General features: G+C 35.6%; 5 protein-coding genes and 1 long non-coding RNA gene across 7 annotated transcripts in view; all 6 read left to right on the top strand.

The window, feature by feature from the left end:
- Window positions 1-17,211: 17,211 nt before the first annotated feature.
- On the top strand, window positions 17,212-22,543 carry LOC149413897 (uncharacterized). Its single transcript, XM_089643914.1, has 5 exons — window positions 17,212-17,316; window positions 21,241-21,461; window positions 21,936-22,088; window positions 22,202-22,363; window positions 22,530-22,543. Exons 2-5 carry the CDS (start codon window positions 21,302-21,304, stop codon window positions 22,541-22,543), a joined length of 489 nt encoding a protein of 162 aa, XP_089500040.1. The 5' UTR covers window positions 17,212-17,316; window positions 21,241-21,301.
- Window positions 22,544-25,449: 2,906 nt separating this feature from the next.
- LOC149413896 (uncharacterized) lies at window positions 25,450-28,796 on the top strand. Its single transcript, XR_016304155.1, has 4 exons — window positions 25,450-25,580; window positions 26,882-27,089; window positions 28,090-28,242; window positions 28,352-28,796. It is a non-coding gene; the product is annotated as an uncharacterized LOC149413896 (long non-coding RNA).
- Window positions 28,797-40,282: 11,486 nt separating this feature from the next.
- LOC149413895 (uncharacterized) lies at window positions 40,283-43,660 on the top strand. 2 transcript variants are annotated; one of them, XM_089643698.1, is made up of 2 exons: window positions 40,283-41,223; window positions 42,854-43,660. In XM_089643698.1, the coding sequence occupies exons 1-2, from the start codon at window positions 40,284-40,286 to the stop codon at window positions 42,940-42,942; spliced, it is 1,029 nt and encodes a 342-aa protein (XP_089499824.1). In that variant the 5' UTR covers window position 40,283; the 3' UTR covers window positions 42,943-43,660. The 2 variants fall into 2 exon arrangements, 1 of the variants encoding a protein (XP_089499824.1); XR_016303990.1 differs by lacking the exon at window positions 40,283-41,223 and adding an exon at window positions 42,542-42,633.
- A 4,241-nt stretch (window positions 43,661-47,901) lies between these two features.
- LOC149413894 (uncharacterized) lies at window positions 47,902-54,016 on the top strand. Its single transcript, XM_089643912.1, has 4 exons — window positions 47,902-47,905; window positions 48,379-48,531; window positions 48,653-49,356; window positions 53,924-54,016. The coding sequence occupies exons 1-4, from the start codon at window positions 47,902-47,904 to the stop codon at window positions 54,014-54,016; spliced, it is 954 nt and encodes a 317-aa protein (XP_089500038.1).
- Window positions 54,017-66,903: 12,887 nt separating this feature from the next.
- Window positions 66,904-68,518, top strand: LOC149413893 (uncharacterized). Its single transcript, XM_089643911.1, has 4 exons — window positions 66,904-67,436; window positions 67,911-68,063; window positions 68,177-68,338; window positions 68,505-68,518. The coding sequence occupies exons 1-4, from the start codon at window positions 67,277-67,279 to the stop codon at window positions 68,516-68,518; spliced, it is 489 nt and encodes a 162-aa protein (XP_089500037.1). The 5' UTR covers window positions 66,904-67,276.
- Window positions 68,519-71,525: 3,007 nt separating this feature from the next.
- The window catches only part of LOC149413892 (uncharacterized), a 4,564-nt gene continuing 4,000 nt past the window's right edge, over window positions 71,526-72,089 (top strand). Inside the window, exon 1 of the mRNA XM_089643910.1 lies at window positions 71,526-71,550. The gene's annotated coding sequence lies outside the window, so the exon portion shown is untranslated. The remainder of the gene's footprint in view (window positions 71,551-72,089) is intronic.

Below are 72,089 nucleotides of genomic sequence, written 5' to 3'. Positions count from 1 at the left end.
AAGCCATTTCAAGCAACGTTTCAATTCTGAATCGTGGTCTTACACCAGGGCGATACTGAGAGTATCTTCCATTCTGAACATGCCGCTAATATACTATAAGTAGGTACTAATGAGTAATTTGTGAAATAATACAATTAACTCTGCAGTGGTCACGCATCTAAATGAGGAGTTGCGCGGACTACAGACGTAGTCCATTTTTAAATTGAAATAAAACGAAAATTAAGAAAATATAATCAGTTCAGTTTTCTTAACTAGATACAATAAACAAAACAAATCCTCTGTTTTATAATTAATAATTCACAGGTTTGCCTCTAATTGAGATTATTATAAAACTATTTGTTAAAAAATATTAACTTATAATATTTTCTGCGCAGGAACGAAACTATTTTCGAATGATCCCCACAAATGAACTTTTTAAATATTACATACGTATTTACACACTTGAAAAATACTTACGTGATTGGTCGCGCGGACTACGTATGGATCTTTGCGGAGCTACTGTTACACGTCCTCACACGATTTATGGCTTGCGCTGCACTCAGTGCGTCTCTCGATATTTCGTTTAAAAGTACCTAGCAGCACGTGAAACTGATGCTTACCATTTTAGAGAAATTTTTGATTTAGTATTAGTGGACTATATATGTAGTCCAAGCGACCACTGCAGGGTTAAATAAATATGTCTTGCGCACGCTGGAATTTGAAATCACGACCACCAGCTTGCTAGTACAGAGCTTTACCACTCGATCATGGACGCCGCCAAACTGCAGGCATGAAAGGCATCACACTACTTTTTCCTTGACATATTTTTATTTTTTTAAATGAAAGACAAACATTCCCGGGTTACGAATAACCTGACAATATTTTAAAATCTCCTACTACCACCACATTAAGCTGAAAATGTTGCTTGTGTTGTGGTGGAGGACTTAGCCAGCCGAGGAATTGAACACACTACGCCTGGGTGGGACCCAAACGCGATGTCAACTCAGCCAACGAACGGTCACTTAATAATTAAATACAATTATCAACTTACTTCTGAAAGTGGTCATTACAATGTCATTAACGTACCGCTGATGCAATTATTGATGTCACTGACTTTATTGTTTCAAACTCATACACGATAAAAAATGGATATCCATTTTCCTTTGATAGGCATTTGATTTCCCATGATATATGATAAATAAACAAGAGTAGCTGGAATACCAAGTAACCGACGATGGTCGTAGGAGGTTTTCAGCCACCATTCTAGGTTATTTGTAAACCGGGAATTTGTTCCTTCTTGCCTACGTCCTTTTCATAGTTACCAACTTTACTAATCGAACCCATTGTGTTTAAACTGTTCCGAATGCTTTCGGTGTCCCCCAAGGAATTGTTCAAGGCCCAGCTTTGTTTATACAATGATCTTTGTAAGCTAACAAATCGTTTGTTTTTCCGAATAGTGTGCTAATCCTTAAATCTAACGATAATTGTAGTGCCAACAGGACTGATGCGCGCGCACATCAGAATCTGTCAGTCCTACAACAGTACTATTATATTTCATGATGTAATTAAAACAACTTGTAATCTTGACGAACAACTTTAATATCATCGAAGACTCCCACAATTACACAAAGTTATCCGATTATTAAGTCGTAATTAAACGACATTAGAAAAATGAACACTTATAATAATGAAACCTACTTACTGTACATTAATGTCCTTGTCAACGTCTACGTTTGGCACGCATCTTAAAACTTATATTGCCTTCATAGATAGATGTACTAATAAATAAAATACACAACTGCGAGCAAATAGGTTCCGTTAAATCAATGTTCTGTTTCAGGTCCATTTTGTGAGCTTCTATCAGTTGCCATCACACAACAAGACGCTATCACAACACTGTCATGGATCTTCCAATACCAGAAAGTGTTTTCATCAAGACGGAACCAGGTTCACAGGAAGAACGCGCAATTGAAATAGAAATTCCATGTACGAATATAGTATACGAGTTCCCGGATGTAAAGCAGGAATGTTTTCAGTATGTAGAGAGCAATCCGGAAGCCAGTAAGTTTAATGAATATATTTTTATGTATATTCGCAAATGGGTTGCTAAATTCACTGCGTAAAACGTAACGCAGCCAACACAAATTCTTATTAAACGAAGTCCCCTCTAGTAGTACATAAGTGACTTTTGTATTTTCGTTAAATATTAACCTTACAGTAAATTGCCAAACGTAACAAACTTTCGACTTCTGAAGCTAGCTAAAAATTACAGATTCCTCAAGCTGAGTCCACTCCTTATTTCACGACTGAAGTAATCCATCCGACTTACTGGCAACTCTTTCTCTTTCTGTATGTTTGTGAAACACCTACTATTATTCAGCGCCAATAAAAATATGTTATTGATTTTGAAATAATTGTTCCAGTGACTATAAAAATCATAATCTGTTCTAGAATAAAAGGTTTTTCTTGTAAAAATATCGGCCACAGAAGCAAACATCTGTGGTCCTTCTTATAACCAAATTTACCTTATTTTAATTTTCCATAAACGGAATGTATTGTTGTTTTGTTCTTACAGATATCAACAATGTGGAGACTGTTCCCATCAAGGCAGAACCAGAGCCCCGAGAAGAAGATGGAGGGGGGATTCCTTATACGGAAATAGACATAGACCTATATGATGTTAAAAAGGAATGCTTAGAGCACTCTGAAAAAATTACCCGGATTGCATGTAAAACCAATTTTTCTTTTTTTAAATTCACAATCTGAGCTCTTTAAATAATTTCATCTGTTATGAATTAATGTACTAATGTAATGTACATATATTAAGGTTTATTCGTTATCTTTTGCAGACTTCAAAACAAACCAGAAGACGCATCCCGGAAAAAAACGATTTTCTTGTACCTATTGTAATTACTCCTCCTGGCATAAGTCAAAGATAGAACTGCACTTGCGCAGTCATACTGGGATAAAACCTTATTCGTGTTCCGACTGCAAAAAATCATTTTCTCAGAGTGGGACTTTGACGAACCATATGCTTACTCACAGTGGAAAAAAACCTTTTTCATGTCCCGATTGCAAAAAATCATTTTCTCAAAGGGGGTCTTTGACGAACCATTTGCTTATTCACAGTAGACAAAAACCTTTTACTTGTTACGACTGTGCATATTCATCTTTTAGGGAGGAAGATTTAAAGAAACACGTGCTGACTCACACTCGTGAAAAACCGTTTTCGTGTCTTGACTGTAGAAATTCATACTATAGAAAGGCAAGTTTGACGAGACATATGTTGACTCACAGCGAAGAAAAACCTTTTTCATGTTCCGAATGTACATATTCATGTACTCAAAAGGTATCTTTGAGGAAGCATGTGGTTACTCACAGTGGTGAAAAACCTTTTTCATGTTCTGACTGCAAAAAATCATTTTCTCAGAGGGGGACACTGACGAACCATATGCTGACTCACAGTGGTCGAAAACCTTTTTCATGTTCCGACTGCAAAAAATCATTTTCTCAAAGGGGTTCTTTGTCGAACCATATGCTGACTCACAATGGAGTAAAACCTTTTTCATGTTTGACATGCAAAAAATCATTTTCTCGGAGGGGGCCCTTGGCGAACCATATCTTGACTCACAGCGGAGAAAAACGTTTTGCTTTTTAGCACTATGCATATTTATGTTGTCAAAGTACCTGATTATTCAAGTCTAATCACTTAACACGGCCAAAACCATTTCAAGCAAGGTTTCAATTCTGAACTCTTGTCTTACACCATCGCGATATTGAAAGTATCTTTCAATCAGCAAAGTTTTCAAATAACATTTTATTTGCTCACGCCAGAACTAGAACTCGTGACATCCGGTATGCTAGTCGAGTGCCTTACCCCACAGGCCGTCTATTCGCCTACAGCTAAAATTGAGGTATTTGACGAACTACGTGCTTATTTGGAGCATTTTCTGTTTCAATTATAAATATCCAGGTATTGCTATTTTTATTACTTTTAAATTAGAATGTTGCACTCTCTTCCCCTGCATACATTTTTAGTAAACTATTATTATTTGTATTTATGGTAAAAATAAAACAATACGTATTACATTTTTAGCATTTCGATATTAACGATAAATGTAAGAAACGGTGTTTTATAAAACTTGAGACTAGCGCATGATCAAATAGCAATAAATCCATCTATACTCTGAATAAGAATGATAAATAATTTCGAATAACAAATTCCAGCAGTCTATTCGCTGCTGCATAAATCATTTAAATAATGTTGAAATTACATTTCGTTGTGGAAAATATCTCCAAGAACTTTTTTTTTCTAGTCAATGAAAATTATTACCATTTATTAAATATCCAAATGTGTTCGGAATTTTCGCTTTCGTGAATACAACGATTTTGCATTTTGTTGTACTGAAACAGTTTGTTACTACCCAATTTTGCCATGGAACATATTCTATTGCAACATACTTATACGTAGTATAATAATGAGTGTACAGTACTGTGTATGAATGTTATAAGCAGGTACAGTGCAAGTTATCATAGAGAGTTGTACAACGGAGTTGAATAATTTTATACGATATTAAGAGTACAAAAAAGGTCTTAAGGTACTGTGAAAATAGTTTTAGAGTAATGTGAAGTAACATTGTTGATAGTATTTAAATGAGTAAAACTGTTTTAAAGTATGTGTGCACTCAGTAAACCCTTATTAAGGGGGTGACAGATTAAGTTATAAGTTCAAAGCGTTTTATATTACTCCATATAGCTCGCAATACAGACCTTGTCACCACTAAAACGATGATTTGTTACAAGTGTTGGTGTTATCTGCTAGCCAGGCGATATTTTTTAAAATTATACGACCCCCTCTCTGGGCATTAAAGGGGGTCAGAACAATTTACGGAGCGTCGTAATTACGCGGCTGTCATCTGTCAAAGTGACAGATCCCATACAAAGAAATGATATTCCTCGGCATTTCCCCAATTGATCTGACCCCCTTTCCCGAGGAAGTGGGTAACTACAACATCAAATACGATATGCCCAAATTATACGCGCATAATATAGAGTAATGTGTCCAGGGATTTATGCAAGATTGGGTGATTTACAGAACATTGCTAAATTACACAACGATAAAGGTACACTTGAAGAACTATGAAAAACATAATGATGTATCGGAAGATGTACAATGGACTTAAATGTAATGTAATAGCTAGTTTAAGTTAACACTTTAACATTATTATAAACATGAAAAGCAAGTGTGTGATATAGCATTATTCTAATTGAAGTGGAAGAATCACAAAATTCAAAATTAAACTGCAATCGTGGACATTTTGAAATGTGATGATACGTGGCGATGACAAAGTTTAGTTTTGCAAAGAAAAAAGAAACACGTTCTTCCAATATAATCGTATGCAAAAAATGGTGACATCCATGCTTACGACCTACACATTATGAACCTATAAGAATTGAAACATTATGTAGTTATGATTTTAAAGCCAAATTTAGTAAAGTCGCCTTGCAGCCATCTCGTATGAAAAACTTTTGGGATAATTTGTGTGCAAGCTGACTAGAGTACCAACCGCTATCAACCGTCAGGTCCCCAATTGTGAGGCAGAAGGTAGTGGGGAGGGGAAGTACCTGGCTATCCCGATCTGGTCATCAAACAAGGCCAAAGCCATTTCAAGCAACGTTTCAAATCTAAATGGTGGTCTTACACCAAAGCAATACTGAGAGTATCTTCCACTGTGGAACTTGCTGCAAATATACTATATATAATACTGAGAGTATCTTCCACTGTGGAACTTGCTGCACATATACTATATCGCTGTCCTAGTTCTTGTATGTTCAATAGACCTTTTTTTGCAAAACTAAGTTATGAATGCCAATTTGTTCATTAGCCTATTGCGCATTAATGAAGCTCAAAAAAATCATATTTTTTGGTTTTTAAGTGACATTTTAAGAATTTTTCGAGTGCCAATATCCACTCACGGAACAATGTTTCAGTTCTTATTTGTTCAATCTCCTGGATATTGAACATTCAAATTTCAAACACTCAAAGTTATGAATATAATATATTTTTTAAAGTTCATAGATATTTGTTCAACATCCCGCAGAAGGTTGAGGTCTTGAATGTTCAATCTCCACTGTCAACCAATCAGGAGCCGGCTAGTTAAAATGTGCGGCCATGTTGATTTTCAGTTGTTTTCTAACAACGAAATTGTTCCACTAAAAATACGTTTAATTGCGAAAATACCTATGCTGTTATTGAACTAAAAAAGACTTTACCGACTGCAGAATCAATAAACCTTAGAACAGTAGCTCAAATAGAAAGGTAAGTCTTAAAAATATGTCATTTATAGGCTTTTTCACAATATTTTACATGTACTTCTTGAATTTACTAGGCAAATATACAGGATGCTTCATTTATTATTTATTTATTCAATTATTTATTTACAAACTTAGGACTTTTACCTAAAATGAGTATTAATAAATTATATTAGTGGATTAAAACTTATTTTTATTCAAGAAATACAACAAAAGAGCCAGGAAATGGAAATGTGCAAAAAGTCGACTGTCCTCATAGTCTGATTGAAAGACATACTCTTCTATTATTCTGACTCTTGACATGGCCCGACTCAAGTATCTGATTCACTCGGTCGTGACATGTTTTCCTCGGGCATCTCCGACTTCTTTTACCATTCATATTTGCGCCATATATTCTCCTTACACTCCTTTGCACATTATATTGGCCCATATTGAAAGAATAGAAAGAATTCAAAAAAAAAATTTTAAACACATAAATTTTAAACTAAACTTACACTTCTCAAATTATACAGAATCCATTAAATATCATAATTTTAACTTCCTCCAAACACGACGTCTAATTTTCGAACAAATCTTATTGTTTAAAATCCTAAATAATGGTCTGGACTCACCAGAACTTACCAATTTAATAAATCTTCATATTCCGTCTAGATCAACCCGACAATCTGATTTATTTTATCTACCCTCGTGTAGAACAAACATTCGAAAATATTCCCCAATTCCTCGTATATGTGCACAATATAATACAAAATTTTACAGCATTGACATTTTTGATAATAACTTAAAGAAATATCGATATGAAGTAATGCGTACGATCGATTATTAATATCAGAGTATGGAATGTATCGGGAGCATCTCCTATCCTCTTCCTATTTTCCTCTCTCTCTCCCCTTCCTTTAACACCACATTCATTTTAAGATATTAAAACTTCATTACCAATGAACTTTAACATAAGAAACTTCTGTGGCTTGACTTCAGTTAACTTGTATATTTATATCTATCATTGTATATTATATAAAAGCTGTTTGTTTCTTACAAATAAATAAATATTTGACAGAAATTTATATTGTTGAATTAGCTCAGGGGTCAGAGCGGCGCCCTGGCAAGGCTGAGGTCCTCCTGGGTTCAATTCCTCGATACAACCGAATATTTTCCTGATTTTCATTGGGGATGCTGTGTGAAGGGTCTTTGAAAAGATGAAGGAGTAAACATATTGTGGGAGGGAGGAAACGCAAAGAGTTGTTGAACTTAAGAACGAGTCGTAGAAGTGACACATTCTCATGTGACAGGTTATTGTCAACCGTATACATGTGTTGGTGTGCGTTTGGTGTGTTGATACCGATATAGTGAAAGTAAAACAGCATACCTAACTGACGCCTGTGCACTAAACATTGTTAAGATAGTATTCTATTAAACGAACAGCCCGTTTCTGCACAGAGACAAGGATGTTTCAGGTATTTTGAAGCTTCAGACAAGAGGTGGCTGCTAATTTCAACATTGGGGTGCACTTGGCATTTGAACAGAGTCAGCAGTTGTGTACTATATACAGTACGCCCAGCTTCTGTTGTGCTAACTTGACTCTGGCTTTGAGGGAGTCTCCGTCCCCTTAGAGTTACTGGTCACTTAGAGTTACAGCAAGCATATCAATAGAAGGAATGTTGGGAAGATTACTTCCGTTGAATTTATTGCTTATCATTTCAATCCCTTTTAGACGTAATCAGACAAAAATAGATTTTTTATTAATTTGTTGTTTCAGAAATTCAATCAGGATGACAATAATGCTGCCAGGAGGGATATGAAGGCTGCTATCTGCCGCTTGTCTACTAAGAAACCGAAAGCTTGCCCTTAAATCCCTTATCGGTGGTTGACTATCATCAGGGTAAGGGAGGCAGACAGCAATAAAGTTCATTAACTTTTGTTTTTAATATTATATTTATTCAAGAATTTTTTTACAATTTGTTTATATACATATATATTTCAGTAGTAATAAGATTAAAGCTATTATGACATGAAAATTATTTTTCAATGTTCACCCATAATAAGCAATTGCTTGTGTGTATGGGATGAGGTATTATTTGTTTAGTTTCTTAGATTTACTTTATTTTTAATTTTTTTTTTACTTTTATTTATTTCGTTTAGGTTTTCAGTATATTTTTTTAATTGTGTTTTAAATTCTTTGAATCTATCATTAAAGTGATCTTATATTTTCTGGGAATTTACTAAAGAAATTTGTTCCTAAGTATTTGTAGTTTTGTTTACCCAAAGTTTTTTTACAAATCGGAATTGGTAACATGTATTTTTGCCTGAGATTTGCTGTGTTTTTGAATGGTACGGTTTTGTTTAGGATATCATCTTTGTAAAGTGTTCCACAACTTTTACATTGATATTTTGACTTACATTTAGAACATATGTATAATATATAATTAAGAACCTACCTAACGGATTTTTGTCGTTATGTTCCTGTTAAATAAATGATTTTACTTTGCTTTATCATTGACATAGAAATGAGGATATACTTGACATAGAAATGTCAACTATATCCTCAAATAATTGGTATTTATAAATGATAAAGAAATAAATCAACGTAATATGATATAATTATTGCATTTTTTTGTGGTTTGACAGCTTATGCGTAAAATTGTGTAACATTTTTAAATCAAGTATTTTGTTTTCGTGTAACTTATTTCATAATTTTGTACACAACTAGTGTTATAATCCTTCAATCTGCTCTTACAGCAATTAAAAAAGCTTATAACGATAGTGTACTGATGATCTTTAGGTCATGCGGAACATACAAACGATTTTTCTCCACTGTGAGTCAGCATGTGGTACAGCAAATGTGCCTCTCGAGTAAATGATTTTTTGCAATCGGAAGATGAAAAAGGCTTCTATTCACGATGAGTTACCATGTGGTGCATTAAATATCTCTTTTGGGAAAATGATGTTTTGCAATCGGAAGATGAAAAAGGCTTCTCTGCACGATGAGTTACCATGTGGTGCATTAAATATCTCTTTTGAGAAAATGATTTTTTGCAGTCAGAACATGAAAATAGCTTTTCTCCATTAGAGTCAGCTTGTGGTTCGTTAAATGTTTATTGTGAAGAAAATGATTTTTTGCCCAAAGGGAGGCACAAAAAACAAGCAAAAGGTTTTTCTTAAATATGAGTCAGCATATGCTTCGTTAAATTGTCTTTTCGAGCAAATATTTTTTTGCAGTCGGGACATAAAAACGGCATCTCTCCACTGTGAGTCACGATGACTCTTCAAGTTTGCTTTTCTATAACATGAATATGTACAGTCAACACAAGAAAAATCTTTTTCTCCACTGTGAGTCAGCATGTGTCTCTTTAAGTCTGCCTTTCGAAAACATGAATATGTACAGTCAACACAAGCGAAAGCTTTTTCTCCATTATGAGTCAGCATGTGGTTCGTCAAAATTCCCTTCCGAGAAAATTATTTTTTGCAGTCGGAACATGAAAGAGCTTTTTCTCCACTATGAGTCAGCATGTGGTTCGTCAAAATTCCCTTCCGAGAAAATGATTTTTTGCAGTCGGAACATGAAAAAGGCTTTTCTCCACTGTGAGTCACCATGTGACTCTTCAAGTCTGCCTTTCGAAAACAAGAATATGTACAGTCAACACAAGAAAAAGCTTTTTCTCCACTGTGAGTCAGCATGTGACTCTCCAAGTATGCCTTTCGAGAACATGTATATGTACAGTCGACACAAGCAAAAGCTTTTTCTCCACTGTGAGTCAGCATGTGACTCTTCAAGTCTGCCTTTCGAAAACATGAATATGTACAGTCAACACAAGCGAAAGCTTTTTCTCCACTGTGAGTCAGCATGTGACTCTCCAAGTATGCCTTTCGAAAACATGTATATGTACAGTCGACACAAGCAAAAGCTTTTTCTCCACTGTGAGTCAGCATGTGACTCTTCAAGTCAGCCTTTCGAAAACATGAATATGTACAGTCAACACAAGCGAAAGCTTTTTCTCCACTATGAATCAGCATGTGGTTCGTCAAAGTTCCCTTCAGAGAAAATGATTTTTTGCAGTCGGAACATGAAAAAGGCTTTTCTCCACTGTGAGTCACCATGTGACTCTTCAAGTCTGCCTTTCGAAAACATGAATATGTACAGTCAACACAAGCGAAAGCTTTTTTTCCACTATGAATCAGCATGTGGTTCATCAAAGTTCCCTTCAGAGAAAATGACTTTTTGCACTCGGAACATGAAAAAGGCTTTTCTCCACTGTGAGTCACCATGTGACTCTTCAAGTCTGCCTTTCGAAAACATGAATATGTACAGTCAACACAAGCGAAAGCTTTTTTTCCACTATGAATCAGCATGTGGTTCGTCAAAGTTCCCTTCAGAGAAAATGATTTTTTGCACTCGGAACATGAAAAAGGCTTTTCTCCACAGTGATTCACCATGTGTCTCTTCAAGTCTGCTTTTCTAGAACATGAATATGTACAGTAAACACAAGCAAAAGCTTTTTCTCTACTGTGAGTCAGCATATGACTCTTCAAGCCTGCCTTTCGAGAACATGTATATGTACAGTCGACACAAGAAAAAGGTTTTTCTCCACTGTGAGTCAGCATGTGACTCTTCAAGCCTGCCTTTCGAGAACATGTATATGTACAGTCGACACAAGCAAAAGCTTTTTCTCCACTGTGAGTCAGCATGTGACTCTTCAAGTATGTCTTTCGAGAACATGTATATGTACAGTCGACACAAGCAAAAGCTTTTTCTCCACTGTGAGTCAGCATGTGCATCTTCAGATTTGCTGTACTCGAATAGTTACAGTAAGTACATTTAAAAGTTTTAACTCCAGCGTGGTCGCGGAAGTGAAGTTCTAACTTTGACTCAGAAGAGCAGGAATTTCCCAGACGCGTCTTCAGATTTGTTGTTAAGTCTGCAAAAGAAAGTTTTATAGAAGTTAAGTAAATCAATTCATAACAGACGAAATTATTTATAAAATTAAACTTGTGAATTTACAAAGAATACTTGATTTTACCTGGTATCGGGGTAATTCTTTCAGACTGCTCTAAGCATTGTTTTTTAACATCGAGCAGGTCTATGTCTATTTCTGTAAAGGTTATTCCCCCTTCATTTTGTTCTCGGGGCCCTGGTTCTGCCTTGATGGGAACAGTTTCCGCATTAATTCCACCTGTTATATAATATATGATAATTAACATAAGGTAACTTGAAGTAATAAGAAGGACCCCAGATGCCCGCTTCTGGGATCGATGCTTTCACCGGAGACACCTTTAAACGGGAGCGTTTGATTTTCAATTATTGTTTCCTGCACCAATAACACATTTTCATTAGTTCTTTGTGATTCACAAATCACATAGAAAGAGAGCACATTGACAGTAAAGTAAATTCAGACAAGTTTTTTAGCCTTACAAACCTTAAGAAATCATGAACTTTTAGCGGGGAATTACTTGGGGCGTAAAAGTTTGTTACGTCTAGCAATTTCCTATAAGCTTAATTTAACGTGTTCTATTACACGGAAATGAACTGTAAATCAAATCCACAAGAAATACGACAGTGTAAAGCTCATTCAATTGGGTTTGAAAAATCACGGGAAATGTGGAATGATAGAAACAGCCTACCTTGAATTCCCATGAATCCCGGCAGTAGGGCTGTCGAATAACTTGCACTGTTCACAGGGTGAAATTTCCTCCAAAACGAGATAATCTTTAATATGATTTTGATATTTGCAAACAGAGCACAAAGCGTGTGAATATACGACGAGGACACGACGATTACACCTTTCTGCCACACGACACGAATACGAATGTCGACTTGCGACAATTTACAATGCAACAAATCATCTTCTTTTAATGTGAGTAAGGCTGTTTTTAAGGAAGGAACTGGATAGTAGGTATGATAGTAAATGATGGGAAAAATGGTAAATATTATCCAAAACTGTTTCAATACTAAACATTTAACGGAAATACAAAAGCAACTTATGTTTGGGTGTACAGGTAGAGATCATTTCGTTTATATGCATTAGTCTTTGTAACGTTCTATTCCACAATAAACAGGAATTTAGATATCTACAGTTTTACATAATATGTTCCATAAACTTACTAGCCGTCGGAGTACTTTCGACATACTGCAAACATTTCTACTTTACCTGCGTCTTCTTTCTGGGACCCTGTCTCCGTCTTGATGCAAACACTCTCTGGGTTGGGAAGATCCATGGCACTCTTATGTGATGGTTACTTGTCGAAGCTCACAAAATGGACCTGAAACAGAACTGACTTGTGTGAATTGAGTATTTTATTTGTGAGTATATCTCTTTCCTCGCTAAAGTTGAAAACATTATAAATTTAAGTGTTATTATTGAAACAAATGTAAATTGGAAATCGCAAACAACTTAATCTCTCTAATTGAAAAATAGAAAATTACATATTTTTCTCATGCGCAATCTTCAATCATTTGCGGCATTATAGGATGGGGTGGTGCGCTTAATGCATTTATCAAGCCTTTACAAATAACTCAAAAGCATATGATTAAAGATATATTTAATAAAAACAGAACATCCCATACTGTTATTATAACACACAGAAATACAATGTTTAATATTCATAAAACATTTTCAAATAAATTTAAAATCACTTATACAGGGTGCGGCAGAGAGGACGAACGTTTTTGAGATGGGTAGTTCTCTCCCCCTCCGTCTACGAGAGAGGTGGGGGGGGGGGTGCCACTTGACTCGTTAGTTCCTAGCATTGTTTTACCAGTTGTCGTCATGGAGCCGTGGACGGTGGAGCACCGCGTTTTCGCCTATGATTGTTTCGTCCGAAATAATGAGTCAGTCACCGTCGTACAGCGTGAGTTTCGTCGCCACTTCAACATTCATCGGAATAGAGCTGTTCTCTCTCAAAACACCATACTTCGTTGGGAAGAATCACTTGGCAGGCGTGGTGAACTGATCAACAGAAGACCAAGAGGAGCTCCGCGAACAGTTCGAACTCCTGAAAATGTTGAACGCGTTCGACGAGCCTTTCTTCGTAGTCCGACTCGATCTGCCCGGAAACATGCTGCTGCACTTCGCCTCAGTGATCGTTCGATAAGGCGAATTATGCATATGGATCTCCGTTTTCACCCCTATGATATAGAGCGATTTTGGAGAGAGTCTACGCAAACTTCCAAGAACGCCTCCAGCACTGCATCAACGATTTCGGCCACCACATGCCTGATGTGACTTTCCATACTTTACTGTCTCAAATGCTATTTCCTCGATTCCATCAATAAATTTGTTTTTGAGTAAAAATTAACAATTTTATGATTATTTTAAAACCGTCCGTCCTCTCTGTATGTAGTCTTCAGTGGGTGGTCAGGAAACCACGGTGAGCGTCAATTAAAAGGAGATGTGACGTTGGGTGCCAATTGATAGGGGCTATGAGGGGCGCCTATTTTGTGATTGTGGGTTTAATATTTAATGATGATCTTAGCCAACTAAACTTTCTCTAAAAATCAGAATCACAGTTTTATTGAAGAACTTGTTTATAATAAATAAATCAAACAAACATTCAGACGATTCTAAAAAAGTACTATAGTGTGGTTTTATTTCAGGAACGCGTGTGATGTTTTGTTTTATAACCGCAAATTTAAATATCCAATAGACCGGGCTGTATTATCGTCCTGTTCATGTTTTGACAGCTAGGCCATAGATGTGTGTTAAAAACAGATGGCTAGTCTACGACGGTAGGTACTGGAGTATCAAGTAAAAAGATATTTAAAAATATTATGTTTCGATCGCCCCATTTCTCCGTTATCTAATATTATTTTTGTTAATTGCACTTTTCGGATAAACATCGATAACGTCCGCACAAGGAGACACTCTCTGACACTCTTTGAGCGAAGGGTTTTGAAGCCATCAGACTTCAGGTCAGTTTTGATATTAACCGTTTGTTGTGTCCTCAAATGTTTGGCCCTCAGGAATTTGGGGGACAGTTAGTTAAATGGTACCAAACTTAGGTGAAATACCGTCAACTTAGGTGATAAGTAGTGCACGCCACTACAGTATTTCCAAAAAATTGTCTTATTTCAATACGTGATGAATATTTGTCATAGGTATTTAATTTGAATAAAAAATTGAATTAATTAATGTTTGGTTCCCCCAAGCGGTTGAAAATTAGTTAACAGGTATATTTTTAACTATATTCCTATGTAACAATTTATTTACAAATAGCTGTACCCCGCCATACGTTGCTGTGGCACAGTCTGACTGTGCAGATAGAGAAACAAGAGCACGTGTTGCTTTCACGTCCAACAGCTGTTTTTTTTAAAGCATGTTATAAGCTGTCACAGGTGACAATATAAAATAAATGGATATAAAAACACGCGCGTATTTGAATGCAACGTTGTATTACAATTTCAAATCATTTGATGAAGAACTTTCGGCGATTTAAGATTTTGATCAATCGAACATTTACATTTTTTTTATAAAAGATGAAAAACAGTTACTACAGAATTCATTAGTTGAATAAATGTTATTAGTTATCCCGGTATGAAATAACACGGTTTGTGTTGATTACTGACCCGTGGGACGACGGGCTAATTATCTGGCTTTCAATAAATGCCTTATCCCTAATTCTTTGGTGATAGGTGACTCATCAGTTATCATTGTTAAGAGTTCAAGTATTAAGCATTTTGTTTAAACACAGAATTAGTTATTATTTTTAATTCGTTCGGAAAATAGCGAGAATGGCTTGTGATATTTTAAAGACGCCACGTTAGAACGTATGCCCTTATGATAATATGACCAAATTTTCTGATGGCGTTCCGCTTCCAATACAAAGTCGTAAAATACGGCTCGACGGAGTAAGCCAATACCACTCCTAGACTCGTCGGTTTCTTGTAGCAAGATCAGGATAAAATGCTGGAAACTGTGGATTTTATCATTTGTTATCCTTGCTTGAATCAGAATGGTCGGTTTCTTGTAGCAAGATCAGGATAAAATGCTGGAAACTGTGGATTTTATCATTTGTTATCCTTGCTTGAATCAGAATGGTCGAGTACTTCACATCTATTTTTAGAAAGTACTGGCAGAATTTAACAATAATTAAGAAGAGCCGGAAAATTGAAATTAAGAAGAGCCGGAAAGTGGAAAAGTGCAGTTGTTGTACCAACTTATTAATCAAATGGCGTAGTAGCAGCTCTTTGCAATTAAAAAGAAAGAACTACCACTGTACCGGACGATTCAAACGTTTGTCCATCGTTTGAATCACACCTCCAGTTAAATGTGGAACCATTGAACTGGTACAAACGTATGTATATTTGGGGGTAACTGTAGATGCGCATATGAAATGGGATACACACGTTAGCAACATCTGCAAACGCCTAAGAGCTGTTGCGGGGCGAATTTACAAAATTAAATATTTTATGCCTACAAGTACGTAAAAAAATCTATTTGTCACTAGCGGAATCTACAATCAGATACGGAATAACGTCCTGGGGAAACTCCTGCAAGACAAATATAGGTTACATCCAATCAATTCAAAACTCCATGACTAAGCTTTTGCTAAACAAACGTATTTATGCACAAAGAAGAGATATAAAATTATTATATGAGTCAGTTAACCTATTATCTGTTATTCAAAAAATAATCAACTTAATTTATCTCTAGTCTTTTTTTTCTTGATCTAAAAGAAGTTTAGATCTGGTACGCACTCGTGTTGTTTTATTTGAATTATTCTTCGTGATTATGTTAAAATCATAAGACCCATGCTACACCAGTCGACCGGATATTATAGATCTAGATCTTGCTACACCAGCTCGACCCGATACTATAGATCTTGCTACACCAACTCGACCCGATACTATAGATCTTGCTACACCAGATCGACCCGATACTATAGATTCCACCAGTATTAATAAAGGAATGCGCTCAGTTTATAGCAGCTCCACTTCAACACATATTCAATCTGTCACTTCAAACTGGAATATATCCTGATCCTTGGAAACTTAATCACTTGACACCTGTATTTAAAACAGGTGATAAAAATTGTGTTTTAAATTATACACCAATTTGCATACTGTCTACCACCCCGAAAATGTTTGAAAGTATTGTCTTAGATAAAATTGCTGTTCAGTTTAGGCATATTATTACTCCAGAACATCATGGTTTTGTGACCGGTCGATTTACCACAACCAATCTTCTATTGTATGAAAACTATATCTGTGAAGCTTTCACGTCTCGTGCACAAGTAGATTCAATATATACTGACTTTTCAAAAGCCTTTGATAAAGTAAATATTAATATCCTTCTCAGACATCATATTGACAGTTCAATCGTTTCTCGCTTAGCCAAGAATAATCTTAGCTAATTCTCTAGTGAAACTTTTGCATAAGTTGGGCTAAGTCGCGACGCTATTAAATCATGCCTTAGTTCAAATTAAAGTTCATCGGTCGCTCAGTTTGATTTGGAAAAAGAACAAACTAGGGTAGAAAATATAAGCATTAAACTTACCAATAACTTTGACATGCTTCAAATAGTTGATTTAACTGCAGGGGTAAAACGGTATAAGTTTAACTATGTAAAATTAAAGGAAACATGACAACAAGTTTAGCAGAGACAAAACCACGCTTCATAAGTGGGGTTATACAAAGACAATATAAAATACAAGACCCACTAAAAAATGTTTATTTATCGAGGTAGGTACTTACTGATCGAAATTTTCCACAGCCTGTTTTTATTTCAGGAACGCGTGTGAATAATAATTTTCACCTTTATATTAGCAGATTGATATTTCCAATAAATGGGGAAGTATTATAGCAAGAATTCTTTGACAGTTAGCCCATAGACGTGTGCTAAAAATAGATGGTTAGTCTACGCCATCTCTTAGACCATCTATTTTTAGCGCACATCTATGTCCTAGCTGTCAAGAATTTAGACGATTATACGGCCCTATTTGCTGAAAATATCAAAGTGCAAACATCAAGCTAAATATTATTGTTCTCACGCGTTTCTGAAATAGAAACATGCTTTGAAATGTTGCGATCAGGTGGTAACTACCTCAATGAATAATTATTTGGTATATATAATTCATGTGAGTACTAAATGCCCGTTTATAATAGGAACAGTCCGTAATTCGTAATCGATAAGCCCTAGGCCGTAGAAGTTGGAAGATATGAAACCTGTGTATCCGTTTATAATAGATGGCAATAATCTTATTTTTTTCCATAACCGAAAAGATGGTCCAACTTTGCAGAAAGCTAAGATATATACTGAGATTTATGTATTTTCGATCGATAATCTCTGGTATCTGCTATTTGACAATCGAATATAATTAACTCCTTTGTGTTGTAGAAGTCCTAACAATTTATAAAAATTGGTCTGCGACGTTCTTGTATACTTCTTGAATTGATCGTTGTATACTGCCGCCATGTCTTCAAACAAATTATGGAAATGACCTGTTTTCTTCCTTTTATGATTAATTGGACGCACACTCCAACGTCGTTTTTTCCTTATTTTTCTCGTCAACTATGCGTCTCAATTGCAGTGTGTGTTAGCCCCAGAATCGACAAAAACATTCCACATGCAACAATGTCTGATGAATCCATCGTTTCAATATTGATTTATGTAAAACAATATGACTTTTTATAAGATGGAGGAAGAATAAACTCTCGGTTGACAGTTGGCATAGAACATTGACAGCGGCATAGTCACTTCTATGGGCGTATTCTATTCTATTCCTTTCCAATTTATAAACCACGATCTAAAATATTACGGATTACGGCACCGGCCAATTCTTACGCTTATTCCTATTGTAAACGGGCTTTAATCGCGCAGTAGACTTCGATAAATTTATCTTTTTTTATGCTTTCTTAGTCCATTTATTGTCTATGAATAACCTAACTATTAATGAAGCATGATTTAATTTCGTCTCTGTGAATTAAATCAATGTTTCCAATCTTGTCCTAGTTGTTAGTAAGTTCTAAATCTTATGTTTTCTACCCTAGTAAATGGCGTAGTTCATATTGCTTGGTCAGTTAATGTTGTTCCAAATCAAACTGTGCCACCGATGAGCTTTGATTAGGACTGAGGCGTCATTTAATACACTATTTCGTGTTTTCCAACGCGACTTAGCTCAACTAGGTGGAATCTTTTCGCTAAATTTGGCTAAACGAGGAATGATTGAACTGTCATTTTGATATCTACTTCACTTCAACTTTGTATTTCTTAGATATTAGTTGTAATGATTACACATAAATAAATAAAAAGTGAAATTGTGGATCAAATATACATTGTTATAAGCGGGAAGCATTAGATTGCTAAAATCCAATAACTGTTGGCGATTGGCTCAACCGTTTTCAAATGTTGGATTGCATATTGTGCAACATCAAAGTCAACAATGCATTTTTCCAAATTCTTAATTGACTGCATATTCAAAGATACTTACATTTTAAACTCTATATCATTCTATATCCCTTTTTATTATCCGTGTTCAATATTGGCTATTGGAAATGGGACGAGCCTTCTTCAAATAATGCATGACTTCCTAACAGTGTTTAATATAAAGAAGTTTTAGCCATCATTTATTTAATTTTATCTTTATTTTTATTCCTCATATGCACAGACATAGGAATTAATAGACGAGAAGATAAGGGCGAGGGGTAAAATCAACTGTTGAAGAACGAAGGGGGTTAAGCTGACTGTGATTCGTCAATAAATCAATCTGACAGTAAATAGGCATCTCGCATTATAATATCACCATTTAGTTCTTAAAAGTAAAATCTGCATTTAAATGAATAGACATTTTTACATGGGAGCGCAAATTACTCGCCACGTTATGAACTAATTTGCGAAGTCCAAATTCGTCAAAGTAAATTTCTTCTGTTTGCAGAGTCGTAGTTAGTTTCAGAGTATTTAGTTAAGACACTTTTATAAATGTTCATAATTTACTTCCCAGCAACCAACCAGCTTTGTGTTTCGCGTCCAGACGTTTCTCGATGTGATAGTAACAACTGATTCATATTATACGATGTGAATATGCTTAAAATAAAGTAAAATAATGCTTATATATGGAATGTAATACGACAATTGGGTTTATTCTCTTTTTCACATCTATTTTTACAAGTTTTCATAGTACAAGTCAACATTTTGCCGTGTTATTTCGTAAAATGAACCGATGATGCCTCGACCATAGTTCGCACAAGAATGATGACGTCACGTTTTCAAATTTCATTTGAGGCCATACGCGAGCCCAGCCGGCTCAATGGAACCGGTATGGGGAGTGGGGATAATACGCTTTTAATCACTTAGGGCAGGTCTACTAATATTCATATGTCTATGCTCATATGGTTTCTAAAATGATATGCATTTTTTTAATTTCTGTTTTACCATAAATTTTATTTTACGTTTCGTTTTATTATTGTTATTCTTACATAAATCACTTACGACTACCATAATACAGACATGAGTCTAGTATGTTAGTTGAAAAAATTACCAAAATTGTAATTTTTTTAATTTACAAAATGTAAAACCCAAACACGTCAATCATGTTTTCATCAAGGTTGGTTACTAGTAAGATTAATTTCCTCGAGTTCTTGCACACTGTGTGTCTTTTTGACTTTTTGAAATAAGTGCACACTGAGCTCCGGGCCAAAAAGGCCCCTTTCTCTTTTTAAATTGGTTGTAGGAAAATAATTTTTAGTTTTTTAGATAAATAAACTAAGAGTAGCTGGAATTCCAAGTAACCGACGATGGTCGTAGGAGGTTTTCAAATATTGCCACCATTCCAGGTTATTTTTAACCGGGAATTTGTTCCTTCTCGCCTACATCCTTTTCATAGTTACCAACTTTACTAATCGAACCCATTGTGTTTAACTGTTCCTTTCGGTGTCCCCCAAGGAATTGCTCAAGGCCCACCATTGTTTATGCAATGATCTTTGTAAGCTAACAAATCGTTTGTTTTTCCGAATAGTGTGCTAATCCTTCAATCTAACGATAATTGTAGTGCCAACAGGAGTGATGCGTGCGCACATCAGAATCTGAATGGTTCTGACCAATTCCGGACCTAGCCGATTGTGGCGCCACTTGAGTTCTCGGAATAACTTCAAATAGGACGTCAGTCCTACAACAGTACTATTATATTTCATGATGTAATTAAAACAACTTGTAATCTTGACAAACAACTTAAATATCATCGAAGACTCCCACAATTACACAAAGTTATCCGATTATTAAGTCGTAATTAAACGACATTAGAAAAATAAACACTAATAATAATGAAACCTCCTTTTATTTTTTATTGTACTACAGACAGGTAAGTCCAATTATGGTACAATTTTATTAAAACTAACAATACATGTACATATTTTTTTTTAAACATGGTATCGTGATATTAAACACATCTATATCCGCTGGTAGGGCATTTAGCAAGGTCATACCTCTTGTCATGCTATGTTGGGCAATGACATCTGTCCGACCCTGCGGTATACAGAATAGGTCGTGGCTACGATTTCGACAGTATTTATCAGGAACGAATAAGCCACAGCATGACAGGAGATATGTGCAATCGATAAGGTTTTTTAGTAACTTTAATTCAAATACCATGAGTCCGGCATTACGCCTAGTCTCCAGGCTTTGGTAATTTGTCTCCTTTAGCAGTTCCACGTGATGCATGAATTTCGGATATATTCCGTATAATCGCATTGTAAACATACCATAGGAATTTTTTTTGAATTTGTTCTATCATATTTATGTATTTAAGTTGATAAGGTATCCAGACAGTACAGGCGTACTCCAGCTTGCTTCTGACCACTCCGTTGAACATGGCGGTCATTGCTACTGTACATTAATGTCCTTGTCAACGTCTACGTTTGGCACGCATCTTAAAACATATATTGCCTTCTTATATAGATGTACGAATAAATAAAATACACAACTGCGAGCAAATAGGTTCCGTTAAATCAATGTTCTGTTTCAGGTCCATTTTGTGAGCTTCTATCAGTTGCCATCACACAACAAGACGCTATCACAACACTGCCATGGATCTTCCAATACCAGAAAGTGTTTTCATCAAGACGGAACCAGGTTCACAGGAAGAACGCGCAATTGAAATAGAAATTCCATGTACGGATATAGTATACGAGTTCCCGGATGTAAAGCAGGAATGTTTTCAGTATGTAGAGAGCATTCCGGAAGCCAGTAAGTCTAATGAATATATTTTTATGTATATTCGCAAATGGGTTGCTAAATTCACTGCGTAAAACGTAACGCGGCCAACGCAAATTCTTATTAAACGAAGTCCCCTCTAGTAGTACATTAGTTACTTTTGTATTTTCGTTAAATATTAACCTTACAGTAAATTGCCAAACGTAACTAACTTTCGAGTCTATTCCTTATTTCACGACTGAAGTAATCCATCCGACTTACTGGCAATTCTTTCTCTTTCTGTATATTTGTGAATCACCTACTATTATTCAGCGCCAATAAAAATATGTTATTGATATTGAAATAATTGTTCCGGTGACTATAAAAATCATAATCTGTTCTAGAATAAAGGGTTTTTCTTGTGAAAATATCGGCCACAGAAGCAAACATCTGTGGTCCTTCTTATAACCAAATTTACCTTAAATTAATTTTCCATAAACGGAATGTATTGTTGTTTTGTTCTTACAGATATCAACAATGTGGAAACTGTTCCCATCAAGGCAGAACCAGAGCCCCGAGAAGAAGATGGAGGGGGGATTCCTTATACGGAAATAGACATAGACCTATATGATGTTAAAAAGGAATGCTTAGATCACTCTGAAAAAATTACCCGGATTGCATGTAAAACCAATTTTTCTTTTTTAAAATTCACAATCTGAGCTCTTTAAATAATTTAATCTGTTATGAATTAATGTACTTAACATATATTAAGGTTTATTTGTTATCTTTTGCAGACTTCAAAACAAACCAGAAAACGCATCCCGGAAAAAAACGATTTTCTTGTACCTATTGTAATTACTCCTGCTGGCATAAGTCAAAGAAAGAACTGCACTTGCGCAGTCATACTGGGATGAAACCTTATTCGTGTTCCGACTGCAAAAAATCATTTTCTCAGAGTGGGACTTTGACGAACCATATGCTTATTCACAGTGGAAAAAAACCTTTTTCATGTCCCGATTGCAAAAAATCATTTTCTCAAAGGGGGTCTTTGACGAACCATATGCTTATTCACAGTAGAGAAAAACCTTTTACTTGTTACGACTGTGCATATTCATCTTTTAGGGAGGAAGATTTAAAGAAACACGTGCTGACTCACACTCGTGAAAAACCGTTTTCGTGTCTTGACTGTAGAAATTCATACTATAGAAAGAAGTTTGACGAGACATATGTTGACTCACAGCGAAGAAAAACCTTTTTCATGTTCCGAATGTACATATTCATGTACTCAAAAGGTATCTTTGAGGAAGCATGTGGTTACTCACAGTGGTGAAAAACCTTTTTCATGTTCTGACTGTAAAAAATCATTTTCTCAGAGGGGGACACTGACGAACCATATGCTGACTCACAGTGGTCAAAAACCTTTTTCATGTTCTGACTGCAAAAAATCATTTTCTCAAAGGGGGTCTTTGTCGTACCATATGCTGACTCACAATGAAGTAAAACCTTTTTCATGTTTGACATGCAAAAAATCATTTTCTCGGAGGGGGCCCTTGGCGAACCATATCTTGACTCACAGCGGAGAAAAACGTTTTGCTTTTTAGCACTATGCATATTCATGTTGTCAAAGTACCCGATTATTCAGGTCTAATCACTAAACACGGCCAAAACCATTTCAAGCAAGGTTTTAATTCTGAACTGTCGTCTTACACCATCGCGATACTGAAAGTATCTTTCAATAAGCAAAGTTTTCAAATAAAATTTATTTGCTCACGCCAGAACTAGAACTCGTGACATCCGGTATGCTAGTCGAGTGCCTTACCCCACAGGCCGTCTATTCGCCTACAGCTAAAATTGAGGTATTTGACGAACTACGTGCTTATTTGGAGCATTTTCTGTTTCAATTATAAATATCCAGGTATTGCTATTATTAGTTTTAAATTAGAATGTTGCACTCACTTTCCCTGCATATATTTTTAGTAAACTATTATTATTTGTATTTATGGTAAAAATAAAACAATACGTATTACATTTTTAGCATTTCGATATTAACGATAAATGTAAGAAACACTGTTTGATTTAACCGGAGACTAGCGCATGATCAACTAGCAATTAGTCCATCTAAACTCGGAATTGGAATGATAGATAATTTCGAATAGCAAATTCCAGCAGTCTATTCGCTGTTGCATAAATCATTTAAATAATATTGAAATTACATTTTGCTGTGGAAAATATCTCCAAGAACTTTTTTTTTGTCAGTTAAAAGTCAATGAAAAATATTACTATTTATTAAATATCCAAATGTGTTCGGATTTTTCGCTTTCGTGAATACAACGATTTTGCATTTTGTTGTACTGAAACAGTTTGTTACTACCCAATTTTGGTATGGAACATATTCTATTGCAACATACTTATACGTAGTATAATAATGAGTGTACAGTACCTACTGTGTATGAATGTTATAAGCAGGTACAGTGCAAGTTATCATAGATATTTGTACAACGGAGTTGAATAATTTTATACGATATTAAGAGTACAAAAAAGGTCTTAAGGTACTATGAAAATAGTTTTAAAGTAATGTGAAGTAACATTGTTGATAGTATTTAAATGAGTAAAACTGTTTAAAAGCATGTGTGTACTCAGTAAACCCTCAGTAAGGGGGTGACATATTAAGTTATAAGTTCAAAGCGTTTTATATTACTCCATATAGCTCACCATACAGACCTTGTCACAACTTAAATGATGATTTGTTACAAGTGTTGGTGTTATCTGCTAGCCGGGCGATATTTAAAAATTTTACGACCCCCTCTCTGGGCATGAGAGGGGGTCAGAACAATTTACGGAGCGTCGTAATTACGCGGCTGTCATCTTTCAAAGTGACAGATTCCATACAAAGAAATGATATTCCTCGGCATTTCCCCAATTGGACTGACCCCCTTTCCTGAGGAAGTGGGTAACTCCAACATAAAATACTATATGCCCAAATTATACGCGAATAATATAGAGTAATGTGTCCAGGGCTTTATGCAAGATTAGGTGCTTTACAGAACATAGCTAAATTATACAACGATAAAAGGTGCACACGAAGAACTACGAAAAACATAATGATGTCTCGGAAGATTTACAATGGAGTTTGATAAGTGTAATATAATAGCTAGTTTAAGTTAAAATTTTAACATTATTAAAAATATGAAAAGCACGTTTGTGCTATAGCATTATTATGATTGAATTGGAAGAATCACAAAATTCAAAATTAAACTGCAATCGTTGACATTTTGAAATGTGGTGATGCGTCGCGATGACAAAGTTTAGTTTTACAAAGAAAAAAGAAACACGTTCTTCCCATATAATCTTATACAAAAAATGGTGACATCTATGCTTACGACCTACACATTATGAACCTATAAGAGCAGTAGAAACATTATGTAGTTATGATTTTAAAGTCTAGGAATTTAGGACTAGGGAAAATCGCCTGGCAGCCATCTCGTATGAAAAACTTTTCAGATAATTTGTGTGCAAACTGACTAGAGTACCAACCGCTATCAACCATCAGGTCCCCAATTGTGAGGCAGAAGGTAGTGGGGAGGGGAAGTACCTGGCCATCCCGATCTGGTCACCAAACAAGGCCAAAGCCATTTCAAGCAACGTTTCAAATCTAAATGGTGGTCTTACACCAAGGCAATACTGAGAGTATCTTCCACTGTGGAACTTGCTGCAAATATACTATGTATAATTTGAAAAGAGTAATTTGTCAAATAACACAAATTAATTGAATAAAATATACTTACGCATGCCGGGATTTGATGAACCCACGACCTCCGGCTTGCTAGTTGGGAGCTTAACCCATCGACCACGGAAGCCGTAAAAATTATTTTAACTTTGCTTATAATTTTAATGCAATTATAATGGCTCATACAGTCATTAAAAATTAATTAGCTGCTTAAAACATAAAATAACCATATACACAGTGTTCAGTACCTACTTTAATGAAATAATGTTAATTGTCTCTGACTATTATTGTCTGTGTTCCCAATATAATCGATCTGTTGATAGCGCGTAGTTTCGTCAACTGCCAATCGTTTCATTTTCTTTATAAACTCTAATTCAACTTGATATCCCTTGCACTGTTTAACCAACGCAGTTAAATTTATCATCCCATACTTGTGATAGTAATTGGTAAGTTCAACGCTGATATTTTCGAGCCGAGTATTTTGTATAATCAATTGCACAACTGCGCTGTGTCTAACGCCTTGTTATTTAAATTAGGTTAGCAACTGTAACGTTCAAGGATATTACTATTAAAGAGATGAGTTTTAACATTACCTAGCTTAACTTACGCGTAACGGTTCACCTGAGTCCATGAAATGAAATCCATTTGACGTTTGGTTTCTGACATCTTTGGACTGTCATTTAACGTCTAGGTACCTAATTTACAAGAAAGTAATAAAGAGTGGACTGTAGATAATTTAAACGGGACTAAATGCATTGGTGTGTACTGGAATGCTGATAGTATTTGTAGGTATGAACAATGCATGGACGGAAAGAAAACGGGATGTCCAATCGCTTACGGTATCTCTGTGAAGTAGCACACAACACAATATAGTGAGTTCCGCCGCTATACTTATAGGTAATTATCGCCACAACAAAACGAATGAGTACTGAAAACGATATTATGCACTCTCAAGATAGTCTACCTTCTTTTTACTTTTCAACCGATTATATACACGAAATACATCAACATACTGCTTCCAAGGTATTCACAATCCTTATTCTGTTTTCAAAACAAATGCACTCGAATTTGCACTATGTTCTTGCACTTGTTCCAAATTTCAAGTACTTTTCCAGCAAGGTGTTGTTTAGGGATAGGTAGGAACTGAATAAATGACATCCACCCGGATTAAGATTCGCCAAACACACGGCTTATCGAAATGACATAATTAAAACTACAGACATCTCAAAAGCGACAAGCGAGAGATACTAGAGCTTATTCTAGTTTAATTGAAGGTTTTATAATAAGACAAAATATCATTTTAGTACATAAAAAATCAGCCTGCATATGTTTGTGGTCGCAAAACTCGAAAAGGAGTCCACAGATATCCCTGAAAATTTAAAATTTTGTTCTTATTAGTGCCAGGAGTGCTTAGAGAGTGGTTTGAATGATTGAAGAAGTCGGGGACGCCCGAGAAAGACATTAGCATTAGCGAAGCATTGCGGTATCCACTAGTATTAAATAAATCTGAGACAGGCTATAACTTTAATTAAGTTCAACGGTAACACCCATTAATATAGTTTACTATAGAGATCTAGAGGAAGACATTTCTGTAATCTATATTAATTACAGAGCTATAGAGGAAGACAGCGTTATATTTATGTAATCTTTATGAAATATCTTAACTTCAAGATGCAGATACATTCAAAATTTTATGCTCATTTCCAATTTTAAGATCGGAGTTGCACTAAACTGACTTTTGTTTCAGGCAGTTTCCGGTATATTATTTGAACTTGAACTAATTACCTCGCAAAACAGAGCCATGGATCTCCTAAATTCAGAGGTTGTTTTTATAAAGACGGAACCAGGGCCCCAGGAGGAAGACAGAGGTGAACTGCCTATTCCTGAAGTACATTTTGAGCTCCCGCATGTAAAGAAGGAATGTTTGCAGTATGTGGAGAGTACTCGGATTGCCAGTAAGTTGCATTGCATCCACAAATCCACGTTCATTTTGATACGTTGCGCACAAAGTCCTCTCTTGCAGTACGTAAGTTGCTTTGGCTTACATTTAAAATCATTTTTACAGCGGCTTTGGTGAACCCGCCACCCGCGAGGCCACATACGGAATGCAATAACTGTTTTCTTGTACGGAACTATTTATCTGCTGACACATTTCTAAGAAAACCATTAGCATATTCCAGGTTTTTTGTTCTAAGTAGTAAAATTAATTCGTAAATAGGATTCGCACACAGATTTACTCTCAAGTTTATGGTATTCCGAACGCATAGAGAAAATTCTAGTTGCAGATCCATCTACTAACAATTTTTGAAAGAAACTATTTACGTTTGCGGCGGGTAATTATTATAATTGGGGACTCGTATAATGTTTCTCTCATAAGTTAAAACATTTTTGAATGAAAGCATTCTCATCTTCCGAGTGTATTTCTAAAACTCTAGTTCCATACGATTTGCTGCAAAATTCTTAACCTATGATTTTTTTGCGAGTAACTGTAATTTTATGTATTTGGACTCTAATTTGATATCTCTCTTTAAAACCAGTTTTGTGTTCCAAACGTGATTACAAAATGTTTGCTTTTCGAAGGAAACCAGTCTCATGTTTCAAGTGACACGGGTCAATTGAACTCATACTCGCCTACCAAGTTAACTCTTAAACTTCTTTAAACGCAATTTAAATCTCTATTTGCCTACTAATAAAATGAAAACCAATCTTGCGTTCTCAGTGCAGTATTAACTTTCTAATTTCAGGCTTATTTGGTAACGTGACGTAAGGTCACGTAATATTTCATTTTGTAATTTTAGGAATTCTTCGGAAAAAAAATATTCATTACAACATTTGTACCAAGTAACTTCCCATCCCCCCAGTTTTTTTTATTTACTTTCTTGTAATTTTAAATTTAACGTGATTCGCTGTAACGGTCTTGGCGTATCAATGTATATTTATATTTTGTTTTTCCAGATAATATAAAGGTGGAGACTTTTCCCATCAAGGCCGAACCAGGACCCCAAGAAGAAGATGGAGGGGAGAAACATTATGTTGAAATTGACATTGACCTACCGGATGTTAAAGTGGAATGCTCAGAACGCTTTGAAAGAATAACCCAGTCACAAGGTAAAACCAATTGCAATGTGAAAATTATCAATGGTTCTCTCCTATTTTTTTACTTTTGTATGAATTAAGTGTGCTTACACTAAATAAGGTTTATCCGTATTATTTTCAGACTTATTGGCAGATCTCAAGACGCATCCTGGGGTAAAACGATTATTTTGTACCGAGTGTAACTATTCCTGCTCCCATAAGTCAAAGTTAGAATTACACTTGCGTATTCATACTGGTGAAAAACCTTTTTCGTGTTCCGAATGCAACTACTTATGTTCTCGAAAAGGAGATTTGACGAGACACATGCAAACTCACAGTGGAGAAAAACCTTTTGCATGTTCTAACTGCAACTATTCGTGTTCTCAAAAGGGAGATTTGACGAGACACTTGCTTACTCACAGTGGAGTAAAACCTTTTGCATGTACCGACTGTAACTATTCATTTTCTCGAAAGGGTACTTTGACCAGACACATGCTGACTCACAGTAAAGAAAAACCTTTTTCATGTTCAGAATGCAGCTATTCATGCTCTCAAAAGGGAGATTTGAAGAAACACATGCTGACTCACAGTGGAGAAAAACCTTTTTCGTGTTCCGGCTGTAACTCTTTATTTTCTCGTAAAGATAATCTTAAAACACACATGCTCACTCACAGTGGAGAAAAACCCTTTACGTGTTCTGAATGATACTATTCACGTTTCCACTGCAATTATTCATGTTCTAAAAAGGAAAATTTTAAGACACGCATTTTTTTTTTTTTTTTTTTTTTTACAGTATTACCGCACAAGAGTCCCAACTGCTCCCGTCTGGAGCCAGTGAGACTATGGCATCCCCAATTGGGGTATGATGTGAGGCTGAGGGTATTGGGGAGGGGAGGGAGATGGGGAAGAGGAAGGTGGGGAAGTGCTGCTGACCACCTGAGTTCCTTTACACTTCCGTTACCTTTTCCGAATGAAAATATCTTTCATCACTCATTGGGCATAATTCAAGTTTTTCTGCCCAGATTTCTTTCTAGAGCACCTCAATATCTACATAACGACTCACGAATAATTAATGTTACCCTTTCCGTTGTGGAGTTACGACTGATAATTTATTACGTAAGCGCACTAACAATAAACCTACAATGTCTATTTTTAGAATATACACTCTAATTAGCGCGACAACCCTTGGGCCACGAGATATATTTAGATATTTAGCGACAAAAAAAAAGATTTGTCATTAACTTCAGCGGGATTTTTGTAATGTTCAAGTTTTTTTTAAATCACCTTCAGACTTTATCATTCCATTCCCTGTAATTTACATATGCATGGTAAAAGTTTGAATTTTCAATAACATCAGTATTCAATTTACAAAAAAGTTTATTCATAATGCGTGACAGCTATTTTGCCTTCAGAACGCGTGACATCTGTCACTCGTAATAATAATTACATGACAGAACTTGAGTAGTTGTAAGTGTAAAAATGAAAAATATTTGTTATAAATTTTAATAAAAAAAATTGATACATTTTTTCAATAAATGTTCAAAAATATTGCTTTCCGTATTTATAAACCTATAAAATTATTAAAATAAATTATAATTGCAATAATTTTACTGATACAAACGACTGTACAAATAGATTCTGACATAATGCAAAAGTCGGTAATCACGTCACAGAGGATGATCGACAGACAATAAGTTCAGAGCACAAATCGTATATATATATATATATATTTTTTTTTATTCCAGGATGTGGGGAGGTTAGTGCAATCCCACACATCCCATAGAGGATATAAGTACATATAGTATTTACATATAGTAAAATAAATAAAAATTAAAATAAAAAGATTAAAAATTAAATTAAACATGAAATTAAACCAGAGAAGCACGGCAATCCATCGGATCTAAGATTGTGGGAGCAAGTATCTTTCTCCAATGGTCTTCAATGCTCGATCCTGAAGTCAGACGGGATTCTATCATAAGAGTGTTTCTGGAATGGTTTATCCTTCCCCTCAGTCCTGCAATCCTGGTTCTTAACAGAGCTGCAAATCCTGGAACTCGCCCTTCTGTAAACATCGATGAGGCACTGCAGTGCCTGGGGAGTCCGAACATCAATCTGTAAGCGTTGTTATATTGCACCCGAAGCCTTTCCATTGTTCTTTTCTTGAAATTAGCCCAGAGCTCGCACGTGTACAGGGTGGTGCAAAAGGCTAAGAAGAGCGTCCTTTTCACTCGTGGACTACAGAGCCCAAATCTTCTACTGAGCATGTTACATTTAATACTCAGTACACGCCTCTGCCTGTCAATATCTTCATCATCCGTTAACTTGTTGTTGATGACATGTCCTAGATATTTTGTGGTTTCTACTGTTTTCAGAATCTCACCATTTAAAAAGACGGGGGGAATGTTTTAACATTTTGTTTGTGCTTTGTTTGTTAATTAATTACGTATAAGAAGATTTCAACATTTAGGTTTTTTATTTATTTAAAAAGTGGTTTTTCACAATTTATTTATTTAAAATACATCAAATATGAATTTATAACATTGTTACACGAATGAAGAGACCTAGCTCTTGAGTTTGGTGTAGGAGTAAAAATTAATATCATACAGTGTATGATAGAACAGGATGTGGTAACATTATAAAATATTATAAACATGTTCCGTTTTATAAATATAATTTTACTTTTTTCCAGAATAATATCAAATCTGTTTTTTTATTAATTCTTCGGGAAGACTATTAAAATATCTGATCCCTTTGTAAATATAATTGTTGTACAGAAAATAGAGAAATTTGGATGTCGTATTTATGTCTTAATTAAGAATTAAGTTTTTATGTATTATCTTTAAATACTTGTAATATTGATTAATCTATTATAGATGTCTTCAATTTTTAGCAATTTTTAAGGGAATTTAATTGAGAGATATGGATCCTTGAGGAACTCAGTTTATTTTATTGTGAGTTGCAGAGCAGGACCAGTTACATTTTTGGTTTATGGTGGTCCATTGGATACGCCCGAATCATTATGAAATAAAACACCGTAAACTGTTATTTAATTGAGATTTTTTATTGATTAATAAATAAGACATTAATTATGAAGTACGATGGGCGCCTCGGCTGTGCTGGCATGCCTCGATTGTGCTGGCATACCTAATGGCCTCGGCTGTGCTGGCATACCTTGGCCGCCTCGGCTGTACTGGCATACCTTGGCCGCCTCGGCTGTGCTGGCATACCTTGGCCGCCTCGACTGTGCTAGCATACCTAACGGCCTCGGCTGTGCTGGCATACCTTGGCTGCCTCGGCTGTGCTGGCACACCTTGGCCGCCTCGGCTGTACTGGCATACCTTGGCTGCCTCGGCTGTGCTGGCACACCTTGGCCGCCTCGGCTGTACTGGCATACCTTGGCCGCCTCGGCTGTGCTGGCATACCTTGGCCGCCTCGACTGTGCTAGCATACCTAACGGCCTCGGCTGTGCTGGCATACCTTGGCTGCCTCGGCTGTGCTGGCACACCTTGGCCGCCTCGACTGTGCTAGCATACCTAACGGCCTCGGCTGTGCTGGCATACCTTGGCTGCCTCGGCTGTGCTGGCATACCTTGGCCGCCTCGGCTGTGCTGGCATACCTTGGCCGCCTCGACTGTGCTAGCATACCTAACGGCCTCGGCTGTGCTGGCATACCTTGGCCGCCTCGACTGTGCTAGCATACCTAACGGCCTCGGCTGTGCTGGCATACCTTGGCCGCCTCGACTGTGCTAGCATACCTAACGGCCTCGGCTGTGCTGGCACACCTTGGCCGCCTCGGCTGTGCTGGCATACCTTGGCCGCCTCGACTGTGCTAGCATACCTAACGGCCTCGGCTGTGCTGGCATACCTTGGCCGCCTCGACTGTGCTAGCATACCTAACGGCCTCGGCTGTGCTGGCACACCTTGGCCGCCTCGGCTGTGCTGGCAAACCTTGGCCAATAATTTCTGAGACTTTTTGCAAGAAAGTTCAATTTTAGAAATAACGCCTTGAATCTCGTGCTGTTTGGCATGTGACACCATCTTGTTGAAACTACATTCCTTCGAGATCCATATCGTCCAATTTATACCACAACAAAATGAAGGGAAATTTAAATCCGGCGCAATCGATGAACCACCTTCTCGTGACTCTCAGTGTCAAACTCTTTTTGGAGATCTGCAAGGACTGAATTTTTTTTAACATTAACTCCACACAAGAGACGCTGAGGTAAATGATTTCCCTCGGGGCCTTTTTCATCTGAACCGAGCTGTCGACCTCAACAACGAGTCGTAGAAACTACACGATATAATGTGACAAATGTCAAGCATGAACTTATGTTGGGCCTCCGTTTGGCGCATTTCCTGATTATGCACCGGTGTAGAAGGGATCAACAATACTGACTCCTCGGAGCATCTTCCATTGTAATACTGGTAGAACAAGGACAGTTCTCTAAAGATTGTAATCCGCTTTTTATGAAAGGGGAACCTAAATTGCAAATTTGACTTTGTTAATATCAATAATTACACCGAGGTATTTGACAGTAGTTTAAACGGTAAGTACAGAGCAGTCAGGTTTTACATACATTTGAGTTACAATAATTACATGAGTGCATACAAATGTTTAAATCTTCGAGAATATCATGTTTAGTAAGAGTGTAAGATATTAGTTTTCAATTTTTATCTAACCATTTTATGAAAGTTATATCGTAATGTTCTGTATCCTTTTAAACTCGTTATCTTTCCAAATTGATTTTATATCTCTTACCGAAACGCAAATGCGCGAATGTATCCCTTTCAGCCTACCAAACTATATTTCTTTTTCAATTCCAGCTAGACACACCTCTCATGATGGCATTACCATATTTTATAATGTACACTCTATATCTAATATTAACATTGTCAGCCCAAATTTCAAATATTCAAATGCTGTCCATGCAACCTTTACCTCTCAAGGAAAAAAGTATTCTATTTTGTCAGCATACCGCTCTCCCTCATTATCCACAAATTTGTTCATACACTAAATTAAAACTTTTATTGACGAACATAGCTCAAATCAATTTGATTTTTCATTTTTAATGGGAGACATTAATATAAATATACAAAACGCAATACTAAATCCATCTGCAAACAAATACTTAAACTTACTGTACACCAAAGGTTACCTATCTTACCTGAACAGTACTACTAGGCCCAATCATCCTAATGATTCATGTCTTGATCACATATTTCTGAAAGCAAAAAAAAAATACCCAAATAGATCTGCTACCTTAAAAATTGACATTACAGACCACTATCCCACCTTCTACGGTCATTGCGTTATAAATTCTCCCAGAAACATCGATCCCAATAACCAGCAGGAAATAAAAACAAAAATTAATTACCTATCACTAGACATATCACTAACAACCGAAACATGGGATTCGGTGCTTTCTAATAACGACCCTAATATGTCTCTAAATAACTTTTATGAAATTATTCAAAACCACATTGAAAAATGTTATGAACAAAGAAAACCACCTAAAAGTAAACATAGACACATAAAACCATGGATCACACGTGGTCTAATAATATCAATACATCATAGAAATAAACTGTTCAAATCTTACAAAACTTACGAAAACCATTGCATAACCAACAATGAAACACAAAATTACAGCAAAAGGAACCATTATATTATATATAGAAATTACCTTAATACTCTTATAAAAAAATGCAAACAACAGTACTATTCTGAACAACTCCAAAAAGCACAAAACGACTCACGAAAAACATGGAACATCATAAATGAGATCTCAAACAGGAAACAAAAGGATCACAAAATTCCCCAAAAAATTGTAACCGAACATAATATAATCTTAGAGAATGCTGAAGATATTGCAAACAATTTCAATCACTTTTTCACAAACATTGCATCTACCCTAATAGACAATAACCCTTCTCTTAGCTTACACTCTCAGAATGTATTCTCAGACTATTTAGAGACTAAAAATTCTACCTCTGAACTATCTGAATTCATGGAAATTACAGAAGTTGAAATCTCAAACCATATTGATAACATAAGCGTTAGGTCTGCAAATGGTCCTGATAACTTAAGTAATGCTACAATTAAATCCTTAAAACAACATATAATCAAACCACTACATCATATATTTAACGCATGTATCAGTAAGAGTATTTTATTTATTTATTTATTTAATACATGTTACATTATTATGAAATTTACATAGAGTAGATATAATGAATCACCATACTAGGCGGCTGCCTGTTTCATGGTGACCAATTGAGTGTAATTAATTTGTATGAAATCTAGTGTAAACATATGAAATTAGTAACTATAGATGAAGCTAAAATTTTGGAAAAATTGTAATAAAAAGTAGAAGATAGAATATAATTTTCCCGTATTTTCCCGGATTTATTTAAACTTGCGAATATCATTCCCGGATATTTTCCGGATTTTCCCGGATTTATTTAAACTTGCGAATATCATTCCAATACACAAATCAGGACCTCGATGTAAAACAGACAACTACAGACCAATCACCTTAACTTCTCAATTGTCCAAGATATTAGAAAAATGTATAAAAAAACGAATCATCGATTTTCTGGAATCTCATGCACTCCTATCAGCTAACCAATATGGCTTTAGAACCAAACTCGGCACTGACGATGCTATATTTAATTTAACCAATAGAATTTATTCTAACCTAGACTCAAATATTAAAACCCTAACAATTTTTTTAGATTTGAAGAAAGCCTTTGACACAGTCAACCATAGTACTCTCTTAAATAAAATATCCAACATTGGAATTAAAAATAAATGTCTCATGCTTTTACAAAATTACATTTCGAATCGACAACAATGTACAAAAATTGGAATGTGTTTGAGCAATTTTGATACAGTAAAACACGGTGTTCCACAAGGGACTGTATTAGGGCCGCTACTCTTTTTAATCTATATAAATGATTGATGTAACATTGTTATACCTGGTAATATTTTCTCATTTGCTGACGATACTGCAATAACAGTCCAAGGAAATACATGGGAAAACACAACTAATAAGGCTAACAAATGTATTACTATTGTCAAAGAGTGGCTAGATAGAAACCTTCTTACTTTAAATTATGAAAATCATGCTACACCAGTCGACCGGATATTATAGAACTAGATCTTGCTACACCAGCTCGACCCGATACTATAGATTCCACCAGTATTCATAAAGGAATGCGCTCAGTTTATAGCAGCTCCACTTCAACACATATTCAATCTGTCACTTCAAACTGGAATATATTCTGATCCTTGGAAACTTAATCACTTGACACCTCTATTTAAATCAGGTGATAAAAATTGTGTTTTAAATTATAGACCAATTTGCATACTGTCTACCACCCCGAAAATGTTTGAAAGTATTGTCTTAGATAAAATTGCTGTTAAGTTTAGGCATATTATTACTCCAGAACAGCATGGTTTTGTGACCGGTCGGTCTACCACAACCAATCTTCTATTGTATGAACACTATATTTTAGCTTTCACGTCTCGTGCACAAGTAGATTCAATATATACTGACTTTTCAAAAGCCTTTAATAAAGTAAATATTAATATCCTTCTCAGACTTCTCAGACATTGACAGTTCAATCGTGTCTCGCTTAGCCAAGAATAATCTTAGCTAATTCTCTAGTGAAACTTAAGCATAAGTTGGGCTAAGTCGCGACGCTATTAAATCATGCCTTAGTCCAAATTAAAGTTCATCGGTCGCTCAGTTTGATTTGGAACAACGTTAACTGAACAAACTGGGGTAGAAAATATTAGCATTAAAACTTACCAATACCTTCGACAAGCTTCGAATAGTTGATTTAACTGCAGGGGTAAAACGGTATAAGTTTAATCATGTAAAATTAAAGGAAACATGACAACAAGTTTAGCAAGAGACGAAACCACGCTTCATAAGTGAGGTTATACAAAGACAATATAAAATACGAGACCGACTAAAAAATCGTAAAAAATATTTATTTATCGATGTAGGTACTTACTGATCGAAATGTTCCACAGCCTGTTTTTATTTCAGGAACGCGTGTGAATAATAATATTCACATTTATATTAGCAGATTGATATTTCCAATAAATTATAGCAAGAATTCTTTGACAGTTAGCCCATAGACGTGTGCTGAAAATAGATGGTTAGTCTACGCCATCTCTTAGTCCATCTATTTTTAACGCACATCTATGTGACGCGAGTTGACGCGAGTAGGCGCTACGAAGGGGGCACTTTCTTTTCTATCACAAACCATGTTACACAAACCTAGCGTAGCCGCTAAACTACTTGAAAACTGAAATACGTAAATACTTACGTAAATGAAATAATGTTAGCAAAATTAAAATATAAAATGCATATTTTTTCGTCTCCCCCGACATAAAAACTCACCTTTCGTGATAATAAACCTAAATCTAACTGTTTGAATATGAAATATTACTGAAATTATAAACATGTTATTTTACGTTATTGATATTATTGCTTACTAGCAACACTTAATTTTATATATCTTTGGTTATTTTTCTATGGATTTATTGTCAAAAAAACGCATCGACAATGGCGTTGTATATTGTTTGCATCTAAAATTTTTAAGTCATGTATTTCAGTTTATATTGCTTGCCCCAACCTAATTCATTCGGATTCCCCGGCCCAAAGTTAGTATAAAGATGTATAAAGATAACTAGTTTTATTGTCAGAAAGCGTTCAAAATGGCCAGTTAAATTGTTTGTGAGTCGAAATTTTAAAGTCGTGTAATTCAGTTAATATTGCTTGCCGCCACCTAATTCTTCCAGATTCGGATTCCCCGGCCCAAAGTTAGTATAAAAATAACTAGTTTTAATTTTTAGGAATTTCACCCATAAACCGAAGCTTACCCGAGACAACTAACGAAAGATATGTCTATTTTTTATTATATATCTCTTGTTTATTTACTAACTTATAAATCAAACTGAAATTCATGCTTAAATACCTAAATAAAAAGAAATACCAGTAACTTATGTTGAAAATGTATTCAGAGGGAGTAATGGGCATTCTGATGTGAGGGAGGTTTGGGCATGCCCAAAGCTCCCTACTATATATTGAGTATAGGAGGATTTTTTAAAATTCTTATTACCTGCTTTAATTAAACTATTTGAATTTTTTTTTTATTACAGAAAGATGCCCTTCAAATTCAAAAGAAAGAAAAAAAAAAAAAAAAAAATCGCTGGTAAAAATATATGTCTAAACTCAGCATTCTGTATTTAATAGAAAAGTTTTTAAATAATTTTGCTTTGTTGGCCGTACTTGCTGATATTACGTAATTGTAAAAAGCATTCACTTTGTGGCACATCATAATTAAAAATAAAAACACATAAATTTGTTTTTGACCACTATAGTTTTATTTTGACTCTACCGGTTTCGGAAGAACCCTTCCTTCGTCAGGAGAATATTAAAAACTGATCTACTACACAAAATATTGACATATATACGCAAAAATGTTAAGTGTTTGAGGGAGGGGTGGACAAAGTGGAAGGGGTAATTACGGGAATTCCAGGAAGAACAGAGCGGTTAACTGGACATATGTCTAGAATAGGACTATAAGACAGATTTATTTGGTTATTTATTATACTGGAGTTATTATTGAGGGATTTTCGGATTTCAAGTGCTTCTAAATTATCTAATTTTTTGCCTTTACTACTACGGTGAAGAATTTTAACCCCTGTATCTTTACTAAAAGTGTGATCGATCGAAATGAGATGATTGGCAAACTCTGAAAAATTATGATTATATATATTGTTCAATTTTGCAGGCTACCGACATCTGTAGTCTAGAAATTTGAAGTTACTACGTTTAACCAAAATGGTGTGAGTCCTTGCTTAGAAAATAGTGTCAATTTGGTCGGTATAGCAGGTTTCATTTTTACTGCTAGACATCACGATGACAAATGTTTTATTTACATGTGGTGGTTTTTTGAAGTCTTTAAAAAGGCTCGCATTATGTGTTTTTTCGTTCTTTCTCAACAATAACTCGATAATAAACAAGCTCATAAGTCAGAGCGATCGTAGCAGTGTTATTCGCACAGTTCTTTATAAAATATTATACCTGTTTCAATAGTTTGAAATAAATGTAAAGTTGTGTTAAGAAAACCAGTTTTTATTCAAAAAGGATCACCCCCAATTTTTAACATTTGATCCTTCTACCGGATTACGATCAGGAGATTGTATGTAAAAAAAACAAAGAACCAGCAGCCAAAAGGATACAAAATTGATTGAAACTGGAAATCATTAAGGAAAGTGGACCACATCGCAAATCTGAGATAAGTATTCAGTGCTTTCCTTCCTATCATCCATTTTATGTTTATTCAGGTCTCATGTAATTTAAACGAGATTAATCTTAAATAGAGTCAATATTATAAATAAAATCACTACCCACTTGAAAATAAGAATATAATATTATTGAATAGTGTTCTCAAATAGTATTGTCAAGATTGTCGTGGTATTCTTTCAAACGGGTGTTTGCTAAAATAAAATAATTGTCAACCGATATTAACAAAATATAATTAAAAATGGAAAATATGAAGTCATTAATAAACAAACGCGGCGTAATCAAAGGAAAACTAACCCGATTCGCGGATTCCTTAAATGCATTGTCGGTAAATGAAATTAAATTAAGATATGAGCGGGTGAAATCATTGTTAGATGAATTCGAAGCAGTTCAACAGAAAATTGAAATGTTACCGGATTCAGACGAAATTGAAAATTATAGTCAACGAGAAGCTTTCGAAAACCAATATTTCTCAGTTTTGGCAACGGCCAAAGGTGCGATCGAATCCGTCGATCAAAGTAAGGTGGAAATTAAACTACCCAACCTCCAATTACGGGAATTTCATGGCGATCAGAAAAATTGGGTTAATTTCGTCGAAACCTTCAAGACTTTAGTCCATAACAATAGAAATTTAAGCAACGTACAAAAATTCTTTTATTTGCAATCAACTTTAAAGGGAAACGCATTAAAGATAATTGCTAATCTAGAAATTTCTGAATTAAATTACATTTCCGCTTGGGAATTATTAAATGAACGTTATGCAAATTTAAGAACTACCGTTCATAAACACATCCAAGCTCTATTTTCATTAAAAGACATGAAACAAGAAGAGCCTGTAGCATTGAGGTATCTAATTGATGAAACAAACGTTAGTTTAAAGGCATTACAAAATATCGGGGTCAAGGTAGATCAATGGGATCCATTGGTTATTTATATAATATCAAATAAATTAGACACAGCTACCCGAAAAAATTGGGAACAATATATATTACAAGACGAATTACCGACGTTAAAGGAATTCTTAAAATGTTTATCTGCTAGAGCCCAAGTATTGGAACTGATGAACGCTTCTGAGAAAAAATTTTCTAGCTTACATAAAACACAACTAGGCAACAATAATTGCAAAAAAGATTCATCAGTATTTTTAGCGGTAAAGGCTGACAGCTGCATTTATTGTAACGAGAAAGGTCACCATATTTATTATTGTAAAAAATTTCTAAAATTAAAATTACATGAGAGGATTGATGCTACGAAATCAATCCAAGCTTGTTTTAAATGTTTAAAGGTGGGTCACCAGGCACAGAGTTGCAAGGCAACCTTTTCTTGCAGGCGTTGTGGCAAAGATAATCACAACACCTTGCTACACAATGAGGTACCTCTGCGGGAGGCCTCCAATATGGATGCTGATAACGAGGTTTCAGTATCGAATTTTTCTGCATCGGATAAAGCAGAAAAAATAATATTATTGTCAACTGCCAACATAGGAGTTGTGGGTAGTAACAATAAAATTTTTAAAGCCCGCATTCTGATTGATTCAGGGGCCCAGTCAAATTTTATGAGAGCAGAATTTGCTAATAAATTAAATTTACCATGTGAATTGATAAACAAACCCGTTTCTGGGATCCATAATAACATCACTCACATAAAAAAGAGAATTTCAGTGGAGATGAATTCGCTTCATACTGATTATAAAAGTGAAATATCATGTCTGATTTTACAGGAGATTACAACAAATTTACCACAAGTGACAATGGCGAAAAAAGACTTCAAGTTACCACGAGGATTGGAGCTAGCTGACCCGAACTTCAATATAGCTGCACCCATCGACATCCTGTTGGGCGCGGAGAGCTTTTGGGAAATCCTAACCAACGATAGATTGAAACTCGAATCGGGACCAACACTTCAACGTACGCAACTGGGATGGATCATATCAGGACCAATCCACATGTACCCAAAGCAAAGGCCTGTATCAGATTGTTGTAATTTATCTATAAATAAAATAAGTCACCAAATAGAAAAATTTTGGAAATTGGAGGAGATTAATCCCACTAAGATTCTAAATCATGAAGAAAAGGCTTGTGAAGCCAGTTTTGCTAGTACTCATACTAGACAAGACGACGGTAGATACGTAGTAAGTTTACCGCGTCGAGCATGCATTGATCAGCTGGGAAGTTCATTGCTCACTGCTGAAAAAAGATTTAAAAATATAGAAAGAAAATTTGTGTCAAATCCCGAATTGAAGACACAATATATACAATTCATGCGTGAATATGAGGAATTAGGTCATATGGAGGTGTGTGACCAGTCAAAGGGGGATCGTGAATCCTATTTTTTACCTCATCACGCTGTAATAAAAGAATCAAGCACTACTACTAAAGTGAGGGTCGTTTTTGACGGCTCCGCCAAAACTTCAAATGGAATTTCTCTCAATGACGCCTTGATGACAGGACCTGTTATACAAAAGGACTTATACACCCAACTATTGCATTTCAGGAAACATCAAGTAGTACTGACGGCTGACATCGAGAAGATGTACCGCCAGATTAATGTGTGTGAAGCGGACCGTGACCTGCAGAAGATAGTGTGGCGCGAGTCGCCGCAGGAGGTGCTCAAGCATTACCGTCTGAAGACAGTCACATATGGTCTGGGGCCTTCCTCTTTCTTAGCCACTAGAAGTCTACGGCAAATTGGTATGGATAACAATATAAATTTTCCTAGAGCTAGTCAGGTCATAGAAAATGACTTCTATATGGATGACTTGTTAACCGGAGGAGATGACATGGAATCCTGTAGAGAGTTAAAAGAGCAATTAATCAACATCTTTTTGTCTGCGGGGATGACCTTGAGGAAATGGAGGTCCAATGTCTTGGAGTTGTCAGCCGAGTCGGGCCAAGCTAAGATTGCCGAATCAGGCAATTCTGAAAAAATTATTACTGACAATCCAAAGACTGAGAAAATATTAGGATTAATATGGAATAATGAATCTGATTATTTTTCTTATGTAATAATGAAACCATCAAGTCGAACCGAGAGTAAAAGACAGATATTATCTTGCATCGCATCAACCTTCGATCCATTAGGTCTTCTAGGACCGATTATAGTTGTAGCCAAATTGATAATGCAGAAGTTATGGCAGTCTAAAGCAGCGTGGGATGATCCATTGCCTAATGAAATATTAGCACCCTGGAGGTCCTACCTTCAAGAATTAATTCAACTAAATGTGTTGAAAATACCAAGAAAAATTATTTGCAGGCAATCTACATATCTACAACTACACGGTTTTTGCGACTCATCTGAGAAAGCTTACGGAGCCTGCGTTTACATGGTGTCGGTGGACCATGTTGGTAAGCGGCATTCACATTTAATAACGTCCAAATCAAGAGTGGCGCCATTGAAGTGTATTTCCCTGCCCAAGTTGGAGCTTTGTAGTGCTGTGTTACTGGCTAAATTAATTAAAAACGTAAAACAAGCGTTAAATATAGTGGAGATCGACACACATTATTGGTGTGACTCCATGATAACGTTGTGCTGGCTGAAAGGTCAACCTACGAGATGGGCTACTTTCGTTGCAAACCGAGTAGCCGAAATACAAGAACTTAGTGATCCAGATCTATGGAGACATGTATCATCAGCCGACAATGCAGCAGATATACTTTCAAGAGGAACCACTACAGATAAATTGATAAATTCTGCAATATGGTGGAATGGACCAAGTTGGTTGACCGAGGGAGTCAACGCTTGGCCTATATCAAATATTTCGTGTTCAAACCCTCCTGAACTCAAAGGCAAAAATATTCTATTATCCACAGATATTCAAGAATGGGAGATATTTGAAAAATTCTCATCATTTATTAAATTGAAAAGAGTTACTGCGTATGTATTGCGATTTGTCAATAACTGCAGAAGTGTTAAGGGTAAAATTTCCGACAATTTAAGTGTGGCTGAATTGGAATCAGGCTTGAAATGTCTATTGAGATCAGCTCAAATACACGTCTTTCAAAAGGAATTGAAAGAATTAAAAAACCATGGCATCGTCAACAAGAAAAGTAATTTAAAATCTCTTAATCCCTTCTTACATGATGGTCTAATATATGTAGGCGGTAGGTTGAATTTGGCTACACATTTATCTTACCAACAAAAACACCCAGTTATCTTGCCGGCTAAACATAAGCTAACTGAATTGATAATACGTCACTACCATTATGTAAACCTACACGCAGGACCTCAAGCCTTGTTAGCTAAAATACGATTAAAATTTTGGCCCATCTTTGGTAAAAATACTATTAAAAAGATATTACATAAATGTGTTGTATGTTTTAGATGTCGTCCCCGAACCGGTCATCAAATCATGGGAAATTTGCCACCCGAAAGAATTACGCCGAGTCGTCCTTTCGCTATCACCGGAATAGATTACGCCGGACCAATTCTAATTAAAAGTGGGACGCTGAGGAAGGCTTCCCTCGCAAAATCGTATTTATGTATCTTTATTTGCTTCTCAACCAAGGCCGTTCACTTGGAATTAGTTTCGGATTTATCTAGCAATGCTTTTTTGAACAGTTTAAAAAGGTTTATATCCCGTAGGGGACAACCTGAAAAGATCTTTTCCGACAATGCTAGTAATTTTAAAGGAGCTAGCAGCAGACTCAAAGAGCTGTACACCAGCTTGAGGGAAAACAACGACAATATTCAAAATTATTTAGTGAACAGAGGTATTGAGTGGAAGTTCATAACCCCTCGAGCCCCTAATCAGGGAGGTTTGTGGGAAGCAGCAGTAAAATCAGCAAAATTCCATTTATATAGAATCACTAACAATTCTTCATTAACATTTGAACTCTTATATACCTTAATTTGTCAGATTGAGGCCTGTTTGAACTCCCGTCCATTAACTTCCTTATCCGACGACATCCATGATTACCAACCTCTTACCCCAAACCATTTCCTTATAGGCACTGAATCCTGTATCATTCCTGAGAGAGACGTCCGGGCGATACCGGACAACAGACTAACTCAATATCAGAGGATCAGTTCGCTAATTCAATCTTTTTGGTCTAGATGGAAGCAAGATTACCTGATGGAACTACAAAAGAGAACTAAATGGCAGACCAGCACTCAACGGGCACTGCAAAAAGACGCTCTGGTGATTTTAAAGGAAGATCATTTACCTCCACCTTTATGGAAAATGGCCCGAATTCTGCATACACACCCTGGAGCGGATGGAGTAGTACGAGTTGTTACCCTAAAAACACCTCAAGGAGTCTTTGTGAGGCCCATCACAAAGATATGTCTGATGCCCCTGGATTCAGACACTAAACCTGTAATTGACGTCCCGGACCTTACCAAGGATTGATTATGTACATTACACTATGATGGTTATCTTCTCGACTCCACCTTGGATGGATCAAGCAGAAGACCTGAGAAGAAAGAAGAAAAAAAAAAAGGAACAATAATTGTGTTGTGTTCAGTGCAAACTATATTATTTGTGTTATTGAACTATTTAAATATGTAAAAATTAGTATGCAGACGTGTGTAATTTAGTCATTTTTGAATTTTTTTTTGGTTATTTAATAGGATTAATAATTTTCTAGTTATTTTTAGTTTATTAATAGAGTAATTCAACAGCATTTATACAGTTAAATTTATAAGTTTACCAGCAGGGCATAAAAAAAAGGGGGTTTTATTTTGTTAATTTCTGCTATTTTGAATTATTTTGTTAGTATTTTTGTGGTATATTTAGATTAAGAATTTTTAGTTTATTCTGTTTGGTTTATAGTTTATTTTTAAATAGATTATCATTCAAAAATTTAGTGCAATTTTTGAATCCCGCCCCCTGGCAATATGTTCAATTTTGCAGGCTACCGACATCTGTAGTCTAGAAATTTGAAGTTACTACGTTTAACCAAAATGGTGTGAGTCCTTGCTTAGAAAATAGTGTCAATTTGGTCGGTATAGCAGGTTTCATTTTTACTGCTAGACATCACGATGACAAATGTTTTATTTACATGTGGTGGTTTTTTGAAGTCTTTAAAAAGGCTCGCATTATGTGTTTTTTCGTTCTTTTCTCAACAATAACTCGATAATAAACAAGCTCATAAGTCAGAGCGATCGTAGCAGTGTTATTCGCACAGTTTCTTTATAAATATTGTACCTGTTTCAATAGTTTGAAATAAATGTAAAGTGGTATCAAGAAAACCAGTTTTTATTCAAAAAGGATCATCCCCAATTTTTAACATATATTAAATATTCCGTGATTCTAATATTTATATGTTTTCATCAAGGTTGGTTACTAGAAAAATCAATATCCTCGAGTTCTTACGCACTGTGTGTCTTTTTGAATTTTTGAAATAATGGCTGGTTGATGTTCTGGCGTGTAAATAACACAGACCATCAGGGAATATTTTATTTTCCTATGAAAATAAATTAATTGATTCATAAATTCACTCTGCAGGGAGAAAATAACTTAAACCAGTCACCAAAATACATATGAACTGAAAGACTCACCAGAAAATGGCACTCGCAATTGAGGTCTTCTCCTTGGTCTTCAGATTCGGTGGCAGGCAGCAATTAGCACAATAACTTTGCATTTGCACTATAAAGTTACAAGTTCAACCAGCTCACAAGAGAGTAGAAATATTAATACACAAGATGAATCAGCACATTGATTGTAATAATACGCACTGCCAAGATTTGTGACATTTATTGTGACAAAAAATATATTTAAATAATTTTTGTCTTAAATAGACCTATTTTGACAAAATGACACAATCCCGGATGAATCCACTGATCAAATGCAAAAGGTGACTGTAATTTGTTTATCATTCACCTGCAGAGAAAAATCTATCCTAAACTGATCAGAGATGTCTCTGTCCATTATATATTAAAAATTAATTAATTCATATATTATGTTTGTATATTAAAAAATCAATTCAAATTAATTTTAAATCGACTGCCTCTCCAATGGCATACTGAGCTCCGGGCCAAAAATGCCCCTTTCTCTTTCATCATGAGTTTTAATTGGTTGAAGGAAAATAATTTGTAGTTTTTTGTTAAAAAAAATTTGCAATAAAATAGTCAAAATAGGGTTTAAGATTATCAATTCTATAAAAAATACAGAACTTTTTATGTGAAATCGTACAAGAGTACCAACTGCTCCCAACCGTTTGTAACCAGTGAGACTATGGCATCCCCAATTGGGGTATGTTGTGGGGCGGAAGGTAGTTCAGAGGGGAAAGCGATGGGGAGATGAAGGTGGGGAAGTGGCTGGCTATTCAACTTTGGTCACCAAATACAGTCAAAGCCATTTCAAGCAACGTTTCAATTCTGAATCGTGGTCTTACACCAGGGCGATACTGAGAGTATCTTCCATTCTGAACATGCCGCTAATATACGATAAGTAGGTACTAATGAGTAATTTGTGAAATAATACAATTAACTCTGCAGTGGTCACGCATCTAAATGAGGAGTTGCGCGGACTACAGACGTAGTCCATTTTTAAATTGAAATAAAACGAAAATTAAGAAAATATAATCAGTTCAGTTTTCTTAACTAGATACAATAAACAAAACAAATCCTCTGTTTTATAATTAATAATTCACAGGTTTGCCTCTAATTGAGATTATTATAAAACTATTTGTTAAAAAATATTAACTTATAATATTTTCTGCGCAGGAACGAAACTATTTTCGAATGATCCCCACAAATGAACTTTTTAAATATTACATACGTATTTACACACTTGAAAAATACTTACGTGATTGGTCGCGCGGACTACGTATGGATCTTTGCGGAGCTACTGTTACACGTCCTCACACGATTTATGGCTTGCGCTGCACTCAGTGCGTCTCTCGATATTTCGTTTAAAAGTACCTAGCAGCACGTGAAACTGATGCTTACCATTTTAGAGAAATTTTTGATTTAGTATTAGTGGACTATATATGTAGTCCAAGCGACCACTGCAGGGTTAAATAAATATGTCTTGCGCACGCTGGAATTTGAAATCACGACCACCAGCTTGCTAGTACAGAGCTTTACCACTCGATCATGGACGCCGCCAAACTGCAGGCATGAAAGGCATCACACTACTTTTTCCTTGACATATTTTTATTTTTTTAAATGAAAGACAAACATTCCCGGGTTACGAATAACCTGACAATATTTTAAAATCTCCTACTACCACCACATTAAGCTGAAAATGTTGCTTGTGTTGTGGTGGAGGACTTAGCCAGCCGAGGAATTGAACACACTACGACTGGGTGGGACCCAAACGCGATGTCAACTCAGCCAACGAACGGTCACTTAATAATTAAATACAATTATCAACTTACTTCTGAAAGTGGTCATTACAATGTCATTAACGTACCGCTGATGCAATTATTGATGTCACTGACTTTATTGTTTCAAACTCATACACGATAAAAAATGGATATCCATTTTCCTTTGATAGGCATTTGATTTCCCATGATATATGATAAATAAACAAGAGTAGCTGGAATACCAAGTAACCGACGATGGTCGTAGGAGGTTTTCAGCCACCATTCTAGGTTATTTGTAAACCGGGAATTTGTTCCTTCTTGCCTACGTCCTTTTCATAGTTACCAACTTTACTAATCGAACCCATTGTGTTTAAACTGTTCCGAATGCTTTCGGTGTCCCCCAAGGAATTGTTCAAGGCCCAGCTTTGTTTATACAATGATCTTTGTAAGCTAACAAATCGTTTGTTTTTCCGAATAGTGTGCTAATCCTTAAATCTAACGATAATTGTAGTGCCAACAGGACTGATGCGCGCGCACATCAGAATCTGTCAGTCCTACAACAGTACTATTATATTTCATGATGTAATTAAAACAACTTGTAATCTTGACGAACAACTTTAATATCATCGAAGACTCCCACAATTACACAAAGTTATCCGATTATTAAGTCGTAATTAAACGACATTAGAAAAATGAACACTTATAATAATGAAACCTACTTACTGTACATTAATGTCCTTGTCAACGTCTACGTTTGGCACGCATCTTAAAACTTATATTGCCTTCATAGATAGATGTACTAATAAATAAAATACACAACTGCGAGCAAATAGGTTCCGTTAAATCAATGTTCTGTTTCAGGTCCATTTTGTGAGCTTCTATCAGTTGCCATCACACAACAAGACGCTATCACAACACTGTCATGGATCTTCCAATACCAGAAAGTGTTTTCATCAAGACGGAACCAGGTTCACAGGAAGAACGCGCAATTGAAATAGAAATTCCATGTACGAATATAGTATACGAGTTCCCGGATGTAAAGCAGGAATGTTTTCAGTATGTAGAGAGCAATCCGGAAGCCAGTAAGTTTAATGAATATATTTTTATGTATATTCGCAAATGGGTTGCTAAATTCACTGCGTAAAACGTAACGCAGCCAACACAAATTCTTATTAAACGAAGTCCCCTCTAGTAGTACATAAGTTACTTTTGTATTTTCGTTAAATATTAACCTTACAGTAAATTGCCAAACGTAACAAACTTTCGACTTCTGAAGCTAGCTAAAAATTACAGATTCCTCAAGCTGAGTCCACTCCTTATTTCACGACTGAAGTAATCCATCCGACTTACTGGCAACTCTTTCTCTTTCTGTATGTTTGTGAAACACCTACTATTATTCAGCGCCAATAAAAATATGTTATTGATTTTGAAATAATTGTTCCAGTGACTATAAAAATCATAATCTGTTCTAGAATAAAAGGTTTTTCTTGTAAAAATATCGGCCACAGAAGCAAACATCTGTGGTCCTTCTTATAACCAAATTTACCTTATTTTAATTTTCCATAAACGGAATGTATTGTTGTTTTGTTCTTACAGATATCAACAATGTGGAGACTGTTCCCATCAAGGCAGAACCAGAGCCCCGAGAAGAAGATGGAGGGGGGATTCCTTATACGGAAATAGACATAGACCTATATGATGTTAAAAAGGAATGCTTAGAGCACTCTGAAAAAATTACCCGGATTGCATGTAAAACCAATTTTTCTTTTTTTAAATTCACAATCTGAGCTCTTTAAATAATTTCATCTGTTATGAATTAATGTACTAATGTAATGTACATATATTAAGGTTTATTCGTTATCTTTTGCAGACTTCAAAACAAACCAGAAGACGCATCCCGGAAAAAAACGATTTTCTTGTACCTATTGTAATTACTCCTCCTGGCATAAGTCAAAGATAGAACTGCACTTGCGCAGTCATACTGGGATAAAACCTTATTCGTGTTCCGACTGCAAAAAATCATTTTCTCAGAGTGGGACTTTGACGAACCATATGCTTACTCACAGTGGAAAAAAACCTTTTTCATGTCCCGATTGCAAAAAATCATTTTCTCAAAGGGGGTCTTTGACGAACCATTTGCTTATTCACAGTAGACAAAAACCTTTTACTTGTTACGACTGTGCATATTCATCTTTTAGGGAGGAAGATTTAAAGAAACACGTGCTGACTCACACTCGTGAAAAACCGTTTTCGTGTCTTGACTGTAGAAATTCATACTATAGAAAGGCAAGTTTGACGAGACATATGTTGACTCACAGCGAAGAAAAACCTTTTTCATGTTCCGAATGTACATATTCATGTACTCAAAAGGTATCTTTGAGGAAGCATGTGGTTACTCACAGTGGTGAAAAACCTTTTTCATGTTCTGACTGCAAAAAATCATTTTCTCAGAGGGGGACACTGACGAACCATATGCTGACTCACAGTGGTCGAAAACCTTTTTCATGTTCCGACTGCAAAAAATCATTTTCTCAAAGGGGTTCTTTGTCGAACCATATGCTGACTCACAATGGAGTAAAACCTTTTTCATGTTTGACATGCAAAAAATCATTTTCTCGGAGGGGGCCCTTGGCGAACCATATCTTGACTCACAGCGGAGAAAAACGTTTTGCTTTTTAGCACTATGCATATTTATGTTGTCAAAGTACCTGATTATTCAAGTCTAATCACTTAACACGGCCAAAACCATTTCAAGCAAGGTTTCAATTCTGAACTCTTGTCTTACACCATCGCGATATTGAAAGTATCTTTCAATCAGCAAAGTTTTCAAATAACATTTTATTTGCTCACGCCAGAACTAGAACTCGTGACATCCGGTATGCTAGTCGAGTGCCTTACCCCACAGGCCGTCTATTCGCCTACAGCTAAAATTGAGGTATTTGACGAACTACGTGCTTATTTGGAGCATTTTCTGTTTCAATTATAAATATCCAGGTATTGCTATTTTTATTACTTTTAAATTAGAATGTTGCACTCTCTTCCGCTGCATACATTTTTAGTAAACTATTATTATTTGTATTTATGGTAAAAATAAAACAATACGTATTACATTTTTAGCATTTCGATATTAACGATAAATGTAAGAAACGGTGTTTTATAAAACTTGAGACTAGCGCATGATCAAATAGCAATAAATCCATCTATACTCTGAATAAGAATGATAAATAATTTCGAATAACAAATTCCAGCAGTCTATTCGCTGCTGCATAAATCATTTAAATAATGTTGAAATTACATTTCGTTGTGGAAAATATCTCCAAGAACTTTTTTTTTCTAGTCAATGAAAATTATTACCATTTATTAAATATCCAAATGTGTTCGGAATTTTCGCTTTCGTGAATACAACGATTTTGCATTTTGTTGTACTGAAACAGTTTGTTACTACCCAATTTTGCCATGGAACATATTCTATTGCAACATACTTATACGTAGTATAATAATGAGTGTACAGTACTGTGTATGAATGTTATAAGCAGGTACAGTGCAAGTTATCATAGAGAGTTGTACAACGGAGTTGAATAATTTTATACGATATTAAGAGTACAAAAAAGGTCTTAAGGTACTGTGAAAATAGTTTTAGAGTAATGTGAAGTAACATTGTTGATAGTATTTAAATGAGTAAAACTGTTTTAAAGTATGTGTGCACTCAGTAAACCCTTATTAAGGGGGTGACAGATTAAGTTATAAGTTCAAAGCGTTTTATATTACTCCATATAGCTCGCAATACAGACCTTGTCACCACTAAAACGATGATTTGTTACAAGTGTTGGTGTTATCTGCTAGCCAGGCGATATTTTTTTAAATTATACGACCCCCTCTCTGGGCATTAAAGGGGGTCAGAACAATTTACGGAGCGTCGTAATTACGCGGCTGTCATCTGTCAAAGTGACAGATCCCATACAAAGAAATGATATTCCTCGGCATTTCCCCAATTGATCTGACCCCCTTTCCCGAGGAAGTGGGTAACTACAACATCAAATACGATATGCCCAAATTATACGCGCATAATATAGAGTAATGTGTCCAGGGATTTATGCAAGATTGGGTGATTTACAGAACATTGCTAAATTACACAACGATAAAGGTACACTTGAAGAACTATGAAAAACATAATGATGTATCGGAAGATGTACAATGGACTTAAATGTAATGTAATAGCTAGTTTAAGTTAACACTTTAACATTATTATAAACATGAAAAGCACGTGTGTGATATAGCATTATTCTAATTGAAGTGGAAGAATCACAAAATTCAAAATTAAACTGCAATCGTGGACATTTTGAAATGTGATGATACGTGGCGATGACAAAGTTTAGTTTTGCAAAGAAAAAAGAAACACGTTCTTCCAATATAATCGTATGCAAAAAATGGTGACATCCATGCTTACGACCTACACATTATGAACCTATAAGAATTGAAACATTATGTAGTTATGATTTTAAAGCCAAATTTAGTAAAGTCGCCTTGCAGCCATCTCGTATGAAAAACTTTTGGGATAATTTGTGTGCAAGCTGACTAGAGTACCAACCGCTATCAACCGTCAGGTCCCCAATTGTGAGGCAGAAGGTAGTGGGGAGGGGAAGTACCTGGCTATCCCGATCTGGTCATCAAACAAGGCCAAAGCCATTTCAAGCAACGTTTCAAATCTAAATGGTGGTCTTACACCAAAGCAATACTGAGAGTATCTTCCACTGTGGAACTTGCTGCAAATATACTATATATAATACTGAGAGTATCTTCCACTGTGGAACTTGCTGCAAATATACTATATATAATACTGAGAGTATCTTCCACTGTGGAACTTGCTGCAAATATACTATATCGCTGTCCTAGTTCTTGTATGTTCAATAGACCTTTTTTTGCAAAACTAAGTTATGAATGCCAATTTGTTCATTAGCCTATTGCGCATTAATGAAGCTCAAAAAAATCATATTTTTTGGTTTTTAAGTGACATTTTAAGAATTTTTCGAGTGCCAATATCCACTCACGGAACAATGTTTCAGTTCTTATTTGTTCAATCTCCTGGATATTGAACATTCAAATTTCAAACACTCAAAGTTATGAATATAATATATTTTTTAAAGTTCATAGATATTTGTTCAACATCCCGCAGAAGGTTGAGGTCTTGAATGTTCAATCTCCACTGTCAACCAATCAGGAGCCGGCTAGTTAAAATGTGCGGCCATGTTGATTTTCAGTTGTTTTCTAACAACGAAATTGTTCCACTAAAAATACGTTTAATTGCGAATATACCTATGCTGTTATTGAACTAAAAAAGACTTTACCGACTGCAGAATCAATAAACCTTAGAACATTAGCTCAAATAGAAAGGTAAGTCTTAAAAATATGTCATTTATAGGCTTTTTCACAATATTTTACATGTACTTCTTGAATTTACTAGGCAAATATACAGGATGCTTCATTTATTATTTATTTATTCAATTATTTATTTACAAACTTAGGACTTTTACCTAAAATGAGTATTAATAAATTATATTAGTGGATTAAAACTTATTTTTATTCAAGAAATACAACAAAAGAGCCAGGAAATGGAAATGTGCAAAAAGTCGACTGTCCTCATAGTCTGATTGAAAGACATACTCTTCTATTATTCTGACTCTTGACATGGCCCGACTCAAGTATCTGATTCACTCGGTCGTGACATGTTTTCCTCGGGCATCTCCGACTTCTTTTACCATTCATATTTGCGCCATATATTCTCCTTACACTCCTTTGCACATTATATTGGCCCATATTGAAAGAATAGAAAGAATTCAAAAAAAAAAATTTTAAACACATAAATTTTAAACTAAACTTACACTTCTCAAATTATACAGAATCCATTAAATATAATAATTTTAACTTCCTCCAAACACGACGTCTAATTTTTGAACAAATCTTATTGTTTAAAATCCTAAATAATGGTCTGGACTCACCAGAACTTACCAATTTAATAAATCTTCATATTCCGTCTAGATCAACCCGACAATCTGATTTATTTTATCTACCCTCGTGTAGAACAAACATTCGAAAATATTCCCCAATTCCTCGTATATGTGCACAATATAATACAAAATTTTACAGCATTGACATTTTTGGTAATAACTTAAAGAAATATCGATATGAAGTAATGCGTACGATCGATTATTAATATCAAAGTATGGAATGTATCGGGAGCATCTCCTATCCTCTTCCTATTTTCCTCTCTCTCTCCCCTTCCTTTAACACCACATTCATTTTAAGATATTAAAACTTCATTACCAATGAACTTTAACATAAGAAACTTCTGTGGCTTGACTTCAGTTAACTTGTATATTTATATCTATCATTGTATATTATATAAAAGCTGTTTGTTTCTTACAAATAAATAAATATTTGACAGAAATTTATATTGTTGAATTAGCTCAGTGGTCAGAGCGGCGCCCTGGCAAGGCTGAGGTCCTCCTGGGTTCAATTCCTCGATACAACCGAATATTTTCCTGATTTTCATTGGGGATGCTGTGTGAAGGGTCTTTGAAAAGATGAAGGAGTAAACATATTGTGGGAGGGAGGAAACGCAAAGAGTTGTTGAACTTAAGAACGAGTCGTAGAAGTGACACATTCTCATGTGACAGGTTATTGTCAACCGTATACATGTGTTGGTGTGCGTTTGGTGTGTTGATACCGATATAGTGAAAGTAAAACAGCATACCTAACTGACGCCTGTGCACTAAACATTGTTAAGATAGTATTCTATTAAACGAACAGCCCGTTTCTGCACAGAGACAAGGATGTTTCAGGTATTTTGAAGCTTCAGACAAGAGGTGGCTGCTAATTTCAACATTGGGGTGCACTTGGCATTTGAACAGAGTCAGCAGTTGTGTACTATATACAGTACGCCCAGCTTCTGTTGTGCTAACTTGACTCTGGCTTTGAGGGAGTCTCCGTCCCCTTAGAGTTACTGGTCACTTAGAGTTACAGCAAGCATATCAATAGAAGGAATGTTGGGAAGATTACTTCCGTTGAATTTATTGCTTATCATTTCAATCCCTTTTAGACGTAATCAGACAAAAATAGATTTTTTATTAATTTGTTGTTTCAGAAATTCAATCAGGATGACAATAATGCTGCCAGGAGGGATATGAAGGCTGTTATCTGCCGCTTGTCTACTAAGAAACCGAAAGCTTTCCCTTAAATCCCTTATCGGTGGTTGACTATCATCAGGGTAAGGGAGGCAGACAGCAATAAAATTCATTAACTTTTGTTTTTAATATTATATTTATTCAAGAATTTTTTTTACAATTTGTTTATATACATATATATTTCAGTAGTAATAAGATTAAAGCTATTATGACATGAAAATTATTTTTCAATGTTCACCCATAATAAGCAATTGCTTGTGTGTATGGGATGAGGTATTATTTGTTTAGTTTCTTAGATTTACTTTATTTTTAAAATTTTCTTTACTTTTATTTATTTCGTTTAGGTTTTCAGTATATTTTTTTAATTGTGTTTTAAATTCTTTGAATCTATCATTAAAGTGATCTTATATTTTCTGGGAATTTACTAAAGAAATTTGTTCCTAAGTATTTGTAGTTTTGTTTACCCAAAGTTTTTTTACAAATCGGAATTGGTAACATGTATTTTTGCCTGAGATTTGCTGTGTTTTTGAATGGTACGGTTTTGTTTAGGATATCATCTTTGTAAAGTGTTCCACAACTTTTACATTGATATTTTGACTTACATTTAGAACATATGTATAATATATAATTAAGAACCTACCTAACGGATTTTTGTCGTTATGTTCCTGTTAAATAAATGATTTTACTTTGCTTTATCATTGACATAGAAATGAGGATATACTTGACATAGAAATGTCAACTATATCCTCAAATAATTGGTATTTATAAATGATAAAGAAATAAATCAACGTAATATGATATAATTATTGCATTTTTTTGTGGTTTGACAGCTTATGCGTAAAATTGTGTAACATTTTTAAATCAAGTATTTTGTTTTCGTGTAACTTATTTCATAATTTTGTACACAACTAGTGTTATAATCCTTCAATCTGCTCTTACAGCAATTAAAAAAGCTTATAACGATAGTGTACTGATGATCTTTAGGTCATGCGGAACATACAAACGATTTTTCTCCACTGTGAGTCAGCATGTGGTACAGCAAATGTGCCTCTCGAGTAAATGATTTTTTGCAATCGGAAGATGAAAAAGGCTTCTATTCACGATGAGTTACCATGTGGTGCATTAAATATCTCTTTTGGGAAAATGATGTTTTGCAATCGGAAGATGAAAAAGGCTTCTCTGCACGATGAGTTACCATGTGGTGCATTAAATATCTCTTTTGAGAAAATGATTTTTTGCAGTCAGAACATGAAAATAGCTTTTCTCCATTAGAGTCAGCTTGTGGTTCGTTAAATGTTCATTTTGAAGAAAACGATTTGTTGCAATCGGAAGATGAAAATAGCTTTTCTCCATTATGAGTCAGCTTGTGGTTCGTTAAATGTTTATTGTGAAGAAAATGATTTTTTGCCCAAAGGGAGGCACAAAAAACAAGCAAAAGGTTTTTCTTAAATATGAGTCAGCATATGCTTCGTTAAATTGTCTTTTCGAGCAAATATTTTTTTGCAGTCGGGACATAAAAACGGCATCTCTCCACTGTGAGTCACGATGACTCTTCAAGTTTGCTTTTCTATAACATGAATATGTACAGTCAACACAAGAAAAATCTTTTTCTCCACTGTGAGTCAGCATGTGTCTCTTTAAGTCTGCCTTTCGAAAACATGAATATGTACAGTCAACACAAGCGAAAGCTTTTTCTCCATTATGAGTCAGCATGTGGTTCGTCAAAATTCCCTTCCGAGAAAATTATTTTTTGCAGTCGGAACATGAAAGAGCTTTTTCTCCACTATGAGTCAGCATGTGGTTCGTCAAAATTCCCTTCCGAGAAAATGATTTTTTGCAGTCGGAACATGAAAAAGGCTTTTCTCCACTGTGAGTCACCATGTGACTCTTCAAGTCTGCCTTTCGAAAACAAGAATATGTACAGTCAACACAAGAAAAAGCTTTTTCTCCACTGTGAGTCAGCATGTGACTCTCCAAGTATGCCTTTCGAGAACATGTATATGTACAGTCGACACAAGCAAAAGCTTTTTCTCCACTGTGAGTCAGCATGTGACTCTTCAAGTCTGCCTTTCGAAAACATGAATATGTACAGTCAACACAAGCGAAAGCTTTTTCTCCACTGTGAGTCAGCATGTGACTCTCCAAGTATGCCTTTCGAAAACATGTATATGTACAGTCGACACAAGCAAAAGCTTTTTCTCCACTGTGAGTCAGCATGTGACTCTTCAAGTCAGCCTTTCGAAAACATGAATATGTACAGTCAACACAAGCGAAAGCTTTTTCTCCACTATGAATCAGCATGTGGTTCGTCAAAGTTCCCTTCAGAGAAAATGATTTTTTGCAGTCGGTACATGAAAAAGGCTTTTCTCCACTGTGAGTCACCATGTGACTCTTCAAGTCTGCCTTTCGAAAACATGAATATGTACAGTCAACACAAGCGAAAGCTTTTTTTCCACTATGAATCAGCATGTGGTTCATCAAAGTTCCCTTCAGAGAAAATGATTTTTTGCACTCGGAACATGAAAAAGGCTTTTCTCCACTGTGAGTCACCATGTGACTCTTCAAGTCTGCCTTTCGAAAACATGAATATGTACAGTCAACACAAGCGAAAGCTTTTTTTCCACTATGAATCAGCATGTGGTTCGTCAAAGTTCCCTTCAGAGAAAATGATTTTTTGCACTCGGAACATGAAAAAGGCTTTTCTCCACAGTGATTCACCATGTGTCTCTTCAAGTCTGCTTTTCTAGAACATGAATATGTACAGTAAACACAAGCAAAAGCTTTTTCTCTACTGTGAGTCAGCATATGACTCTTCAAGCCTGCCTTTCGAGAACATGTATATGTACAGTCGACACAAGAAAAAGGTTTTTCTCCACTGTGAGTCAGCATGTGACTCTTCAAGCCTGCCTTTCGAGAACATGTATATGTACAGTCGACACAAGCAAAAGCTTTTTTCTCCACTGTGAGTCAGCATGTGACTCTTCAAGTATGTCTTTCGAGAACATGTATATGTACAGTCGACACAAGCAAAAGCTTTTTCTCCACTGTGAGTCAGCATGTGCATCTTCAGATTTGCTGTACTCGAATAGTTACAGTAAGTACATTTAAAAGTTTTAACTCCAGCGTGGTCGCGGAAGTGAAGTTCTAACTTTGACTCAGAAGAGCAGGAATTTCCCAGACGCGTCTTCAGATTTGTTGTTAAGTCTGCAAAAGAAAGTTTTATAGAAGTTAAGTAAATCAATTCATAACAGACGAAATTATTTATAAAATTAAACTTGTGAATTTACAAAGAATACTTGATTTTACCTGGTATCGGGGTAATTCTTTCAGACTGCTCTAAGCATTGTTTTTTAACATCGAGCAGGTCTATGTCTATTTCTGTAAAGGTTATTCCCCCTTCATTTTGTTCTCGGGGCCCTGGTTCTGCCTTGATGGGAACAGTTTCCGCATTAATTCCACCTGTTATATAATATATGATAATTAACATAAGGTAACTTGAAGTAATAAGAAGGACCCCAGATGCCCGCTTCTGGGATCGATGCTTTCACCGGAGACACCTTTAAACGGGAGCGTTTGATTTTCAATTATTGTTTCCTGCACCAATAACACATTTTCATTAGTTCTTTGTGATTCACAAATCACATAGAAAGAGAGCACATTGACAGTAAAGTAAATTCAGACAAGTTTTTTAGCCTTACAAACCTTAAGAAATCATGAACTTTTAGCGGGGAATTACTTGGGGCGTAAAAGTTTGTTACGTCTAGCAATTTCCTATAAGCTTAATTTAACGTGTTCTATTACACGGAAATGAACTGTAAATCAAATCCACAAGAAATACGACAGTGTAAAGCTCATTCAATTGGGTTTGAAAAATCACGGGAAATGTGGAATGATAGAAACAGCCTACCTTGAATTCCCATGAATCCCGGCAGTAGGGCTGTCGAATAACTTGCACTGTTCACAGGGTGAAATTTCCTCCAAAACGAGATAATCTTTAATATGATTTTGATATTTGCAAACAGAACACAAAGCGTGTGAATATACGACGAGGACACGACGATTACACCTTTCTGCCACACGACACGAATACGAATGTCGACTTGCGACAATTTACAATGCAACAAATCATCTTCTTTTAATGTGAGTAAGGCTGTTTTTAAGGAAGGAACTGGATAGTAGGTATGATAGTAAATGATGGGAAAAATGGTAAATATTATCCAAAACTGTTTCAATACTAAACATTTAACGGAAATACAAAAGCAACTTATGTTTGGGTGTACAGGTAGAGATCATTTCGTTTATATGCATTAGTCTTTGTAACGTTCTATTCCACAATAAACAGGAATTTAGATATCTACAGTTTTACATAATATGTTCCATAAACTTACTAGCCGTCGGAGTACTTTCGACATACTGCAAACATTTCTACTTTACCTGCGTCTTCTTTCTGGGACCCTGTCTCCGTCTTGATGCAAACACTCTCTGGGTTGGGAAGATCCATGGCACTCTTATGTGATGGTTACTTGTCGAAGCTCACAAAATGGACCTGAAACAGAACTGACTTGTGTGAATTGAGTATTTTATTTGTGAGTATATCTCTTTCCTCGCTAAAGTTGAAAACATTATAAATTTAAGTGTTATTATTGAAACAAATGTAAATTGGAAATCGCAAACAACTTAATCTCTCTAATTGAAAAATAGAAAATTACATATTTTTCTCATGCGCAATCTTCAATCATTTGCGGCATTATAGGATGGGGTGGTGCGCTTAATGCATTTATCAAGCCTTTACAAATAACTCAAAAGCATATGATTAAAGATATATTTAATAAAAACAGAACATCCCATACTGTTATTATAACACACAGAAATACAATGTTTAATATTCATAAAACATTTTCAAATAAATTTAAAATCACTTATACAGGGTGCGGCAGAGAGGACGAACGTTTTTGAGATGGGTAGTTCTCTCCCCCTCCGTCTACGAGAGAGGTGGGGGGGGGGGGGTGCCACTTGACTCGTTAGTTCCTAGCATTGTTTTACCAGTTGTCGTCATGGAGCCGTGGACGGTGGAGCACCGCGTTTTCGCCTATGATTGTTTCGTCCGAAATAATGAGTCAGTCACCGTCGTACAGCGTGAGTTTCGTCGCCACTTCAACATTCATCGGAATAGAGCTGTTCTCTCTCAAAACACCATACTTCGTTGGGATGAATCACTTGGCAGGCGTGGTGAACTGATCAACAGAAGACCAAGAGGAGCTCCGCGAACAGTTCGAACTCCTGAAAATGTTGAACGCGTTCGACGAGCCTTTCTTCGTAGTCCGACTCGATCTGCCCGGAAACATGCTGCTGCACTTCGCCTCAGTGATCGTTCGATAAGGCGAATTATGCATATGGATCTCCGTTTTCACCCCTATGATATAGAGCGATTTTGGAGAGAGTCTACGCAAACTTCCAAGAACGCCTCCAGCACTGCATCAACGATTTCGGCCACCACATGCCTGATGTGACTTTCCATACTTTACTGTCTCAAATGCTATTTCCTCGATTCCATCAATAAATTTGTTTTTGAGTAAAAATTAACAATTTTATGATTATTTTAAAACCGTCCGTCCTCTCTGTATGTAGTCTTCAGTGGGTGGTCAGGAAACCACGGTGAGCGTCAATTGAAAGGAGATGTGACGTTGGGTGCCAATTGATAGGGGCTATGAGGGGCGCCTATTTTGTGATTGTGGGTTTAATATTTAATGATGATCTTAGCCAACTAAACTTTCTCTAAAAATCAGAATCACAGTTTTATTGAAGAACTTGTTTATAATAAATAAATCAAACAAACATTCAGACGATTCTAAAAAAGTACTATAGTGTGGTTTTATTTCAGGAACGCGTGTGATGTTTTGTTTTATAACCGCAAATTTAAATATCCAATAGACCGGGCTGTATTATCGTCCTGTTCATGTTTTGACAGCTAGGCCATAGATGTGTGTTAAAAACAGATGGCTAGTCTACGACGGTAGGTACTGGAGTATCAAGTAAAAAGATATTTAAAAATATTATGTTTCGATCGCCCCATTTCTCCGTTATCTAATATTATTTTTGTTAATTGCACTTTTCGGATAAACATCGATAACGTCCGCACAAGGAGACACTCTCTGACACTCTTTGAGCGAAGGGTTTTGAAGCCATCAGACTTCAGGTCAGTTTTGATATTAACCGTTTGTTGTGTCCTCAAATGTTTGGCCCTCAGGAATTTGGGGGACAGTTAGTTAAATGGTACCAAACTTAGGTGAAATACCGTCAACTTAGGTGATAAGTAGTGCACGCCACTACAGTATTTCCAAAAAATTGTCTTATTTCAATACGTGATGAATATTTGTCATAGGTATTTAATTTGAATAAAAAATTGAATTAATTAATGTTTGGTTCCCCCAAGCGGTTGAAAATTAGTTAACAGGTATATTTTTAACTATATTCCTATGTAACAATTTATTTACAAATAGCTGTACCCCGCCATACGTTGCTGTGGCACAGTCTGACTGTGCAGATAGAGAAACAAGAGCACGTGTTGCTTTCACGTCCAACAGCTGTTTTTTTTAAAGCATGTTATAAGCTGTCACAGGTGACAATATAAAATAAATGGATATAAAAACACGCGCGTATTTGAATGCAACGTTGTATTACAATTTCAAATCATTTGATGAAGAACTTTCGGCGATTTAAGATTTTGATCAATCGAACATTTACATTTTTTTTATAAAAGATGAAAAACAGTTACTACAGAATTCATTAGTTGAATAAATGTTATTAGTTATCCCGGTATGAAATAACACGGTTTGTGTTGATTACTGACCCGTGGGACGACGGGCTAATTATCTGGCTTTCAATAAATGCCTTATCCCTAATTCTTTGGTGATAGGTGACTCATCAGTTATCATTGTTAAGAGTTCAAGTATTAAGCATTTTGTTTAAACACAGAATTAGTTATTATTTTTAATTCGTTCGGAAAATAGCGAGAATGGCTTGTGATATTTTAAAGACGCCACGTTAGAACGTATGCCCTTATGATAATATGACCAAATTTTCTGATGGCGTTCCGCTTCCAATACAAAGTCGTAAAATACGGCTCGACGGAGTAAGCCAATACCACTCCTAGACTCGTCGGTTTCTTGTAGCAAGATCAGGATAAAATGCTGGAAACTGTGGATTTTATCATTTGTTATCCTTGCTTGAATCAGAATGGTCGGTTTCTTGTAGCAAGATCAGGATAAAATGCTGGAAACTGTGGATTTTATCATTTGTTATCCTTGCTTGAATCAGAATGGTCGAGTACTTCACATCTATTTTTAGAAAGTACTGGCAGAATTTAACAATAATTAAGAAGAGCCGGAAAATTGAAATTAGGAAGAGCCGGAAAGTGGAAAAGTGCAGTTGTTGTACCAACTTATTAATCAAATGGCGTAGTAGCAGCTCTTTGCAATTAAAAAGAAAGAACTACCACTGTACCGGACGATTCAAACGTTTGTCCATCGTTTGAATCACACCTCCAGTTAAATGTGGAACCATTGAACTGGTACAAACGTATGTATATTTGGGGGTAACTGTAGATGCGCATATGAAATGGGATACACACGTTAGCAACATCTGCAAACGCCTAAGAGCTGTTGCGGGGCGAATTTACAAAATTAAATATTTTATGCCTACAAGTACGTAAAAAAATCTATTTGTCACTAGCGGAATCTACAATCAGATACGGAATAACGTCCTGGGGAAACTCCTGCAAGACAAATATAGGTTACATCCAATCAATTCAAAACTCCATGACTAAGCTTTTGCTAAACAAACGTATTTATGCACAAAGAAGAGATATAAAATTATTATATGAGTCAGTTAACCTATTATCTGTTATTCAAAAAATAATCAACTTAATTTATCTCTAGTCTTTTTTTTCTTGATCTAAAAGAAGTTTAGATCTGGTACGCACTCGTGTTGTTTTATTTGAATTATTCTTCGTGATTATGTTAAAATCATAAGACCCATGCTACACCAGTCGACCGGATATTATAGATCTAGATCTTGCTACACCAGCTCGACCCGATACTATAGATCTTGCTACACCAACTCGACCCGATACTATAGATCTTGCTACACCAGATCGACCCGATACTATAGATTCCACCAGTATTAATAAAGGAATGCGCTCAGTTTATAGCAGCTCCACTTCAACACATATTCAATCTGTCACTTCAAACTGGAATATATCCTGATCCTTGGAAACTTAATCACTTGACACCTGTATTTAAAACAGGTGATAAAAATTGTGTTTTAAATTATACACCAATTTGCATACTGTCTACCACCCCGAAAATGTTTGAAAGTATTGTCTTAGATAAAATTGCTGTTCAGTTTAGGCATATTATTACTCCAGAACATCATGGTTTTGTGACCGGTCGATTTACCACAACCAATCTTCTATTGTATGAAAACTATATCTGTGAAGCTTTCACGTCTCGTGCACAAGTAGATTCAATATATACTGACTTTTCAAAAGCCTTTGATAAAGTAAATATTAATATCCTTCTCAGACATCATATTGACAGTTCAATCGTTTCTCGCTTAGCCAAGAATAATCTTAGCTAATTCTCTAGTGAAACTTTTGCATAAGTTGGGCTAAGTCGCGACGCTATTAAATCATGCCTTAGTTCAAATTAAAGTTCATCGGTCGCTCAGTTTGATTTGGAAAAAGAACAAACTAGGGTAGAAAATATAAGCATTAAACTTACCAATAACTTTGACATGCTTCAAATAGTTGATTTAACTGCAGGGGTAAAACGGTATAAGTTTAACTATGTAAAATTAAAGGAAACATGACAACAAGTTTAGCAGAGACAAAACCACGCTTCATAAGTGGGGTTATACAAAGACAATATAAAATACAAGACCCACTAAAAAATGTTTATTTATCGAGGTAGGTACTTACTGATCGAAATTTTCCACAGCCTGTTTTTATTTCAGGAACGCGTGTGAATAATAATTTTCACCTTTATATTAGCAGATTGATATTTCCAATAAATGGGGAAGTATTATAGCAAGAATTCTTTGATAGTTAACCCATAGACGTGTGCTAAAAATAGATGGTTAGTCTACGCCATCTCTTAGACCATCTATTTTTAGCGCACATCTATGTCCTAGCTGTCAAGAATTTAGACGATTATACGGCCCTATTTGCTGAAAATATCAAAGTGCAAACATCAAGCTAAATATTATTGTTCTCACGCGTTTCTGAAATAGAAACATGCTTTGAAATGTTGCGATCAGGTGGTAACTACCTCAATGAATAATTATTTGGTATATATAATTCATGTGAGTACTAAATGCCCGTTTATAATAGGAACAGTCCGTAATTCGTAATCGATAAGCCCTAGGCCGTAGAAGTTGGAAGATATGAAACCTGTGTATCCGTTTATAATAGATGGCAATAATCTTATTTTTTTCCATAACCGAAAAGATGGTCCAACTTTGCAGAAAGCTAAGATATATACTGAGATTTATGTATTTTCGATCGATAATCTCTGGTATCTGCTATTTGACAATCGAATATAATTAACTCCTTTGTGTTGTAGAAGTCCTAACAATTTATAAAAATTGGTCTGCGATGTTCTTGTATACTTCTTGAATTGATCGTTGTATACTGCCGCCATGTCTTCAAACAAATTATGGAAATGACCTGTTTTCTTCCTTTTATGATTAATTGGACGCACACTCCAACGTCGTTTTTTCTTATTTTTCTCGTCAACTATGCGTCTCAATTGCAGTGTGTGTTAGCCCCAGAATCGACAAAAACATTCCACATGCAACAATGTCTGATGAATCCATCGTTTCAATATTGATTTATGTAAAACAATATGACTTTTTATAAGATGGAGGAAGAATAAACTCTCGGTTGACAGTTGGCATAGAACATTGACAGCGGCATAGTCACTTCTATGGGCGTATTCTATTCTATTCCTTTCCAATTTATAAACCACGATCTAAAATATTACGGATTACGGCACCGGCCAATTCTTACGCTTATTCCTATTGTAAACGGGCTTTAATCGCGCAGTAGACTTCGATAAATTTATCTTTTTTTATGCTTTCTTAGTCCATTTATTGTCTATGAATAACCTAACTATTAATGAAGCATGATTTAATTTCGTCTCTGTGAATTAAATCAATGTTTCCAATCTTGTCCTAGTTGTTAGTAAGTTCTAAATCTTATGTTTTCTACCCTAGTAAATGGCGTAGTTCATATTGCTTGGTCAGTTAATGTTGTTCCAAATCAAACTGTGCCACCGATGAGCTTTGATTAGGACTGAGGCGTCATTTAATACACTATTTCGTGTTTTCCAACGCGACTTAGCTCAACTAGGTGGAATCTTTTCGCTAAATTTGGCTAAACGAGGAATGATTGAACTGTCATTTTGATATCTACTTCACTTCAACTTTGTATTTCTTAGATATTAGTTGTAATGATTACACATAAATAAATAAAAAGTGAAATTGTGGATCAAATATACATTGTTATAAGCGGGAAGCATTAGATTGCTAAAATCCAATAACTGTTGGCGATTGGCTCAACCGTTTTCAAATGTTGGATTGCATATTGTGCAACATCAAAGTCAACAATGCATTTTTCCAAATTCTTAATTGACTGCATATTCAAAGATACTTACATTTTAAACTCTATATCATTCTATATCCCTTTTTATTATCCGTGTTCAATATTGGCTATTGGAAATGGGACGAGCCTTCTTCAAATAATGCATGACTTCCTAACAGTGTTTAATATAAAGAAGTTTTAGCCATCATTTATTTAATTTTATCTTTATTTTTATTCCTCATATGCACAGACATAGGAATTAATAGACGAGAAGATAAGGGCGAGGGGTAAAATCAACTGTTGAAGAACGAAGGGGGTTAAGCTGACTGTGATTCGTCAATAAATCAATCTGACAGTAAATAGGCATCTCGCATTATAATATCACCATTTAGTTCTTAAAAGTAAAATCTGCATTTAAATGAATAGACATTTTTACATGGGAGCGCAAATTACTCGCCACGTTATGAACTAATTTGCGAAGTCCAAATTCGTCAAAGTAAATTTCTTCTGTTTGCAGAGTCGTAGTTAGTTTCAGAGTATTTAGTTAAGACACTTTTATAAATGTTCATAATTTACTTCCCAGCAACCAACCAGCTTTGTGTTTCGCGTCCAGACGTTTCTCGATGTGATAGTAACAACTGATTCATATTATACGATGTGAATATGCTTAAAATAAAGTAAAATAATGCTTATATATGGAATGTAATACGACAATTGGGTTTATTCTCTTTTTCACATCTATTTTTACAAGTTTTCATAGTACAAGTCAACATTTTGCCGTGTTATTTCGTAAAATGAACCGATGATGCCTCGACCATAGTTCGCACAAGAATGATGACGTCACGTTTTCAAATTTCATTTGAGGCCATACGCGAGCCCAGCCGGCTCAATGGAACCGGTATGGGGAGTGGGGATAATACGCTTTTAATCACTTAGGGCAGGTCTACTAATATTCATATGTCTATGCTCATATGGTTTCTAAAATGATATGCATTTTTTTAATTTCTGTTTTACCATAAATTTTATTTTACGTTTCGTTTTATTATTGTTATTCTTACATAAATCACTTACGACTACCATAATACAGACATGAGTCTAGTATGTTAGTTGAAAAAATTACCAAAATTGTAATTTTTTTAATTTACAAAATGTAAAACCCAAACACGTCAATCATGTTTTCATCAAGGTTGGTTACTAGTAAGATTAATTTCCTCGAGTTCTTGCACACTGTGTGTCTTTTTGACTTTTTGAAATAATGGCACACTGAGCTCCGGGCCAAAAAGGCCCCTTTCTCTTTTTAAATTGGTTGTAGGAAAATAATTTTTAGTTTTTTAGATAAATAAACTAAGAGTAGCTGGAATTCCAAGTAACCTACGATGGTCGTAGGAGGTTTTCAAATATTGCCACCATTCCAGGTTATTTTTAACCGGGAATTTGTTCCTTCTCGCCTACATCCTTTTCATAGTTACCAACTTTACTAATCGAACCCATTGTGTTTAACTGTTCCTTTCGGTGTCCCCCAAGGAATTGCTCAAGGCCCACCATTGTTTATGCAATGATCTTTGTAAGCTAACAAATCGTTTGTTTTTCCGAATAGTGTGCTAATCCTTCAATCTAACGATAATTGTAGTGCCAACAGGAGTGATGCGTGCGCACATCAGAATCTGAATGGTTCTGACCAATTCCGGACCTAGCCGATTGTGGCGCCACTTGAGTTCTCGGAATAACTTCAAATAGGACGTCAGTCCTACAACAGTACTATTATATTTCATGATGTAATTAAAACAACTTGTAATCTTGACAAACAACTTAAATATCATCGAAGACTCCCACAATTACACAAAGTTATCCGATTATTAAGTCGTAATTAAACGACATTAGAAAAATAAACACTAATAATAATGAAACCTCCTTTTATTTTTTTATTGTACTACAGACAGGTAAGTCCAATTATGGTACAATTTTATTAAAACTAACAATACATGTACATATTTTTTTTTAAACATGGTATTGTGATATTAAACACATCTATATCCGCTGGTAGGGCATTTAGCAAGGTCATACCTCTTGTCATGCTATGTTGGGCAATGACATCTGTCCGACCCTGCGGTATACAGAATAGGTCGTGGCTACGATTTCGACAGTATTTATCAGGAACGAATAAGCCACAGCATGACAGGAGATATGTGCAATCGATAAGGTTTTTTAGTAACTTTAATTCAAATACCATGAGTCCGGCATTACGCCTAGTCTCCAGGCTTTGGTAATTTGTCTCCTTTAGCAGTTCCACGTGATGCATGAATTTCGGATATATTCCGTATAATCGCATTGTAAACATACCATAGGAATTTTTTTTGAATTTGTTCTATCATATTTATGTATTTAAGTTGATAAGGTATCCAGACAGTACAGGCGTACTCCAGCTTGCTTCTGACCACTCCGTTGAACATGGCGGTCATTGCTACTGTACATTAATGTACATTAATGTCCTTGTCAACGTCTACGTTTGGCACGCATCTTAAAACATATATTGCCTTCTTATATAGATGTACGAATAAATAAAATACACAACTGCGAGCAAATAGGTTCCGTTAAATCAATGTTCTGTTTCAGGTCCATTTTGTGAGCTTCTATCAGTTGCCATCACACAACAAGACGCTATCACAACACTGCCATGGATCTTCCAATACCAGAAAGTGTTTTCATCAAGACGGAACCAGGTTCACAGGAAGAACGCGCAATTGAAATAGAAATTCCATGTACGGATATAGTATACGAGTTCCCGGATGTAAAGCAGGAATGTTTTCAGTATGTAGAGAGCATTCCGGAAGCCAGTAAGTCTAATGAATATATTTTTATGTATATTCGCAAATGGGTTGCTAAATTCACTGCGTAAAACGTAACGCGGCCAACGCAAATTCTTATTAAACGAAGTACCCTCTAGTAGTACATTAGTTACTTTTGTATTTTCGTTAAATATTAACCTTACAGTAAATTGCCAAACGTAACTAACTTTCGAGTCTATTCCTTATTTCACGACTGAAGTAATCCATCCGACTTACTGGCAATTCTTTCTCTTTCTGTATATTTGTGAATCACCTACTATTATTCAGCGCCAATAAAAATATGTTATTGATATTGAAATAATTGTTCCGGTGACTATAAAAATCATAATCTGTTCTAGAATAAAGGGTTTTTCTTGTGAAAATATCGGCCACAGAAGCAAACATCTGTGGTCCTTCTTATAACCAAATTTACCTTAAATTAATTTTCCATAAACGGAATGTATTGTTGTTTTGTTCTTACAGATATCAACAATGTGGAAACTGTTCCCATCAAGGCAGAACCAGAGCCCCGAGAAGAAGATGGAGGGGGGATTCCTTATACGGAAATAGACATAGACCTATATGATGTTAAAAAGGAATGCTTAGATCACTCTGAAAAAATTACCCGGATTGCATGTAAAACCAATTTTTCTTTTTTAAAATTCACAATCTGAGCTCTTTAAATAATTTAATCTGTTATGAATTAATGTACTTAACATATATTAAGGTTTATTTGTTATCTTTTGCAGACTTCAAAACAAACCAGAAAACGCATCCCGGAAAAAAACGATTTTCTTGTACCTATTGTAATTACTCCTGCTGGCATAAGTCAAAGAAAGAACTGCACTTGCGCAGTCATACTGGGATGAAACCTTATTCGTGTTCCGACTGCAAAAAATCATTTTCTCAGAGTGGGACTTTGACGAACCATATGCTTATTCACAGTGGAAAAAAACCTTTTTCATGTCCCGATTGCAAAAAATCATTTTCTCAAAGGGGGTCTTTGACGAACCATATGCTTATGCACAGTAGAGAAAAACCTTTTACTTGTTACGACTGTGCATATTCATCTTTTAGGGAGGAAGATTTAAAGAAACACGTGCTGACTCACACTCGTGAAAAACCGTTTTCGTGTCTTGACTGTAGAAATTCATACTATAGAAAGAAGTTTGACGAGACATATGTTGACTCACAGCGAAGAAAAACCTTTTTCATGTTCCGAATGTACATATTCATGTACTCAAAAGGTATCTTTGAGGAAGCATGTGGTTACTCACAGTGGTGAAAAACCTTTTTCATGTTCTGACTGTAAAAAATCATTTTCTCAGAGGGGGACACTGACGAACCATATGCTGACTCACAGTGGTCAAAAACCTTTTTCATGTTCTGACTGCAAAAAATCATTTTCTCAAAGGGGGTCTTTGTCGTACCATATGCTGACTCACAATGAAGTAAAACCTTTTTCATGTTTGACATGCAAAAAATCATTTTCTCGGAGGGGGCCCTTGGCGAACCATATCTTGACTCACAGCGGAGAAAAACGTTTTGCTTTTTAGCACTATGCATATTCATGTTGTCAAAGTACCCGATTATTCAGGTCTAATCACTAAACACGGCCAAAACCATTTCAAGCAAGGTTTTAATTCTGAACTGTCGTCTTACACCATCGCGATACTGAAAGTATCTTTCAATAAGCAAAGTTTTCAAATAAAATTTATTTGCTCACGCCAGAACTAGAACTCGTGACATCCGGTATGCTAGTCGAGTGCCTTACCCCACAGGCCGTCTATTCGCCTACAGCTAAAATTGAGGTATTTGACGAACTACGTGCTTATTTGGAGCATTTTCTGTTTCAATTATAAATATCCAGGTATTGCTATTATTAGTTTTAAATTAGAATGTTGCACTCACTTTCCCTGCATATATTTTTAGTAAACTATTATTATTTGTATTTATGGTAAAAATAAAACAATACGTATTACATTTTTAGCATTTCGATATTAACGATAAATGTAAGAAACACTGTTTGATTTAACCGGAGACTAGCGCATGATCAACTAGCAATTAGTCCATCTAAACTCGGAATTGGAATGATAGATAATTTCGAATAGCAAATTCCAGCAGTCTATTCGCTGTTGCATAAATCATTTAAATAATATTGAAATTACATTTTGCTGTGGAAAATATCTCCAAGAACTTTTTTTTTGTCCAAGTCAATGAAAAATATTACTATTTATTAAATATCCAAATGTGTTCGGATTTTTCGCTTTCGTGAATACAACGATTTTGCATTTTGTTGTACTGAAACAGTTTGTTACTACCCAATTTTGGTATGGAACATATTCTATTGCAACATACTTATACGTAGTATAATAATGAGTGTACAGTACCTACTGTGTATGAATGTTATAAGCAGGTACAGTGCAAGTTATCATAGATATTTGTACAACGGAGTTGAATAATTTTATACGATATTAAGAGTACAAAAAAGGTCTTAAGGTACTATGAAAATAGTTTTAAAGTAATGTGAAGTAACATTGTTGATAGTATTTAAATGAGTAAAACTGTTTAAAAGCATGTGTGTACTCAGTAAACCCTCAGTAAGGGGGTGACATATTAAGTTATAAGTTCAAAGCGTTTTATATTACTCCATATAGCTCACCATACAGACCTTGTCACAACTTAAATGATGATTTGTTACAAGTGTTGGTGTTATCTGCTAGCCGGGCGATATTTAAAAATTTTACGACCCCCTCTCTGGGCATGAGAGGGGGTCAGAACAATTTACGGAGCGTCGTAATTACGCGGCTGTCATCTTTCAAAGTGACAGATTCCATACAAAGAAATGATATTCCTCGGCATTTCCCCAATTGGACTGACCCCCTTTCCTGAGGAAGTGGGTAACTCCAACATAAAATACTATATGCCCAAATTATACGCGAATAATATAGAGTAATGTGTCCAGGGCTTTATGCAAGATTAGGTGCTTTACAGAACATAGCTAAATTATACAACGATAAAAGGTGCACACGAAGAACTACGAAAAACATAATGATGTCTCGGAAGATTTACAATGGAGTTTGATAAGTGTAATATAATAGCTAGTTTAAGTTAAAATTTTAACATTATTAAAAATATGAAAAGCACGTTTGTGCTATAGCATTATTATGATTGAATTGGAAGAATCACAAAATTCAAAATTAAACTGCAATCGTTGACATTTTGAAATGTGGTGATGCGTCGCGATGACAAAGTTTAGTTTTACAAAGAAAAAAGAAACACGTTCTTCCCATATAATCTTATACAAAAAATGGTGACATCTATGCTTACGACCTACACATTATGAACCTATAAGAGCAGTAGAAACATTATGTAGTTATGATTTTAAAGTCTAGGAATTTAGGACTAGGGAAAATCGCCTGGCAGCCATCTCGTATGAAAAACTTTTCAGATAATTTGTGTGCAAACTGACTAGAGTACCAACCGCTATCAACCATCAGGTCCCCAATTGTGAGGCAGAAGGTAGTGGGGAGGGGAAGTACCTGGCCATCCCGATCTGGTCACCAAACAAGGCCAAAGCCATTTCAAGCAACGTTTCAAATCTAAATGGTGGTCTTTCACCAAGGCAATACTGAGAGTATCTTCCACTGTGGAACTTGCTGCAAATATACTATGTATAATTTGAAAAGAGTAATTTGTCAAATAACACAAATTAATTGAATAAAATATACTTACGCATGCCGGGATTTGATGAACCCACGACCTCCGGCTTGCTAGTTGGGAGCTTAACCCATCGACCACGGAAGCCGTAAAAATTATTTTAACTTTGCTTATAATTTTAATGCAATTATAATGGCTCATACAGTCATTAAAAATTAATTAGCTGCTTAAAACATAAAATAACCATATACACAGTGTTCAGTACCTACTTTAATGAAATAATGTTAATTGTCTCTGACTATTATTGTCTGTGTTCCCAATATAATCGATCTGTTGATAGCGCGTAGTTTCGTCAACTGCCAATCGTTTCATTTTCTTTATAAACTCTAATTCAACTTGATATCCCTTGCACTGTTTAACCAACGCAGTTAAATTTATCATCCCATACTTGTGATAGTAATTGGTAAGTTCAACGCTGATATTTTCGAGCCGAGTATTTTGTATAATCAATTGCACAACTGCGCTGTGTCTAACGCCTTGTTATTTAAATTAGGTTAGCAACTGTAACGTTCAAGGATATTACTATTAAAGAGATGAGTTTTAACATTACCTAGCTTAACTTACGCGTAACGGTTCACCTGAGTCCATGAAATGAAATCCATTTGACGTTTGGTTTCTGACATCTTTGGACTGTCATTTAACGTCTAGGTACCTAATTTACAAGAAAGTAATAAAGAGTGGACTGTAGATAATTTAAACGGGACTAAATGCATTGGTGTGTACTGGAATGCTGATAGTATTTGTAGGTATGAACAATGCATGGACGGAAAGAAAACGGGATGTCCAATCGCTTACGGTATCTCTGTGAAGTAGCACACAACACAATATAGTGAGTTCCGCCGCTATACTTATAGGTAATTATCGCCACAACAAAACGAATGAGTACTGAAAACGATATTATGCACTCTCAAGATAGTCTACCTTCTTTTTACTTTTCAACCG

The sequence above is a fragment of the Hesperophylax consimilis genome, chromosome 20 (genome assembly GCF_061612785.1).
Source record: "Hesperophylax consimilis isolate HC1 chromosome 20, BYU_Hcon_1.0, whole genome shotgun sequence".
In the NCBI taxonomy this organism is placed as follows: domain Eukaryota; kingdom Metazoa; phylum Arthropoda; class Insecta; order Trichoptera; family Limnephilidae; genus Hesperophylax; species Hesperophylax consimilis.
Note: the sequence above shows the minus strand (reverse complement) of the source record. Positions and strands in the feature narration are given on the sequence as shown.

Bases quoted from the DNA above. Each gene is read 5' to 3' on its own strand.
- LOC149413897 (XM_089643914.1), top strand. From the start codon at position 21,302: ATGGATCTTCCAATACCAGAAAGTGTTTTCATCAAGACGGAACCAGGT. The intron at 21,462-21,935 runs GTAAGTCTAATG...TTGTTCTTACAG, and splicing joins AGAGAGCATTCCGGAAGCCA to ATATCAACAATGTGGAAACT. The intron at 22,089-22,201 runs GTAAAACCAATT...TATCTTTTGCAG, and splicing joins AAAAATTACCCGGATTGCAT to ACTTCAAAACAAACCAGAAA.
- LOC149413895 (XM_089643698.1), top strand. From the start codon at position 40,284: ATGGCGAAAAAAGACTTCAAGTTACCACGAGGATTGGAGCTAGCTGAC. The intron at 41,224-42,853 runs GTATGGATAACA...TGTATGTTTTAG, and splicing joins TAGAAGTCTACGGCAAATTG to ATGTCGTCCCCGAACCGGTC.
- LOC149413894 (XM_089643912.1), top strand. The intron at 48,532-48,652 runs GTAAAACCAATT...TATCTTTTGCAG, and splicing joins AAAAATTACCCGGATTGCAT to ACTTCAAAACAAACCAGAAG. The intron at 49,357-53,923 runs GTAAAACCTTTT...TTGTTGTTTCAG, and splicing joins ATATGCTGACTCACAATGGA to AAATTCAATCAGGATGACAA.
- LOC149413893 (XM_089643911.1), top strand. From the start codon at position 67,277: ATGGATCTTCCAATACCAGAAAGTGTTTTCATCAAGACGGAACCAGGT. The intron at 67,437-67,910 runs GTAAGTCTAATG...TTGTTCTTACAG, and splicing joins AGAGAGCATTCCGGAAGCCA to ATATCAACAATGTGGAAACT. The intron at 68,064-68,176 runs GTAAAACCAATT...TATCTTTTGCAG, and splicing joins AAAAATTACCCGGATTGCAT to ACTTCAAAACAAACCAGAAA.